Here is a 72089-nt window from a genome sequence, read left to right on the forward strand (position 1 = left end):
AATAAAAGGACAATGGTAAAAGGACCAAAAGAGTTTTATCTAATGGTGTTCTTTCCTGGGAATGGAGTGGGTGTCTCCTCCACCCTATGAAAATATAAATATTTTCCCACCTTCCCACCTTTGGGCCTTACCTCTTGTGATGCTCTTCCTTATACCTTTGGATCTGCCATTCTAAAGTGCCTGTGGATACCTGAGCAGCCCGAATGGGTCCCTGACCTTTTACCATGCTCCTGATGCTTTCTAGGCCTGGAACTTCTCCATCTTCCTAAGTCTTATTTGCTTGATTAAAATCTACCTATCTCTCAACATTCATTTCTTCTGGAAGCCTTTACTCCTTAATCTCCACTGTGTCCATTCACATGCCGTACAGAGCTCCACCACAGAAGTGGGACACAAGTATGTTTACTCTTTTCTATTAGTCTTCTGATGCTAGAATGCAATTTCCATTAGGGTAGGGACCATATCTTTTTATCTGGGTATGTCTAGTGCCAAGTGTATTGCCCATCAATAGGGGACATTGAATAAAACTCTACTGAGTAACTGAATGCATGGCTTCATGCATGCATGAATTAATTACTGAATGAATAATGATTCTGCTTGGGAATCATGTCTTTATGAACTGTGAAAAAGTTATTAGCAGAGTGTGTTAGAAGAGTGAACAACAACAACAAAAAGGCACGTGGTAAAACAAGACAGAAAGCCATCAGTGTAATCTGGATCTTGGTTCTTGCTTTTTTCTTCTACTACAACTGATGCTCACCAGCCTGCCGGAAAGACACCCACAGGAAGCTGCTGTGGGTGATTCTACTAATGGTTGGTGTAGTTGACGAAACATGGTTCACAGCTCCCCTTGGCCTGAAGAGTCATAACCCATCCACCTTCTGGAAAACCCACACATATACAATTAAAACAGGAAGTAGAAAGCTTTGAACTGAATTTGACCTCTAGACATCCTTCCCCACCTGTTGTTCTCAGGGAACCCAGGCCACTTGCCAGGAGGTATTTTCACACATGGAGAGAAGACTGCTCCCCACCACAGATGCTGCTCTGATGTCTTCTACGAGCCTCCCTAAGTCTTTCTGCGTCTCTGCCTCCCCTCAGACACCAAGGCTGGGTTCCCCTCCACTTCCACTGTAGGAATAGTAATACCTTCTTTAGTAAGGATTTACCATAGCTTCTATTGCTACTAAAGGAACTGATAATCTTCATGACGAAGGAAAAAAATCGAACTTTGTTAAACTCCAGTTCCCTAGAAATACACTATCTAAAACTTCAACTTACTCTTGGCCTTCTCTGATTCTCTGGGCTTTCACTATCTTCATATCTTCCATGGAGGCAATGACCACTAGCTTCCAAGCATTTATACCCAGTCCGAATTCTCTTTCATCCTATTTGGTCCATGCAGAGCCCTATTGGACTTCTAGATATAATAAATTTCATGGTAAAAAATCTTCTGGGCAGAAGGGCCTGGCTCTGTCTAAATTACATTGCAGAGTGTCTGCATAGACAATATTTGGTCTAGCCAGTTCTGTCCCAGAAGTTCTTCAACAAACAACATCACCTCCATAGAACTCAGAAAGTATCTAGTTACTATCTTGGACAGGAAATTATTAGGGAAAGTGCCACTCAACAAAGACATATCATACTGCTCAAGGTAATTATAGTAATTATTAAAACTGCTGCTACCACTACTGCCATAACAATGATGATGACCATGACTATGACTACTTCTACTGCCATTTATGCAGCAATTACTATGACAAGTAATTTATATATATTACGACATTTAGTTCTCTCATAGTGACTTTGGAACCCCAAGCTCAAAAGATGATATCTAGGGATCTTGGAAGTTAACCTGTTTCATTTTTTTATTTTCCCACTCTAACTGTCTTAGTAATCAAATTCATCAAGTAGGAGGTGTGATTTGTTTTATTCTGACATATTTTATGAAGACTCTATTTGTCTCTGTCTCAGTTCTGGCATGCCCCAACTTGGCACTGTACTTTGTATTCCATTTAAGACATTGAACATGGTTCACAGAGATGACTCTTGCTCTGCATCTGGCAGAATAGGCTTCAGTATGTTACCACCTGTGGAATCTCCATGTTAAGGGTTTACCTGGTTGATCCAAGAGGCATTTATATGTATGTCTAATGCTGCTTCCTTCTGATACCTGCGACTCCATCCTGTTGGTGGCAAAATATCCTTGCACAAAAAGTATTGTTATCTCTCACTTTGATCAAACCTACCAACACATAATTTTATTTCTGCCACTATTGCCTTAATTTTTAAGTTACTTCCCCCGCCCCCCACCATTAAGCCTCTTAATCTCTGGTCACAGTGCCTACTGTGCATTCAAGTTTAGCTATGCTTCCAGGATATGCCTATTCACGTGTAAATTACTGCCATCTGTCAAATACAGAGTAGCACCCACATGAAACATGTCAGCCATCTTAGAGGATTTGTTGCCACCTCTGTGGCCCACCCACCTCATTATTGCTGCTTTCCACCTGCACCTTTTATACCAACTATGAATTTTACCTCATGCCATTTGGTAACACCTTAAGAAATATTGATTCTTAACTGAAGAGGCCACATTTCCATAGAGGATATGTAGAAATCAGTGAAAGGATACGGATTATTTTGAAAAATCTCCTTGATGTCTATGAAAAGCTTGTACCTACCACCAATCCACCACCATCTTTTTCATGATCCTCTCTGTACTCCTTTCCTTAATTCTCTCCCATCCAAAAAATTTCTATAGCTTCCAGGTTGGTCAGAATGGGAAGGAATTATAGGTCACCTAGAAACCCATTCAGTAGGCAAGACTTGATGATAAGATCAGTGACTAGCTTTGGTCCTGGGAAAGAGTAACTTACACTTTCAAACACATACAAACCATTTGTCTGTGCAGAAAGTTAAAGTAGTATTGTTTTCAACACTTTAAGATGAGAGAGGCCATAAAACCTAGTTTTTTTAATGAATCTTTAAAAAGTACATAAATAGCATATGTTTATTGTAAGAATACTAGAATACACAGATAAGCAAAATGAGGAAAATAAAAATCACCTTTAATTAGATTTTTTGGATATAATTACAGTAACTCTGTGGTGCTAATTGTCTCAGACACTTTTTATTGGAGAGCAGGGGATGATGTGCAGCAGATAAAGTGCACTCTGCAGCCACTTTTTTCTTTTCTTTTTTTTTTCTTTTTTTTTTTTTTGAGATGGAGTCTCGCTCTGTCACCCAGGCTGGAGTGCAGTGGCACGATATTGGCTCACTGCAAGCTCTGCCTCCCGGGTTTGCACCATTCTCCTGCCTCAGCCTCCCGAGTAGCTGGGACTACAGGCGCCTGCCACCACGCCAGGCTAATTTCTTGTATTTTTGGTACAGACGGGGTTTCACCGTGTTAGCCAGGATGGTCTCAATCTCCTGACCTCGTGATCTGCCTGCCTCAGCCTCCCACAGTGCTGGGATTACAGGCGTGAGCCACCACACCCGGCCCACTTTTTTCTTAATCATATATCCTAGATATCTTATCTTGCTATTAAATATTATTCCACAGAATTATTTTAACGGCTGTTTGGTTTTCCACAGCATTTGACACATAACTTATTTTTAACATACATCTCTCCTTGTGACATATTTTTAGTATTTTCTTTTTACATTATTATAAGCAAGGCTTTAATGACCATCACATATAAATATTAGCATTTCTCAAAGTAAAACTATGATAATAGTGAGAATAAAATGTTAAGTATCCAACTGGTAAAAATTCAATGTTAAGTATTCAGGTAAATGTTAAGTACCTGAACAGGTAACATTGAGTCTATGAATATTTTCAGTCAGTCCCTCATTTATAAGCACCTGTGATGTTTTGGTTTAGAGTTTCATCCTGCATAAGGTTCATTTATGAGACAACATCCACCGGGACTACATCTAATCAAAGTGAGCGTGATAATAGGTGTTCACATAACACATGCTTTGCTTTGTGTGAGATAACTGTATTAGGATCAGCCTGAGGTACAAAAAGCAATGCAGATTAGAAATAGGCAATATTTTGATTACAAATTAGAAAGATGGCAATGTTTTCAGCAATATAATGCAAGTGTTTTGAAGTTTAGTAAAATCTCATTCTAGAAAGTCAGTGAATGGCTAAGAAAAGTTTTACTTAAGAAATATGAGCTATTGAAACAATGGCCTTATTATTTTAAGAACCTTGAGAAGCAATATATCAAGATAGTAGGGCACAATGTTTAAGAGCCAGACTGTGGAACTGGGCTGCCTGGGTTTGAATCCCAGATCTGTTACTACTAGAAATTGACAAAGCTGATCTTGGTCATTTTACTGGCTGCTATGGTCTGAATGTTTGTGTCCTGGCAAAATTCTTATGTTGATACTTAATCCTCAATGCAATAGTAATAAAAGGTACCCACCTTTTATTACATGACCCTTTAGGGGTCATGAGGGTGGAACTCTTACGAAAAGGATTAGTCTCCTTGTAAAAGAGGCTTGAGGGAGCTTGTTTGCCCCTTCCATCATGTGAAGACACATAGAGGACACCATCTGTGAGAAACAGGCCCTCATCAGGCACTGAATCTACTGGTGCCTTGATCTTAAACTTCCCAGCCTCTTGAACTATGAGTGATAAAGTCATGTTGTTTATAAATTTCTCAGTCTAAGGTATTCTTTATAGCAGCCCCAATGGACTGAGACACTTACCTTTACTAGTGCCTCAATTTCCTCAATCATGTGAAAGGGGATAGTGCCTTCAGAAACTTGCTGAAGGTAATAAATAAACTGTAAGCACAAGGCACTTAGAACTGTGTCTGACTCATTGCAACTCATATGTAAATGCTAAGTATCATCATGAGTGTCAAGACACAAAATTTCTCTGGCATTGAGAGGATCAGATATAATTGTTTTAGCCCTTCCAGGACAAAGATAATGGTTAAACACTGTGGCACTATTCTACTTCCTTTTTTGCTAATTATACAAAACCTATTCTGAAAAGCACATTTCACCGCCTGCTCAGAGGCTCCAGTTGGTGGCCAAGAGTACATCTCTTTTCAAATAGTTGGATTAGGTCCTCATGCTGCTGTGGTCATTGCTGGTCATCTTTGGTGAGTTCAATACTTTGACTGAGAAGCGAAGTGGCAGCCGAATGAGGTCTACTGCTCCCGAAAGGTCGGAGGTTTTATCAGAGCCCAGGGACTGGTGGGGATGCTCAGGTCCTGCCTGCAGCTTGGGCTTCAGAGGCAGATGCAAAGAAGTAGGCTGGGGACAGTGAATTTGCAGCACATCCATTAAGCATTAAGCACAATGCTTAACACTCAAGGTGGACCACTTTACCATTTGCTGGTCATGAATTTCTATTTTGATATCTTAGATCTCATTGAGTAATATAATGTTCTCATAGTAAAATGTTCATAATATTAGCATTTAGCACTGCCCTTCTCCTCCATGAACACCGATTATTCAATTGTTATCTATAAGATTTGGGTTCAGCAGATGCATTGAGACCTTTTGCTAATATTCCTCTGTTTAATCATGGACAACGAGGGAGATGACAGCTGCTGCTAGAAAATAAGATTCCTGGGTGAGTGTGGTGGCTCATACCTGTAATCCTAGAACTTTGGGAGTCCAAGGCGGGTGGATCACCTGAGGTCAGGAGTTCGAGACCACCCCGGCCAACATGGTGAAACCTCGTCTCTACTAAAAATACAAAAATTAGCCAGGCGTGGTGGTGGGCACGAGTAATTCCAGCTACTCGCTCGGGAAGCTGAGGCAGGAGAATTACTTGAACCCGAGAAGTGGAGGTTGTGGTGAGCCAAGATCATGTCATTGTACTCCAGCTTGGGTGAGAGAGTAAATAAGATCCCTTTCTCTATGCTGTGTAGGCACTAAATAAATATTTGTTATTGGAATAAAAGGGCTTTAACGTGAAATATGGCCATAGGAAAGAGACTGATTTATTGATTTCTTGGAACTCTCACAATGTATGTTTCCTGATGAGCCCTTTGTGATCATGTTGTCATGTCGGTCTACCACTTGAAAAGTTTGAGTGTGAGATAGAGTGGTGGGGACGGTGGAAGGAAAATGAAATCAAGAAGAGTCACTAAATATCCAATGTGGGTATTTTCGACAATCCCTTTAGTCAAGCGTTGGGTTTGCAACTTGCCTTGTGACTACAATGAATGACAGTTAGATGTGTGCTCGAGGGAGATTGAATTGTTAGTAATGAGAGATTAGGGAAATAGAAAAGAAAGGAAAAATGGAAAGAAGTTTTTGAGCAATTTACCAGAGCAATATAAATTTATAAATTATGAGGGTGAATGCTGTGTGCTAATTTCTGGCTTTTGATCTCCTCACAGCTGCAGTCACTGAACGGGCAGGTGAGTCCTCCTTGTCTTTGTTGTTCTTGGTCTCTGGCATATCAGTCACCCAGCTACCCCAGGATTCTATAGAGGTGGCTCTGGGAAGCCTGTGAAGATGTCCTAATATTACTGCCCTCTAGACTGACATGTTGTGAGGTCACGCAGCCTGTTTCCAACACCGCTTGCACGTTTGGGTGACCAGGTACCACCTAGCCTTCTCAAGACCCCACATGCTTGCCTCTTCTTTAAAAGCCTGGCTTTAAGAAGGGCAGTAACATCTGAAAGAAGGCATGCAGATTGAAGAGAAGAACAATTTGGAGAGAATTGTTTTCCTGCCCATAGGACTGCAATGCCTCATTATTGTCTGGCTGAATGCTGAATGTTTTCACAGCTCTGAAAACAGTTATTTATAGAGGAATGTATCAGAACTACAAACTTCTGCAGGGTCAGAATAAACATGTGTCCTCATTGCTTCTCTAGCTCTAGCTCAGGAGTCAGCAAGCTTTTCCTGTAAAAGGCAAGAGAGTAAATAGGCTAAGCTTTTCAGGTGTATGCCATAACTACTCAATGCCATTGCTGTGGTAGCAGGGAAACAACTAAAGACCATATGTAAATGAATGAGGATGGCTGTGTTCCAATAACATTTTATTTACCAAAACAGTGTTGGCCAGCTCACAGGCCAGAATTTGCCAACCCGCACTCTAGATTTAGTATTTAGTTTTGATTTTTTGAAAATTCATGTATTACTGTTCTAATCATAAAGAGTGAAATAAAGCTAATTTTATTTCACTCTTTCTGAGTTAAATCTGTGCTCAGTGAAGGAAGTCAATGGGAAAAATATTTTATTCTATATACAGAATCTTCACATGAGCCAAGACAAAATCTAAAGAAAGGGAGAATTGTTCCCTTGCCCATTGAATGCTGGCTACCAAGTGGAAGGGGCTCTTTGGGCTCTAAGTAACAGTGTGGGGAAAAGCAGATCCCGCTCTCACCTTGAATGGAACAAGAGTGTCCAGGGAGACATTCAGGGGTCCTACCTGGAACTTGCTCAGGAGCAAGTCTGGTCTCTTGCATTCATTTTGTCCCACATAAGGTCCCGGAGTCCCACCCTGTGATACCCATCACTCCACCGTCTGTCTGGATGGAAATTAGAGGAACCCTCGATCAATACTCAGGAGGTTTCTGACCATTAGTGGAATCATACCAAGACAGCAGGCTCCCTGAAGTGAATCACTTATGACCATTCAGAGAACAGGGCAACAGCCACTTCATTCTCTTTCTTTTCCTTTAGCAAGAGTTTCTCAGAAAACTGAGATGTTCTTCAGAAGTTTGAGATCTTTTCTTTTTAAAAAGAGTAAGAGAGAACTTAGTTCAGCATGATGTACTGGAAAGAACAGGACATATATAGCCAGAAAGACCAAATTGAAATCATGGCTGTGCTATATACCTGCTATGCAGGCTGGGCAGTCACTTGGCCTCTGAACCCCAGTCTCGTCTCTGGGGAAAAGTTTCTGGCCTGTTGAGAATTACAATCCCCTGCAAGGTTTGAAAATGCTATTCAGCAGAGCAGCTGAAAATGTCTTTCTGTCCCCATCCATTGCCTCAACGTAGTCTTCTACCCCATTTCCTCTTTTCAGCCCCACCCATACACTGCACTCACCACCTGGGACCTTGCCCTTGCAAAGCTTTGAGAAATACCGTTTGCTTTTAGTTTTTGCTGTTGCTCTGGTAAAGATATTTTTCACTGAAATTCTTGTGAAAAAACATTATTCAGTCCTGTACATCTTGCCCTGAGTTAAATCTTTGTGCTTCTATTTATTTGCTTTGCCTAAGAATTTCTTGTTCACAACCTACCCTTTTTCCTGCCCTCACCACTGTCCCTCCACTGCAGGTCTCCTCTGTACTCTCTGGGGGTCAGCACGATTCTACTGGGCACCTCTGTAGGTAGAGCCACTCTTAGCCAGTTGCTGGAGGATTTGGAACGCCCTGAGGATGAAAAAGTCAGCTTTGGGACTTGTTGCCCTCCCCTTCTAGGGCCTCTGACTCCTTGCACTCTGCTAATGGTGCACACAGATTAGAACTCTTGAGGCTGCACCACAGTGACAGCCAGCATAGAGCCAGCACACTTCTGCTGAGGCCTCCAAACTGCCAGGTGGTTGGCATTGGAGCCATCACAGCCATGCTAGAAGCAAGTGGATACAAACTGTCACACAAACCCATTATGACTCTTTGGGGTCCCCCGATATGAAACTATGGACTAACTTATGTCTACCCTATAGGTAGGACATCACTCTCAGAGGGTTTGACTTCAAGTCACCTTCATTTATTCAGTATTCCCGAGTCCACCCCATCTCACAGACCTGAAACCCATTATTTTGGTTGCTCTTGAAGTGCAGTTATGATGACCTCTTATTCCTCCTCAGCCATCATTAGCTTCTGCAACAAAGACATCCCCCATTAAGGCTGTGAGATTTGTGGCTCACTGAGTGGTCCATAAATGCCAGCACCATTGTGTGCTTCTCTCACAGAATCCTTAAGACAGCCGATGAGAGGCAAATGCCCTTTGTTGTTCCATTTCTCAGATGAGAAACTGTAACTGAACTCAGGTCCAGCTGCTCATTGCTTGCAAAGTCCAATTAAAAAGAGAGAGAGATCTGGTAGAAAGAAAGTGACTTTTTAATTCCAAAACTTAGCTGAGGGGAAGTAGTACAGGCTTCCGCCTTGAGGGTACCACTTCTACTTCTGGGGCAGAAGGCAAGGCCTTTTAAAGGGGGACTTGGTGTGAACAGCATGCAGGGGAGGGAGTGAGGTGGTGCAAGTCTACATGACTTGCTTTGGATGTCATCTGTCAAGTGATTTGGCTGGCACCAGTGTGGGCAGAACTAGGTTGTAAATTGAGGCAATCTTCTGGTGAGAGAGAGTTCTAGAGGCACCTGGTTTGCTTCGAGTTTCTGTCTCTGGAACCTCTTAAGTAAACACATAGCTAGATATGCTTTCAGTGCAAGGAGTGGATGATGGAGAGAAGGTAAAAATTATAATTGCATGAAAAAGGTGAGGGATAGCATCAGGAGATACACCTAATGCTAAATGATGAGTTAATGGGTGCAGCACACCAACATGGCACATGGATACATATGTAACAAACCTGCACATTGTGCACATGTACCCTAAAACTTAAAGTACAATAAAAAAAAGAAAAAGGTAAAAATACTTCTTTTTTTCTTAGAAAAATAGGATACTTGGTTACAAAACCAAGGTCCAAAGAGTAAAGTGCTTTGTCCAGTATCACACAGCTAATAATAGTAGACTTGGATTCAAAACAGTGTGATCTGGCTCTTCATCACTAGGTTAAACGTTGTGAGAACTGAAATCAATCAGTATCTCCTAGTGGTGACGATGACTCTCTCTGGCCGCATCTTCACTTCCAGGCCTCTGAGCTTTAGCGTCTCTCCAAGCAGATTCTTCTCGGAGCTGCAAGCCGGCTCACCCTGCTGCTCCCACTTGCTGGTCTGCTGTTATGGACTCATGATCATCCACTCCTCACTGCTCTCCATCCTTGGGCTTGCTCTTGGGGCAGTCTGCCTCTTACCAAGCAGTTTGAGGATATGAATAATTCCTAACGACCAACTCAAAGTCTCACTTTGTCATTGGCAGCCAGAGCCAGCGAGGCTGCCTGTCATGCCGTTTCCAACAGTGTCTCTAATCATGACTCCTCTTCCTATCCCCAGTGGTGTTCTCCACAGGAATCTTTCCTGTTTGTGGAGGAAAACTGTATCAGTGGTTTAAAAGTTGGCTTGATTCCGAGTCCCACGGTGGAGTTTCCATGAGATCTAGTATCCATTTGCAAAGGAGGCCACAAGTCTTGAATTAAGTTAATTGTTTCTCCTTATTAACTAATTAACTGTTAACTCCTAATTAAGTTAACTGTTTCTCCAACCAATCTTTTCTGCCCTGCTAATTATATATATATATAAATATATATAAAAAATAATTTATAAATAAATATATATAAATAATAAATAAACATATATATAATAAATACATAAATATATATATATATATAATACATATATAAAATCAGATTGTTCCCCAATGTCCAACAAGTAATTCTGGTTCTGCTGAAATAGCCAGTAGCAAACCATACATTTTGCCAAAAATTATACTTCCAAACGCCACAGATTTCCTGTGGCTTTTTGGCTGTAGCTCTGCAGTAGTATTTTATGAGTCATCATATCTCTTATTTTATTGACTTCTGCTTCCTTCTACTACACATCTGACAGTCATGATGCAATTGAATAGTGATAGGAAAGGTTTTTATTTGAGATATAACTTAATTCCTTACTTTGTGGTCAGAATCCTCTACTATAATCATAAAATATGAAGATGTCATAGACACAAAACATAGTCTGGTACCATAAATAAATGAAGTGACAGGGTCAAAATTAGAGAACCTGTGACCAATTTAAGGAAAGCAACCTCTGGCGAGGACGTTTGTCTTTGGCAATAGCTTTTTTCTTATATGATCAGTCTCTAGGAACTGAGCCTTGGATTAAAAATAATCTCTACTTCACTAAATGGATGAGAAAAATTTTCTGAAGGCATTCAAGTAGAGAATTCAAGTAGATAATTAAAGATACTGGATCTTATTCCAGTAACTGGCATATTCCAAATAATCTATGCCACTTGATGGTTTTATCTGATGAGGCAAGGAGAGGGGATGGGACCTGAATTTATAACACAGTATAAAGCTCTGAGGGCTGGATGAAGGCATGGGGGATGAAAAAATAAAGTGCCCACTAAGGACAATGGTTTCCCTGTGTGGTGTCACCGATGGAGAAAGCTGAAGATGAGGTGTTTATCAGAACACTCCTTCATGAACATTGAAAAACCATGTTTACCTTGACACCTCTGCAATAGACTGAATGTTTGTATCTCCCTCAAATTCATATGTTGAAACCCTAATCCCAATGTGATGGTATTTGTAGGTGGAGCCTTTGGGAGGTAATAAGGTCGTGACGGTGGAACCCTCATGAATAGGACTAACGCTTTTATAAGAAGAGGCCAGAGAGTTAGCTGATTAGTTTTCCACCATGTGATGGTAGAGCGAAAAGTTGGCAGTCTGCAGCCTAGAAGATGGCCGTCATCACAACCTGACAATGCTGCACCCTGACCTCAGACTTTCAGCCTCCAGAATTGTGAGAAATAAATCTCTGTTACTGATAAGCCACTCAGTTTATCAAATTTTGTGATAGCAGCACAAGCTAAGATATCCCCTCAGGAAACACGGGATGAAACTCTCAGTAATTAAGGCATAGATTGGAACCTCCATCTTGTCTAAGGCAGTAGAGGCTATGCCTGAGACCACCTCACTGCCAATGGAGTCTGTCTGGGTTCTCTGCAGAAATGGCAAATCTGGTTTCCCTCCTTCTCTTGCAGATTCGCTGACCCTTGTGGCGCCCTCTTCTGTCTTCGAAGGAGACAGCATAGTTCTGAAATGCCAGGGAGAACAGAACTGGACAATTCAGAAGATGGCTTACCACAAGGATAACAAAGAGTTATCTATTTTCAAAAAATTCTCAGATTTCCTTATCCAAAGTGCAGTTTTAAGTGACAGTGGTAACTATTTCTGTAGTACCAAAGGACAATTCCTTTTCCGGGATAAAAGTTCAAATATAGTAAAGATAAAAGTCCAAGGTAAAACCCTCACTTCTGGGGATGAGCTGGGTAAGAGACCATGGCAGCAAGGCAGGGTGGGTACTGGGTAGGGGAAAGCTGCTCATGGGCTAAATATAGACGGGAGTGCTTGTGGTTTGACCATCAAAGGAGCCATGATGGGTGAGAGGTGTCTAGCTCTGAATGTCCTGTTTGCTGGGGTTGCTTCTTACCAGAGGCTTTTCAGCAGGAATCTTAGCTGTCACTGCTTTGGGGACTATTGTGATCCTTCTCTCTAGAGCTCTTTCAACATCCTGTGCTGACTGCCAGCTCCTTCCAGCCCATCGAAGGGGGTCCAGTGAGCCTGAAATGTGAGACCCGGCGCTCTCCACAGAGGTTGGATGTTCAACTCCAGTTCTGCTTCTTCAGAGAAAACCAGGTCCTGGGGTCAGGCTGGAGCAGCTCTCCGGAGCTCCAGATTTCTGCCATGTGGAGTGAAGACACAGGGTCTTACTGGTGTGAGGCAGAAACGGTGACTCACAGGATCAGAAAACAGAGCCTCCAATCCCAGATTCACGTGCAGAGCAAGTATCAGTGAGGCTGAACCTGGAGAAAAAAGATAGGAGTGCTATAGCTTCAGCTTGGAGTACTAGTCTGTTTCTTTGTTCAACTCCTGTCCTTGAGGAAAGTGAAAATTAAGCTAGAAAAACCCTCAAGGTTGCGGCCGGGCGTGGTGGCTCACGCCTGTAATTCTAGGACTTTGGGAGGCTGAGACGGGCGGATCATGAGGTCAGGAGATTGAGACCATCCTGGCTAACACGGTGAAATCCTGTCTCTACTAAAAATACAAAAAATTAGCCGAGCGTGGTGGTGGGCGCCTGTAGTCCCAGCTACTCGGGAGGCTGAGGCAGAAGAAAGGCGTGAACCTGGGAGGTGGAGCTTGCAGTGAGCCGAGATCATGCCACTGCACTCCAGCCTGGGCGACAGGGCAAGACTCCGTCTCAAAAAAAAAAAAAAAAAAAAAAAAAGAAAAACCCTCCAGATTGCTCCTGGCTTCCTACTTCATAAGAATCAGAAATGCACTAAGCCCCTTATAATCTTTCTTTTTTTGTTGTTAATTAAGTAATATTCATTGATCAAGACTTCATTGATCACTGACTGTATGCCTTGGCATTTAGTAGTGGGTGGGACACTTCAAAAGGCAAACCACCTGCTGTCTAATGGCTCTCCAAATGTCTCCATATGATGAGATTGCAACACAAATTGACTTATTAGAAGGCAATGTAGCATCAGGAAAAGCAGATGTGAATGAACAGAGTGGTCAGAGGAGAAGTTGTATTTGGTTGAACCTTGAAATTAAGAATGATAGAGGAATTATTATTGGGACCGTTGTTAGGAATAATGACTTTTCCACTGCAAGACTGGAGATATCAGTGCCCCTCTATATTCTGTGCAAAAGGTGTCTGTGACTCATCCAAAAAATTGAACAGTTTCCTGTCTCATGGAGTGGATGATCCATCACAAATTCTTTAAATATTACTACCCACGAAATTGGCCAGGGTTAGGGCATTCAAATGTCTTTATCCACATTCCTGAATGATAATTGTTATAGATTCCCTACTTCCATAGGAATGCTTATAATGGATTATCCATACAATCTCCACACTCCCACATTTTGCATTAGAGAATGGAATCAGTCAAACCCTGTTCCCAGAGTTTCCCTTAGAGTTCTCACCTGTTATCTTATATCCATCTAGGAATCCCCGTCTCTAACGTAAGCTTGGAGATCCGGGCCCCCGGGGGACAGGTGACTGAAGGACAAAAACTGATCCTGCTCTGCTCAGTGGCTGGGGGTACAGGAAATGTCACATTCTCCTGGTACAGAGAGGCCACAGGAACCAGTATGGGAAAGAAAACCCAGCGTTCCCTGTCCGCAGAGCTGGAGATCCCAGCTGTGAAAGAGAGTGATGCCGGCAAATATTACTGTAGAGCTGACAACGGCCATGTGCCTATCCAGAGCAAGGTGGTGAATATCCCTGTGAGAAGTGAGTGACACTCTCATTCATATCTTCCAGAAAGTCCTAAACCAAGGTCATGATACACAGGAGTCCTGAGGAAATTTCAGGAGGCCCCAGGGATTAGTGCTGTGGAGAACCAAAAGCAATTTGAAAATGGGTTACCCTTGCAGGTTAGACTGCTGAACTGTTTCTTTTTGTGGAAGGAAATATAAAGAGGGCTGTAATTGATTATGAAGCATAAGCATTCTTGCAATCCTATGATAGGATAATAAAACATCTATTACATGAAACCTTTGGGCTCTGGGCCAGGCAGTGTCATGGATCTAAAAGGTTCATAGTGGTAACAGCCTGCTTCATTTTATGTCATCTCCTTCAAAGTGATTAGAGTGTTTCTAGCTTGCCAAAATTGCACCCAAAGGGAGACATTTGGAGCCATGTTATTGGTGATTTACTGGTGTGGAAAATTACCTGGTGTTGTAGCCAAGTAGCCATTTCCGTTCTAACCCAGTCCTACAGTCCTGAACTGGGCTGAATAAATATACCTAAATATATGCTTAGAAATGCTCCTATGTATCAGTTTTCCCAGGAACAACTATAATATTATAGAAATCTTAAAATTATTTCCTAATAAAAAATTATGGGATACAAAAGAAAAAAAGAAATACGAAGAGGGCTGGATGGACACAGGAAAACAATCAGATGAGAACAACAGATGACCGTGTCCGTAGGCAGCACCCAGAACTGATATTCCCCTCAAACGTCTAAATATATTGTCGAGAAAATTATCTCTAACTGTTCTAGTGGGAATGTGGGAATGGAAAGTATGCAACAGCCATGGGGCCAGGCCCTTTGCTGAGCCTGCAGGATGGGAGTGTGTGAATCTATTGCAGCATCACAAATCTTTTCTGATAGCCCCTCTGTGTCTGTCAGTTCCAGTGTCTCGCCCTGTCCTCACCCTCAGGTCTCCTGGGGCCCAGGCTGTAGTAGGGGACCTGCTGGAGCTTCACTGTGAGGCCCTGAGGGGCTCTCCCCCAATCCTGTACAGATTTTATCATGAGGATGTCGCCCTGGGGAACAGCTCGGCCCCCTCTGGAGGAGGGGCCTCCTTCAACCTCTCTTTGACTGCAGAACATTCTGGAAACTACTCCTGTGAGGCCAACAACGGCCTGGGGGCCCAGTGCAGTGAGGCAGTGCCAGTCTCCATCTCAGGTGGGTGGTTGTTACCTGGATACAGAGTTTGATGACAATGGCTGTGTCTCACCAGCCTGGAGATATCTGCTGTGTGTGAAGAGGGGGAAGGTGATCTCAGTGTCCAGTTGCTTCTCTTCTCCCCACACTAACCTGAAGAGTACAGACTACACTTCAATGATCTCTTACATGAATTTGTATTTACCATCCCTATATAGCGTTTATAAGAAGGGCCCAAGTCTTTCACCTCTGGGGCTGAAGCACTGCTTTCTTTCCTCAGGACCTGATGGCTATAGAAGAGACCTCATGACCGCTGGAGTTCTCTGGGGACTGTTTGGTGTCCTTGGTTTCATTGGTGTTGCTTTGCTGTTGTATGCCTTGTTCCACAAGATATCAGGTTGTATCTACTATTTGGATTCTCCATATTTTGCTATGACCTTTCCACTACTGATATAGATTGAAATTACAAAAAAAGAAGAGAGAAAAGAAAACCCTCCAAAATCCAATAATTTCTTTTTATGCTTCATAATTCTGCAAGGCTCTGTGCAATGCTCAGTGTGGTCATACTGCTAATTATACAATATGTCACTGTTCCCTGTGCATAGTCACTTGAGATTAAATTATTTACACATTCTTTCCACGCTTGACTTTTAAACTAAAAAGTCTAATTCTTAATTGCCATTTAGTAATTTTCAATAGATATAATTAGTTTATGTACAACGGAGCAAAATGTAGTAAGGAGCTAGATTTAAAGGAACACAAACAATTTTTTTTTCTTTTTGAGACAGAGTCTCAGTCTGTTGCCCAGGCTGGAGTGCAGTGGCACGATCTCGGCTCACTGCAAGCTCTGCCTCCTGGGTTCACGCCATTCTCCTGCCTCAGCCTCCCGAGCAGCTGGGACTACAGGCGCCCACCACCATGCCCAGCTAATTTTTTGTATTTTTAGTAGAGACAGGATTTCACCGTGCTAGCCAGGATGGTCTCGATCTCCTGACCTCTTGATCCGCCCGTCTTGGCCTCCCAAAGTGCTGGGATTGCAGGTGTGAGCCACAGCGCCTGGCCAGGAACACAAACAATTTAATGTGCTCTTTTTTTCTTTTTATTTATCTATTTCTTTTTAGCCACCTTCTTTATGAAAAGAGCGATGACTCCTTGAATTCTTGGATCCATGATATAGACCATAAGAAGCCATCTTCACCCACATGTCTGGCCGTTGATGCTGGCTATAGTTTGCAGTTTCAGCTGAGAGTCAACTAGAGCACATATACGCAGCCTCTCAACATGGCCTGGATTTCCTCACAGCATGATGACTTTAAAGTAGTCAGACTTTTAACATGTTGATTCAGGCTCCAAAAAGCAAGTGTGATAATGAAGCTGCAATACATTTAATCAATGAATTTCAAAAAGTATGATGTTGTGTCACTTCTACGACAATTTTATTATGTCCTGGTGCTTCAAACTTGCCTAGGTATCAGTGGAGAGGGCACAGACTTCACCTCTAAATGGGAGAACTGTCAAAGAATTTTAAGCCATGTTTTTTAAATTTCCACATATAACACCATGAGTTTCAATCTGCTATGTCTCCAAACCCCACAACACTGTGAAAAGCACAAGCTTCTTGGCCGTCCTCTCCGGAATCAGCAAATGCTCCATGGAACAAGTGATTTCAGAAGTTAGGTTTTTCTCCCTGAGCCCCTCCCCATGTTTTGTTGAAGATTTTTGTGTCTATGTTCATCAGGGATATTGGCCAGTAGTTTTCTTTTTTGGTTGTATTCGTGTCTGATTTTGGTAACAGGGTAATTCTATCCTTGTAGAATGGGTTAGAGAGAATTGCCTTCTCTTCAATTTTTTGGAATGGTTTGAAGAGGGTTGGTATTAATTCTTTATACATTTGGTAGAATTTGACAGTAAATCCATCCAGTCCTCGGCTTTTCTTTGTTAGGAAGCTGATTGTTAATGGTTCAATCTTGCCGCTCATTATTGGTTTATTCAGGTTTTCTATTTCTGCCTGATTCAATCTGGGTAAATTTTATGTTTCCAGGAATTTATCCATCTCCTGTAGATTTTCCTGTTTATTTGTAATAATCTCTGATGATCTTTTTTATTTGATATCAGTTGTAATGTCTGCTTTTTCATTTCTGATTATATTTATTTGGGTCTTCTTGTCTTGGTTAGTCTAGCTAGCAGTTTATCAATTTTGCTTATCTTTTCAAAGGACCAGCTTTTGTTTTATTGATCCTTTGTATTTTTTTTAGTCTCTATTTAATTTAATTGCGCTCTGTTATAATTTCTTTCCTTTTGCTAATTTTTAAGTTAGTTTGCTCTTGGTTTTCTAGTTCCTTGAGGTGCTTCATTAGATTGCTCATTTAAATTCTTTCTACTTTTTTGACGTAGGTGTTTATTGCTATAAACTTTCCTCTTAGCACTACTTTTGCTGTATCCCACAGGTTTTAGTACGTTACGTTTCAATTTTCACTTGTTTCAAATATTTTTGATTTCCATCTTAATTTCTTCATTGACCCAATGGTTGTTTAGGAGCATGTTGTTTAATTTCCACTTATTTGTACAGTTTTCAAAATTTATCTTGGTATTGATTTCTAGCTTCATTTCCTTGTGGTCTGAGAAGATATTTGATATGATTTTGATTTTAATAATTTGTTGAGACTTGTTTTGTGGCCTAACATATGGTCTATTCTGGAGAATGTTCCATGTACAAGTGAGAAAAATGTGTATTCTGTAGCTGTTGAACAAAATGTTCTGTAAATGCCTGTTAAGGCTATTTGGTTTAAAGTACAGTTTAATTTCAGTGTTTCTTTGTTGATTTACTATTCAGATGATCTGTCTAATGCTGAGAGTGAAGTGTTGAATTACCCCACTATTATTGTATCAAAGTCTGTCTCTATTTTTTGTTTAAGCAATATTTACTGTATGAATTTGGGTGCTCAAGTGTGGGGTACATATATATCCTCTATATTCTCTTGCTGGATTGATCCCTTTATTTTTGCCTTTTTTTTTTTTTTTTTTTACCGTTATTTATTTATTTATTATTTTGAGGCGGAGTCTTACTCTGTCACCAGGCTGGAGTGCAGTGGCGCAATCTCTGCTCACTGCAACCTCCGCCTCCTGGGTTCAAGTGATTCTCCTGCCTCAGCCTCCCAAGTAGCTGGGACTACAGGCGCGTGCCACCACACCCAGCTATTTTTTGCTTTTTTTTTTTTTTTTTTTAGACAGAGTCTCGCACTATCGCCCAGGCTAGAGTGCAGTGGCAAGATATCGGCTCACTGCGAGTTCAGCCTCCCGAGATCACGCCATTCTCCTGCCTCAGCCTCCCGAGTAGCTGGGATTATAGGTGCCTGCCACCCTGCCCAGCTAATTTTTTGTATTTTCAGTAGAGACGGGGTTTCACCATGTTGGCCAGGATGTTCTCGGTCTCTTGACTTCCTGATCTGCCCGCCTTGGCCTCCCAAAGTGCTGGGATTACAGGCATGAGCCACCGTGCCCAGCCTACTGTTTTTGACTTAGTCTGTTTTATCTGATATGAGTATAGCTACCGCTCATTTTTGGTTTCTGTTTGTGTGAACTATCTTTTTCCATCCTTTTACTTTCAGTCTATATATGTCTTTACAGGTAAAGTACGTTTCTTATAGGTAACACAGAGTTGGGTCACATTTTTAATATCCATTCAGCCAGTCTATAAATATATATTTTCTTTGTTTGTTTTTGAGATGGAGTTTTCACTCTTGTCACCCAGGCTGGAGCACAACGGTGTGTTCTCAGCTCCCTGCAAATTCCACCTCTCAGGTTCAAAAGATTCTCCTGCCTCAGCCTCCTGAGTAGCTGGCATTACAGGCACCCGCCCCCATGCCTGGCTAATTTATTTGTATTTTTAGTAGAGATGGGGTTTCACCATGTTGGCCAGGCTAGTCTCGAACTCCTGACCTCATATGATCCTCCTGCCCCGGCCTCCCAAAGTGCTGGAATTACAGGCATGAGCCACGGCACCCTGTCTATATATTTTAAGTAAAGAATTTAATCAATTTACATTCAAAGTTATTATTGATATGTGAAGTTTTCTTCCTGTCATATTGTTAATTGTTGTCTGGTTGTTTTGTGTCTTCCTTGTTGTTTTTTCTCTTAGTGTGTATTTTCTACATCTAACAATCTTGGGGAATTTAAGTGGTTTGCAATGCTTACTCAGCCAGTACCTGACGACCAAGCCTCAAACCTAAATTTGTTGCACCTCCTGGCTTTACCTATGCATTTTCATGGTGGTAAGTATTGTCCTTTCGCTTTCAGGTTTAGGACTCCCTTGAGCATTTCTTACAGGGCTGGGATAGTGGTGACGAATTTCACCAGCTTTTGCTTATCTGGGAAATATTTTATTTCTCCTTATTTATAAAGGATATTTTGCCGGATTTAATTTCCTTCACTGGCACTTTATTTATTTTAGCACTTTGAATATTTCATATCGTTCTCTCCTGGCCTGGAAGGTTGGAGTGTATTTTTTGTTTTGTTTTGTTTTGTTTTTCTTTATAGGTGACTAGAGGATTTTCCCTTGCCATTGAAAAAATTCTGTCTTTGTATTTGACTTTAGACTGTTTTATTATAATGTGCCATGGAAAAGACCTTTTTGCATTGTATGTGCTTGGGGATCTCAGAGGTTTTGTATCTGGATGTCCAAATCTCTTGCTAGACTTTGGAAGTTTTCATCTATTATTTTATTAAATAGGTTTTCTAACCTTTTCATTCTGTCTTTGCCATCTGGGACCCCAATAATTTGAATACTTTTCCAAAAGTATTCAAAAATGTGCCAATTCTTGGTCCTCCAAGTGACTTAATCACATACCCGAAGTGGCTATGCTGGGCCAGGCAGGTGAAAGGGTTCTCAGGCCCCTAGGCAGCCAGCATGGTTTGGGCAATGGCAGTGGCTGTGGCAGGTCCACCCTCTGAGTCCCAAACAGTGGATACTGGTGTTGGTAGTGGCTGTGATAGGCTGGGCAGGTCAGACTCCAGACCTGCAGATGGTGCATGCGGGTAGGTATCAGTTGTGGTGATAGTGGCAGAATTGGTAAGCCCAACCTCAAGTCCCCTGGAGGAGTGTTAGGTGCCATCATGGTGGACTGGGCTGGGCAAGTCCCTGGCCCCCAGGCTGTGTGCTCTGGCATGGTCAGGGGAAGGGCAAAACCATGCTGGGTGGGCTTATCCTCACGCTCTCTGATCCTCTCTACTCTCTTTTCTTAGCAGTTCTTCACTATCTTATTACCACTTCAATGTTTATAAACAGACTTTAAAACTCTTTTGCCCAGCCTTTCTAGTTGTCCTTAGTAGAAGATGGTTCAAATGCATTCCTTAACCATTACTGGAAGTTTGAAGCTATCTACCTTTTACAACCAACATATTCCTTAAGCTGCCATGTCTTTTGGCATTTTCAGCATGACTATATGTTTTTGTAACATATTATTTCTAATTTGTCAAGAATTTAGACAAATCAGAGTGATTTGTCATACTGAGCCCTATTAATATTTCACAAGTCAAAAAAAATTACCAATGACCCAATTATTGTGTCAACCACATATGGCAGGTTTACATATATTATCTGTAATTATCAAAAGTTATTTTTAAGTGTGCCTTTTTGGGGAGACAAGGTCTTGTAAAATGCTTTCTTATGCTTATCTACTACAACAGGTGAAATAAATTTTGGAACTCATTAATTTTCTTCCACATAGTAAACATTTAAGCCAGTATTTTATTTTTTACTTCCAACATTTATTTTAGGTTCAAGAGGTACATGTGCAGGTTTGTTACATAGGTAAATTGGTTGTCTTGCAGGTTTGGTGTACAGATAATTTTGTCACCCAGGTAATCAGCATGATACCAAACAGGCAGCCCTTTCTTCCTTCCTTCCCTCCTTCCTTCCTTCATTCCTCCTTGCTTGCTTTTCTTTCTTTCTTCTTTCTTTCTTTCTTTCTTTCTTTCTTTCTTTCTTTCTTTCTTTCTTTCTTTCTTCTTTCTTTCTTTCTTTCTTTCTTTCTTTCTTTCTTTCTTTCTTTCTCTCTCTCTCTCTTTCTTTCTTTCTTATTAATGAAGTCTCTGTCTCCCAGGTTGGAGTGCAGTGAACAATCTTGGCTCACTGCACCCTCCACCTCCTGGGTTCAAGCGATTTTCTTGCCTCAGCCTCTTGGGTAGCTGAGATTACAGGCACCTGCCATGATGCCCAGCTAATTTTTGTATTTTTTTTTTAGAAGAGATAGCCTTTCACCATGTTGACCAGGCTAGTCTTGAACTCCTGGCCTCAAGTAATCCACCCACCTCGGCCTCGCAAAGTGCTGGCATTACAGGAGTGAGTGAGCCACCACGCCTGGCCCCAATAGGGAGCTTTTCAATCTTCACTCTCTTCCCTCCCTCCACCCTCAAATAGGTCCCAGTGTCTGTTGTACTCTTCTTTGTGTTCATATGTACTCAAGGTTTAGCTCTCACATATCAGTGAGAACATGTGATATTTGGTTTTCTGTTCCTGTGTTAATTCACTTAGGATAATGGTCTCCAGCTCCATCCATGTTGCTACAAAGGACATAATCTCATTTTTTATAGCTGCATAGTATTCCATAGTGTATATGTAACACATTTTCTTTATCTGGTATACTGTTGATGGGCATCTAGGTTGATTCCATGTCTTTACTATTGTGAATAGTGCTACAATGAACATATGCATGCATGTGTCTTTGCAGTAGAACGATTTATATTCCTTTGGGAATATACCCAGTAATGGACCCCTTGCTTGGCCAAATGGTAGTTTTATTTTAAGTTCTTTGAGAAATCTCCAGACTGTTTTCCACAGTGGCTGAACTAATTTACATTGCGACCAACAATGTGTTAAGTGTTCCCTTTTCTCTGCAACCTCACCAGCATCTCATTTTTTGACTTTTCAATAGCCATTCAGACTGGTGTGAGATGGTATCTCATTGGGGTTTTGATTTACATTTCCCTAATTATTAAGTGATACTGAACATTTTTTCATATGATTTTTGGCTGCATATATGTCTTTTTTGGAGAAGTGTCTGTTCATGTCCTTTACCCATTTTTAAATAGGGTTGTTTGGTTTTCGCTTATTGATTTGTTTGAGTTCCTAGTGGATTCTAGGTATTAAACCTTTGTTGGATGCACAGTTTGCAAATATTTTGTTCCATTCTATAGATTGTTTATTTACTTTGTTAGTTTCTTTTGTTGTGAAGAAGCTCTTTAGTTTAATTAGGTCCCATTTGTCAATTTTTTTGTTTTTATTGCAATTGTTTTTGGAGTTTTCATCATGAAGTCTTTTCTTTGGCCAATATCCAGAATGGTATTTCCTAGATTTTCTTTTAGAGTTTTGTATTAGTCTGTTCTCACAATGCTATAAAGAAATACCCAAGACTGGGTAATTTACAAAGGAAAGAGGTTTAATTGACTCACAATTCCACATGACTGGGAAGGCCTCAGGAAACTTACAATCATGACAGAAGAGGAAGCAAACATGTCCTTCTTCACAGGGTAGCAGGAGAGAGAAGTGCCAAGGAAAGGGGGAAAAAGCATCAGATCTTATGAGAACTAACTCACTATCACAAGAACAGCATGGGGGTAACCAGCCCCATGATTCAATTACCTCCCACCGGGTCCCTCCCGTAACACGTTGGGATTATGGGAACTACAATTCAAGATGAGATTTGGGTGGGGACACAGCCAAACCATATCAGATCTTTATAGTTTTAGGTTTTACATTTAAGAATTTGATCCATCTTGAGTTGATTTTTGTATATGGTGAAAGGTAGTGGTCCAGTTTCAATATTCTGCATGTGGTTAGTCATCAGTTATCCCATCAGCATTTATTAAATAGAGAGTCCTTTCCCCATTGCTTGTGTTTATCAGCTTTGTAGAAGATCAGATGGTTGTAGATGTATGGCTTTATTTTTGTGTTCTCTAATCCATTTCATTGGTCTACATGTCAGTTTTTGTAGCAGTACCATGCCATTTTGGTTACTGTAGTCTTGTGATACAGTTTAAAGTTGTATAGTGTTATCCCTCTAGCTTTTTTATTTTTATTTTTTGCTTGGGACTGCTTTGGCTATTTGGGCTCTTTTTTGGTTCTAAATGAATTTTAGATTTTTTTTTCTAATTTTGTAAACAATGTCATTGGTAGTTTTCTAGGAATAGCCTTGAATCTGTAAATAGCTTTGAAGAGTGTGGCCATTTTAACAACATTGATTCTTCCTATCCATGAGCATGGAATGTTTTTTCATTTGTTTGTGTCATCTCTGATTTCTTTCAGCAGTGTTTTGTAATTCTTGCTGTGGAGTTCTTTCACCTTGTTGGTTAGTTGTATTCCTAGGTATTTTTTCCCTTTTGTGCAAGCCAGTATTCTCAAGTTCAATGGAAGTTTTATTTTTTAAACAGATGATCTAAGTAAGTCTTATATTACACTTCTTCACCCCTCTCTGCTACTTTATTCCCAAAATATCTTTCCCAGTTCCTCATTCTTTTATAGAGCCTCCTGCCTCATCACTGCTCTTTCAGGGGTGAAATAGCCACCCTCTGTTTGGGTAACCAACTCTGCTCTGTTTCCTCACCTACAAAACGAGAAAGTTACCTCAGATCTACGCCATGATACACGAAGCCCATCTTCAACTGTTTTATACTTACAAAAGACAATAGTTGCTCTTTCCCGTGAAGACAGTGTAGGGTGTCTGTGTTGGTCTTCTTGAGATAGCACAACAAAATGCCACAGATTGGGTGGCTTAAAGAACAAAAACGAATTTTCTTTTTTTTTGAGACACAGTCTCACTCTGTCATCCAGGCTAGAGTGCAGTGGCACCATCTAGGCTCACTGCAAGCTCTGCCTCCTGGGTTCACGCCATACTCCTGCCTCAGCCTCCCGAGTAGCTGGGACTACAGGCACCCGCCACCACGCCTGGCTAATTTTTTGTATTTTTAGTAGAGACGGGGTTTCACCGTGTTAGCTAGGATGGTCTCGATCTCCTGACCTCGTGATTCACCTGCCTCGGCCTCCCAAAGTGCTGGGATTACAGGTGTGAGCCACTGCACCCGGCCCCCAAAATTAATTTTCTTACAATTCTAAAGGCTGGGAAGTGTAAGGTTAAGATGCCAGCAAGATAAGTTTCATTCTGAGGCCTCTTCTCTTAGCTTGCAGGCAGCTACCGTCTTGCTATGTGCTCACACGAATTATTCGTGTGTACATGCAGAAAGAAAGAGCAAATTCTCTGCTGTTCTTTCTTTTTTTTTTAATTATACTTTAAGTTCTGGGGTACATGTGCAGAACGTGCAGGTTTGTTACATATGTATACACGTTCCATGGTGGTTTGCTGTACCCTTAAACCCCCCCCTTCTTATAAAAACACTAATCCTATTGTATCAGGGCTCCACTCTTATGATCTCACTTAAAATTAATTACTTCTATAAACGTTCCATTTCCAACTATAATCACATTTGGCATTAGTACTTCAATATATGGAATTTGGGCAGGACACAAACATTCAGTTTATAAATGTTCCCAAGCAAGGACAAGTACTAATATAAGCCTCCTAATTTGTCACTGTTGTTATTGATCAAAAAGTCCCATTGATCAAAAAGTAAGTCGTATGGTCATAACCAAATGCAAGTGGTAGAGAAATAGTGTCTACCTCTTTGCTGACAAATGACAGAGTCACATTGCGAGACAATGCATACAAGAAGATAGGAACAAATTGGGAGCCTTTACTGCATGGATCTACCACATGGTTTTTGACCTGCACTTCCACTCTTGTAACTTTAAAAAAATTTAATTGATTTTTAATTGACAGATAAAAATTGCATGTATTTATGTATAGCATGATGTTTTCAAATAAGTATACATTGTGGAATTGCTAGATTGAACTAATTAACATGTATTGCCTCACATACTATCTTCCTATTACTTTTTAGTTTACAAGCACACAACCACACAAAATTATTTTTTACTAAATTTGCTTCCAAAATTAGGCTGCTTCAGAAGTTTTCAATCTCAAGTCATGGCTTTGACCTTCGGATATCCAACTTTTTTTTTTTTTTTTTTTTTTTTTTTTCAGACAAAGTGTCACTCTGCTACTCAGGCCAGAGTGCAGTGGTATGATCATGGCTCACTGCAGCCTTGATGTCCCAAGCTCAGGTGATCCTCTTGCCTCAATTTCCCAAGTAGATGGGACCACAGGCATGCATCACCATGCCTTGCTAACTTTTTAATTACTTCTGGAGATGACTTTATATGTTGCCGAGGCTAGTCTTGAACTCCTGGGCTCAAGCGATCTTCTTGCCTTGGCCTCCCAAAGCACTGGTATTACAGGCATGAGTCACCATGCCTGGCCAGATATCCCAAACTGGCAATTTATTTCATGGTGAGTTTCACTTAAGACAATTCTTTCTTTCAAGTAGATGACTTAATTGGGACCACCTCAATTTATCAAAAGATGATCTAATAACTAAAGAAAGTCAGCGTCTTGATCCCTTTCCTTCCATGAAGGTCCTCGGACCCCTACATAAATTAGCCATACCCTAAATCATTCACTTTTGAGCTTTGCACAGCATAGAAATATAAGGGCAAGGCAGTGGCTGTTGCCTAATGAAAGCAATGCTTTCTTTCATTGGCTAATCTCTTATCATGAGGACCATGATACCTCTATGTCAACCTAAAATAAACTAAAATAAACTATTAACATAGTCCCTTTCAGAGTGGCCCAATATCTTTTATTTTTTCTTTAAAATAAATAACTGAATAAATATGTTACAAATACAACTGGTAAAACATCCAAACAATATCAAAGAATATGACAGTAAAAAGTAATCCTTTCTCTCACACCTGTTCCTGGACCTCTTGGTTCCCTTCCTCAGAGGCTCCCACTCTTAGCAATATCTCATTTATTTTTCCAGAGATATTTTAGACTTACATGATGTCATTGTATACATACATATTCTTTATTTTCACACAAATAATAACATACTATGTGCTACACTTCACTTTTCTATGAATATTATTTGAGAACTGTTTGATATAAATATGTATAGAACTGTAACATCTTTTTAGTGGAGGCAAAGTATTCTATTCATGGATTTGCAATAGTTATCTTAATGTTAATGATTACCTATTGATGGAGATTTAGATGATCTCAAGTTGTTTTCCATGACACACAATGCTACAATAATTTTTCTTTTAGATGTCATTTCTTACATGTACAGTATGCCTGTGGAATTAATTCTTATAAATAAAATTTCTATATTCAAATTAGATACCTTTCTAATTTGATAGATATTGTCAGGGTTACTCATAGTTGTATAAAATTATACTCCCTTAAGAACATGTCATAAACATGCTTGTTTATGACACACCAGCCACACAAAGTATTGTAAGTTTTGATTTTTTTGCCTGTTTTTCAATTGAGAAACATTACTGCCCTGTAGTTTTGATTTATGTTTCTGTTTATGGTGAGCTCTTTGTTCACATAGTTTCATTGTTTTACGTTGGGTTTTTTGTCTCATTCTTAGTGATTTGTAGATGATCTGTTTATACTAAATATATTAGCTCTTTGTCTGAGGTATGAATAGTGAAAAGGGTCCCCAGTCTGCAGTTTGCATTGCCTTTCATATTGAAATTCTTACTATAAAAATAATTATTTTTATGTGGTCTAACTTATCAGTATCTTCTTTTATGGGTTCTAGGTTTGGTAACCTATTTTGGAAGGTCTTCCCCATTCTTAGATGATAAAAAAGTTCTCCTTTTTTTTCTTTCTTTTTTTTTTTTTTTCGAGACAGGGTCTCGCTCTGTCACCTAGGCTAGAGTGCAGTGGTGCAATCTCGGATCACTGCAACCTCAACCTGCTGGACTCAAGTGATACTCCTACCTCAGCCTCCTGAGTAGCTGAGACCACAGGCATGCACCACCTTGACTGGCTAGTTTTTGTATTTTTTATATATATGGGATTTCTCCATGTTGCCCAGGCTGGTCTCGCACTCTTGAGCTCAAGTGATCTACCAGTCTTGGCCTCTCTAAGTACTGGGATTACAGGTGTGAGCTACTGTGCCAGGCCCATATTTTCTTCTAGAATTGTATCACTTTATATTTATGCTTAAATTTTTGATCCATCTGTTACTGGAAAGGGGTCTGAATCCAGACCCTAAGAGAGGGCTCTTGAATCTCAAGTAAGAAAGAATTCAGGGCGAGTCCATACAGTACAGTGAAAGCAAGTTTATTAAGAAAGTAAAGGAATGAAAGAACGGCTATTCCATAGGCAGAGTAGCACCAAGAGTTGCTTGTTGCCCATTTTTGTGGTTATTTCTTGATGATATGCTAAACAAAGGGTGGATTATTCATGCCTCCCCTTTTTAGACCGTATTGGATAACTTCCTGATATTGCCATGGCATTTGTAAACCATCATGCCACTGGTGGGAGTGTAGCAGTGAGGGCAACTAGAGGTCACTCTTGTTTCTATCTTGGTTTTGGTGGGTTTCTGCTGGCTCCTTTACTGCAACCAATTTGATCAGCAAGGTCTTTATGAACTGTATCTTGTGCCGACCTCCTATTTCATCCTGTGACTTAGAATGCCTAACTGTCTGGGAATGGGGCCCAGTAGGTTTCAGCCTCATTTTACCCAACTCCTATTCAAGATGGAGTTGCTCTGGTTCAAATACCTGTGACACATCCAGAAATCTTTTTGAATAGGTACTGAACTAGAATCTAATCTTTTTTTTCAGATAGCTATTTCATTATTTCTGTGTGCTTTATTTAATTATCTTTTTAAAGTACAGTGATGCCTTTATAATATCCTATGGTATTGTGATATAAGAAGAAATTATTTAATACATTTGGTCTTTGTCCCTAGTTCCTGACCCCTGAGTTCCTAAAACTCTAAGAATTCCTTGAGTGTTGAGTGTCTTTGGTATGCTAATGAGATGACTCTCAACAGAGGGGCTCCTGGATGGCTTCAATATGAGAGCTGGTTTTCAGAAACACCAACTTTTTGATTAGAGGGTTGGAACTTCGAACCCCACCCCTGGACCTCTGAGGACAGGAGAGGGACTGAAGATTCATCTAACCATCAATTGCCAATGATTTAATCAATCATACCTATGTAATGGGACTGCTATAAAAATCCTAAACAATGGGATTTGGCGAGCTTGCCAGTTGGTGAATACATCAATGTACTGGGAGGGTAGAGCACCCCATTTCCTTGGGAACAGAAACTCCAGTGTTCAGTACACTTCCAGACATTGTCTTACCTAAACTTTTTCATTTGGTTGTATATTTGTATATTTTATAACATCCTTCGTAATAACCCAGTAAAAGTAACTGAAGTGTTTCTTCAAGTTCTATATAGCAAATTATTGAAACTGAGGAAAGAGTCCTGGGAATCCCCAATTTATAGTCATTTGGTCAGAAGGATATGAGGCCCATGACATATTATTGGCATCTGGAGTTGGGGGCAGTTTTGCGGGACACACTCCTTTACCTGTGGGGTCTGCACTAACTCTGAGTAGTGTTAGAACTGAGTTTAATTGTAATTAGTGTCCTAAGAGTTGGAAAATTGACTGGTATGGGGAAGAAAAACCCCACACACACATGGCGACAGAAATGTTATGGATAAAAGCAGTTCAGCTATACTAAATATCTGATACTATTCAGATCTATCTTTGATGCCTTATGCTGTTTGTGTGTATGTCAGTATGTGCATATGTGTGTTTGTGTGTGTGACTTGTATGCCTTCGCTTTATAACAATACTTTTTTTCTTCCATCAAGATTGTTCCCATCATGACTATGTTATTCTTACAGAACTTTTCTGGATATTATTGCTTATTTATTTTCCCCACAAACAATATAACCAGTGTCTCTCAAGAAAGTATTTTTGTTAGGTTTCTCTTAAATTTTGAGATTAATTACGGAAGAATTGACAGCTTTATAATGAGAAATGTTTCTATCCAAGAGTATGTCTACTTTTGGTAAATTTTGAGTCATAGTGTTTTAGAGTTTTACTTATATAGGCTTTCACCATTTCTTGCTAAGTTTACTCTTGAGATATTGATTAATTTTTGCTATGATAACTGATTTATTGAACAAGGGTACTCTTAGAGTGCAACCATAAAATTTAATTTTTTATCTTCCTCTTCCTACTGCCCATTCACACTCAGTCTTAGAGGATTGTGTTTTCCCTGACTCTGGCTGAAATCGCAGGCAGGCCCATAGTCTATCCACTTACTCCTGTATTAGTCGGTTGCTAATAAAGACATACCTGAGACAAGGCAGTTTACAAAAGAAAGAGGTTTAATTGGACTTATAGTTCCACATGGCTGGGGAAACCTCACAGTCATGGCAGAAAACCAGGAGGAGCAAGTCACATCTTATGTGGATGGTGGCAGGCAAAGAGATACGCTTGTGCAGGGAAACTGCTCTTTTTAAAACCATCAGCTCTTGTGAGTCTTATTCACTATCACGAGAACAGCACGGGAAGGACTTGCTCCCATGATTCAGTTACCTCCCACTGGGTACTTCCCACAACATGTGGGAATTCCAGATGAGATTTGGGTGGGGACACAGCCACACCATATCACTCCTATATAATTTTAGGCAAACAACAACAAAAACATAGTTTCTCCAAAGAGTGCTTGTTCATTAAGCAGCTTTCTGAATCTCAAAGTTAAAGCACTCACCTCCCACCCACTCAGCTTAGACCCTCTTCAGGCCAGCCTTCCGCAATATGGAAACGGTTCTGGCCAGGTGTTTCTCTCCTTCCTCGACTTGCTTCTGTTTTTGAAGCCCTCATGGTTGGCATTGATTTCCTCTGGCTCCAAAAAAGCTGACTCTCCAGGTTTGCTGGGTTGAGAAAATCGGCTCCTATTTTGGGGGTGTGTTTCTGGATTCTCCAGAGCCCCCAACTATGAACATTACCTACCTGCATCTTGTGATGCAGGTGATTCGTTTTTTTCCAGCTGAGCACTTAACATCTCTCTTCGGTTTCTAAGAATCTAAAGCCTTCTTCCTCTTCCCCTCCACCCTTATTTTGGAAGCCTATACCTCCTCAGGAAGTCCCCTTGGCCAGATTTTTAAATGGCTTCAAGCTATGCCTCTCTTCCACAGGGCTCAGATCCATCCACGAGAAACACTTGCACACCATTGCACCCACCTGTAAATATGCAGCTCCTGCCTCAGGCAGATGACCATATCTCCCCTGAAATGAATGTTCCTTTATCTGCTTTTCAGGGCTCCTTAAGATTCCTCAGGCATGTGTCCACACAGGGCACTCCTCCCCACACCAAACTGGCCTTAATATTGTCCTCCAATTGACTATAGGCTCCTCGTCTCCCTTTTCTTAGAGCATTTACTTTAGAAAACTTGCAATTGTAAATTCTTTCTCTGCCTCTTTGAGATATAAATCTTCTCTTAGCCTCTTGCCAGTTTTACAACGCAGAAATGTCTATCTCTAAGACTTGGGAGCCATCCCTTTGAAATGTAATCATCTAGAAAGATAGTGCCTGTATCTCCTGTATGGTAAAACTCTTAGAATTTATTATTTGATCTACCAATATTTCTTTCTAAATCTAGAATTCTGCTTTTATCTTTGTTAGTTATTGCCTTCTATTTTTGTTGGTTTTATTCTTTTGAACAAATTGGATATTTAGTCTTCCTTTTTTTTCTATATTTGTATACGTATTCAGTTGCTTAAGACTTGCTTCCTTTAAATTGACAAATTATAGACATATGTCAATTTTTTCATAGTTTTGTTATGAATTACCAGTTCCATTATGATCAAGGAATATTATTTGTACCATGTCGATTTTTGGAATATTTTGGAGGTTTTCTTTGTGAACCAATGTATCATCAGATTTTGTTATTATTCAAAAGTGCTTAGATAGTAGAACTATTTTTGAAGTCCATTTTAAAATAATTTCTTTAAGAAGGAATTGTTGGAAACATATACACTAATTTAATACATGTTTGAATATGACCGACTGCCCCTGACTTACGCTTTAATGACAGTTTGGCTTGGTAGACAATTCTGAGGTCATTCCTTTCCTTGAAGACTAAACAAGCTAATTATAAAGAAGTTTTACCTTCTCCTTGGCAAACTAAATCAAAGTTAATTTTCTAGCACTGTTTTCTGTAAAGCCTAACAAAGTTGAAATATTGGCTGAGCTACTAGCAGTATTTTCCATGATTGGCAAACTGCACCTAAACTGGGAGGACTTTGACCACGATTATATAAGCCTGATGGGAAGCACAACTGGGGTATCCCCAAGTGCAATGTAACTCTTGAAATTTAGCATATCTCTTGCAGTGGTGACCTCTGGAAGCTACACGCACACACTCATGGGTGTTACAAGCGATACTGATTTCTACAAAGCATGAAGCTTTTGAGCTGGGGTGGCCTCTATATACATCTATGTGGCATTGTTTCCTGAGGTATTAATGGAGGACTAGAAAATATCTCCTGGATCACTATGAGGATTCTCTTTAAAGACACAGCTGATACATCTATGCTAATATGCTACGTTTCTTGTTTTACATCTCTTCACAAAGCAAAATGGTGCAAGAGATGGCCTAGTTTGCCTTACGAATGTCAATATCCAGCTTAGCCCCAAGATCACTCCTAAAGACTAAGTGTTGCAAATATCAAACATTTAAAAATTAAGAATGGCTGCATAAAATCTAATACAGAGGAGCAATAAAATAAAATTAGTCATCAATGGTTAAAATATGTTATATATTAGGATAGTTAGAACAACATTGTACAGGTACATGAATAGACAGAGGCAATAGAACAGAATAGAAAATCAAGAAACATTTACCAGTGCATGAAGGGTTTGCTATTTGAAGTGGCATTTTAAATCAGTGGGGAAAAAAAGAATGAATTATTTTACTAACAACTAGTTGTGTTGGAATAAATAAGTAGCCATTTAGATGAAATACAATTGGATCACTCTTCTATATCCTATGTCTTACCAGCTGATTATATGTAGTTAAATCATGTCAAAATTTTAAGAGATAAAGCTTCCTTCTCTGAAATGAATTTTGTTTTATTTGCATTTCAGGAGAAAGTTCTGCCACAAATGAACCCAGGTGAGAACGCTTCCTAGTAAAAATTTTAATTCTAGAGGTCTCCTTCATTCAGTTTTAAATACCTACTGTACTCTGCTTGTACGCTGAGACTGAGGCTATGTAATTAACACGGTATCTTTCTGTAATACTCTTGTCTCTACTGCATTACATTTATGCCACCAGGGCACTGTCTTAAGGTGGTCCACATGATCCTTGGTGTTATCTTGTATAGGATTACATACATTTAAATTAATATATAAATTCATATATTCAAGATTATTGAATACCTATAATGTATAAGTAAGTTTTTGTTAGACATTTAGAGGAATGAACATACACACAAAATGTGTATTTCCTCCAGGGACATACTGTGCTATAGGTATGTAGTATATGTCCAGAAGGAGTGAGAGAGATAAAGTAATGAGAAAAAGGCAGGCAAAGTTTTATGACAGTTTATAATAAAAAAAGATTCTGGAGCACTATCATTGTCTTATTTATAACTTTTGAAAAAGCCAAAGATAAGGAACAGAAGTTTTGGCCATATCAAAGTAGATAGTCTATACAAAGGGCCATAAAATCACCCAAGCAGAGAGCCATGGCTGCAGGGCTTCTACCTGCTCTCTCCTCAGCCAGTCTCCCCTCTGTTCTCGCTCACTGCCCCGGGGACTCTATCATGCAGTTAATTCACTTTCTCACAGAGGGGCTTCCAGGCCATATCCTCAAGAGTTCACGTATTCAAGCCCAACCCCAGACATGGAGGAGCTGCAGCCAGTGTATGTCAATGGTGAGTGTCTCCACTGGGAGGGGCTCTGAGGCTGAGGCAGAAAAGAAAGAGGAGACAGGAGTGGAGACCATTATGTGGGTGGTGTAGCCACCCCAACCCCTGAGGCCCAGCCATTCCCCATAAATAAATGACTCTCTTGGAATCATGTTGGGGTTGAGAGGAAGGATATAATCATTAAGCCAGGAACTGGGAAGATGTGTATGAAGTGCGAACCCTTGGCCACCAACATCTGTGAACTCTTGTCTTCTCCCTGCAGTGAGCTCTGTAGATGTGGATGTGGTTTATTCTCAGGTCTGGAGCATCCAGCAGCCAGAAGGCTCAGGTGAGAAACTGCAAAGTGGTTCTTGTCATATGCATAGTCACAGGAAAGTGATGCATTGTATGCAATAGGGGCTTTATTTATTTATTTATTTATCTATTTTTGAGAAGGAGTCTTGCTCTGTTGCCCAGGCTGGAGTGCAGTGGTGCAATGTCAGCTCACTGCAATCTCTGCCTGTGAGCTGAGACAGGAAAATTGCTTGATTTTCCTCTCTCAGACTCCTGAGTAGCTGGGATGACAGTCATGCGCCACCACGCCCAGCTAATTTTTGTATTTTTAGTAGAGACAGGGTTTCACCATGTTGGCCAGGCTGGATTCAAACTTTGACCTCAAGTGATCCATCCACCTCAGCCTCCCAAAGTGCTGGGATTACAGGTGTGAGCCACTGCATCCGGCCAGCAATAGAGGTTTTAATACATCGCTTGCCCTTGATAGGAAATCTGTTGATCCAGAAGGGAGCAAGAGACACCTGGAGCTAGGCTCTTGTGAAGAAAGCAAACTTAAAAAAAAAAAATAGGGAGATGGTCTAATGAGTCTTCATTTGAATGGGGTAAGATAGTCAGGGAGAATCTAAGATTCAAGGCAAAAGAAGGAAATCAGGCAAGAGTGAGCATGTCTAAAGTCCAAGAGGAATACTCTCAGGTGAACAGGGTCATTAAAGTGTCTCTTTTGAAGGATCTGTAGTCTTCATATGGGATGGGAGGAATAACTGAATAAATCAACATGACCTAGAGAATTTTCACTTCGACATGTAGCTTTGCAGGAACTGCTGAGTTCTGCAGCAGTGCAGAGGAGTGTCCTTTAAATTTCTGCTTCAGTGCCCTTAAAACTACAACCCTTATACCAACAACCCTAAAAGCTGTCCTTTGTTCTGTGCTCCTGGTTGCCCCTGATGGAGCCAGTGGCTGTTGACAGCTTGGCTGATTTCCTGGTCAGTGGTCATCTAGCTACTCTCCTCTGAGCCTCTGAAGGTGGGTCCTCTGTCTGCATTGCTTGGATTTGCTACTTCAACTTCCTATAGGGAGTTGATTACCCTATTATTCTCTTTCTCTATCTGACCAGCCTAGCAGAATCAAAAAGTGCAGTCATTTTCCAAGCCCTCTAGTTGTAAATCTTCAAGGGAAGGAAAGGGATGTTATCTCACTATGCATACCTGGAAAAAGGGGAAAAGAAGCAGACATCACTAAGCAGCTCCTGCAACCAGATTCAAAATACTACGTGATTCAGAGTCTGTCTTCTGTTATCTATGCTTCTACTCCAATTTCCTTCTATGTAGTGAGGTGAACCACACATGGTTGGTTGTCTCAGGAACATAGAGAAAGAACAGGAAACAGCCCTGACAGAATGCTGTAACAGAGAAGTCAAGAGGAAAAAATTATAAAGACAATGACCTATGGGAAGTTGCATTAGAGAAAGGAAGCGCTTTGTTAGTAAGTGCTGGTGGAGGGCTTGGAAGATGGAGAGAGTCTTAGAAGGACTTCAGTATTAACAACTTTAAGAATGGATTTTACAGAACAGGAGAAAATGGGATTCCACATACTAAGCATAGTAGTTCTATACCCTGGGGCATAAAGTCTAGGAGTGTGGCCTAAGTAAGAATGCAACAGTTCAGAACTATTACTTTTTCCTTAACAGCAAACATCAGGACACTCCTGGAGAACAAGGTGAGCTAGACTCCTTGGAAGTTCTTCATCTTTCCTTCCTCCCCGTTATTTATTTTCTTGATCACTTTGGTCTTTATTCCTGTATGTCTCTCCCAGGACTCCCAAGTCATCTACTCTCCTGTGAAGAAATCATAACACGGAGGAATCAGAAGGGAAGATCAACAACAAGGATGGGGCATCATTAAGACTTGCCATAAAACCTTATGAAAATGCTTGAGGCTTATTACCTGCCACAGCCAGAACGTGCTTCAGGAGGCACCTCCTGTCATCATTTTTGTTCTGATCATGTTTCTTCTCCAATATCTTCTTTTACCTATTAATATTCATTGAACTGCTACTACATCCAGACACTGTGCAAAGAAATTATTTCTGCTACCTTCTCTTAAGCCATCAGTGTGTAAAGATTTGAGGGAAGAATGAATAAGAGATACAAGGTCTCACCTTCATCTACTGTGAGGTGATGAGAACAGGACTTGATAGTGGTGTATTAACTTATTTATATGCTGCTGGATACAGTTTGCTAATATTTCATTGAGAATTTTTGCAAATATGTTCATTGAGAATATTGGCCTGAAATTTTCTTTTCCGCTGTGTCTCTGCCAGAATATTTGTATCAGGCTGGTGCTGGCTTCATAGAATGAGTTAGGCAGGAGCCCTTCCTCCTTGATTTTTTGGCATAGTTTCAGCAAGATTGGTACCAGTTATTCTTTGTACATCTGGTAGAATTCAGCTGTGAATCCATCTGGTCTAGGGCTTTCGTGTTGGTTGGTAAGTTTTTTTATTACTAATTCAACTTCAGTGCTTGATATTGGTCTACAAGGGTTTCTGTCTCTTCCTGGTTCAATCTTGGGAGATTGTGTGTTTCCAGGAATTTAGCCGTTTCCTCCAGATTTTCTTCTTTATGTGCATAGAGTTGAGTGTAAACATAACTTACATGCACTGGGAAACCAAAAAATCTGTGTGACTTGCTTTATTGCAGCATTTGCTTGATTTTGGTGGTCTGGAACTGAACCTGCAATATCACCAAAGTATGCATATAGTTGCAAAAATGTGATTTTTGACACAGTAAATATGAGTATTTGCAATAAATTATGATATTACTTTTGTAAGTATATAGAATAAAATATAAATACTCTATGGATTTGATACTATCATATTTTCTTTTTTCTGTGAATGCACATTTTCCTTTTTTTTCTTTCTTGTAACTTATATTTTAGGTTCAGGGGGTACATGTGTGGGTGTGTTATATGGGTAAATTGTATGTCACAGGGGTTTGGTGTACAGATTATTTTGTTACCAAGGTAATTAGCATAGTACTCAATAGGGAATTTTTCTCTTTCTTTCTTTCTTTCTTTCTTTCTTTCTTTCTTTCTTTCTTTCTTTCTTTCTTTCTTTTTTCTTTCTTTCTTTCTTTCTTTCTTTCTTTCTTTCTTTCTTTCTTTTTTCTTTCTTTTTTTTGACAGAGTCTCGCTCTGTCACCCAGCAGCTCAGTGGCATGATCTTGGCTCACTGCAAGCTCGCCTTCTGGTTTCACACCATTCTCCTGCCTCAGCCTCCTGAGTAGCTGGGACTACAGGCACCCACCACCACGCTCGGCTAATTTTTTGTATCTTTAGTAGAGATGGGTTTTAACCATGTTATCCAGGTTGGTCTCGATCTCCTGACCTCATGATCTACCCACCTCGGCCTCCCAAAGTGCTGGGATTACAAGCGTGAGCCAATGCGCCCGCCCCTCAATAGGTTAATTTTTCAATCCTCACTCTCTCCTCACCCTCCACCCTCCAGTAGTGTCCCTGGGAAAGACCTTCTAGGCCCCAGCATCTATTGTTCTCTTCTTTTTCAAAGAAAAATTTTAAATTTTTGTGAGTATGTAGTATGTGTATATATTTATGGGGTACATGAGATACATAGTAAGTATATACATTTATGGGGTACATGAGATACATAGTAAGTATATACATTTATGAGGTACATGAGATGTTTTGATACAGGCATGCAATGTGTAATAATCACGCCATGGAGAATGGGGTATCCATACTCCCAAGCATTTATCCTTTGCATTTAAAACAATCCAGTTACATTATTTAAGTTATTATAAAATATAAAATTAAGTTATTACAGATTATAACTGTGCTATTAACAAATAGGTCTTATTCATTCTTTTTATTTTTTTCGTACCCATTAACCATCCCCACCTTGCCCAATATTGTTCCCTTCACTGTATGCATGTGATTTTTTTTTTAATTTTATGGCTGTGAATGCACATTTTCATTGGTATTTTTTCATTCAAAATTTTAGGTGCAATGTAATTCATCTTTATTTCTGAAAATATTTTACTGATCACTTTCATTTAAAAAAATTTCTGTGATCATAAGGCTCTGTGTTAAAACATTTCTTCTGCATTGAATTATCTTTAGAATTATTATAGGTACAAAACTGATCAAAACTATGGGAATAAATTGCAGATTTTTTCAAAAATTATTAAACATAAAAAGGTAAATTTTATTAAAATCCACCTCTTAATGACTCAGTGGAGTACTTTTTAACATTTTAGAATTGAAACATGTATCCATGAATAAATTTAGTCAACTGATTCACCAGACATTTATTGAAAATCTACAAGAACCAAGTGTTAGGGATATAGAATGTAAGTTTGCAAAAATCTCAACCCTTGATTCTATTTTAATTTTCTTTTTTACAGATGTCAGCACTGAGAAACCTTCACGTGAATAGATAGATTGGAATAAAAGGACTTTTTATTTTTAAAAAATAGAAGTTTTACACAATTTTTTAAAGACTTGTCTAAGGATCATTAATGTGTCTTTATCACTTAAAAACACCTTGTTGAACCCAAATACACATGAAACATTGAGAAAAATAAGAATACCCCAACCTGCTTGACTGTCCTCCTTAGAAGCACATTTAAACAGGGATCTCCTTTAACTGGCCATTGGTCCTGTCCAGTGATGGCTGTAGGTAGGCACCATGGCCATGCCTTCAGTATTCTGATAGCTGCTGGCTCCAGGGTTAATTGTAGGGATGAGGTTACCCCATTTTGTGATAACCCCATGGGACATCCCAACTTTCAGTCTCAGATGCTCAGAGATGAGAAATTAGGTGGTGGATGTTTAGGGTGCTTAATTCCTATGAAGGTCTTTCCCAGTGACACTCAAAGGTATTTCCATTTATTTGGTTCTATCTACATGAAATCTTATCAAAATTTCTGTTTTACATGTGTCATTGTGCTTACACACATTTCTCCTATTTTTTGTTTCTTTGGTCATTTTAATGGTAATATGAAAAGAAATTCAGCATGAAAATAAAAATAATAATGAGGATGATAATAATCTTGAAGCAAATATCTCTCTTCTTTATGATACTTTCTTTACTGTTTTTTTATTTATTAATTTTTTTTTGAGGCAGGGTTTTGCTCTGTCACCCACGCTGGAGTGCAGTGGCATGATCATAGCTTACTGTTTTGACCTCCTGGGCTCAAGTCGTCCTCCTGCCACAGACTTACAAATAGCTGGAACTACAGGCACATGCCACCATGCTCAGATAATTTTTAAAATATTTTTGTAGAGATGAGGGTCTCACAATGTTGCCCAGTCCAGTCTTGAACTCCTGGCCTCAAGTGATCCTCCAGCCTTGGCCTCCCAAAGTGCTGAGATTATAGACATGAGCCAGTGTTCATGGTCATAATTTGTTAAATTTATATAAATATTACATTTTTTCTCATCTTCACTGTCTATTCTGAACTGTAATTCTGTTCCATTATTTTGGTCTATCCATTCTTGGCAGCTATCATGCCAATTTTATTTTTAGAGTTTAAGATGTATTATTATATTATAGCTGATATTTCCTCGTTAGCCATTGTTAAAAATAATAGCTAGTAAAGTGAGTTTTGAGAGAAATTACTAAAGTGGGAGAAATTATTCTTCCTGATGTTAAGGATTATTATATAGCTACAGTAATAATGACAGGATGTTACTGGTGGAAGGATAGACACATAGGTGAGTGGAACAGAACACAGGACTCCAAAACAGACCTACACAAATATGCTCAAATGATTTTTGACAGTCTATAAAGCAATTGAAAGGAGGAAGGGTAATCTTTTCAATAAATAGTACTCAAGAAATTGGACATCCATAAGCAAAGGAAATGAACCTTAATCTAAGTCTCACATCTTATACAAAAATTAATTCAAAATGGATCACATACTTAAGTGTAACATGTAAAAATGTAACATGTAAAAAAAAAAAAGTGTAACATGTAAAAAAAATCTTTGGGATGACATAAGAATAGGTAAAGAGGTCTTAGAGTTGACACTAAAACAAAGAATAGAAAACATTTATCAAAGAAAAAGTCACTGAATTGGATCTCTTCAAAATTAAAAATCTTACTCTGTAAGAGATCCTGTTAATAGAATGAAAAAGCAATTTAAAGGTTTAGATAAAATATTTGTATCCAACATCCAACAAATGACTTGTATCTAGACATTATCAAGAGCTATCAAATGCAACAGTAAAAATAAACAATCCAATTTAAAAATGGACAAAACGTGAACACTCTCCAAAGAGGATTTAAATACAGAAAATAGATAATAAGCACATGAAAAGTTATTCAACATTAGCCATTAGATAAATATAAATTAAAATAACAATGAGAGATCATTACACATCTATCAGAATGGCTAAAATGAAAAATGGTAATCATGTCACCTTACAAGGAGATATGACATTCTCTAAGCATCCAAGACTGAAAGTTGGGATGTCCCATGGGATTATCAAAAAACGGGGTAACCTCATCCCTACAATTAATCCTAGAGCCAGTAGCTATCAGAACACTGAAGGCATGGCCATGGTGCCTAACTACAGCCATCACTGGACAGGACCAATGGCCAGTTAAAGGAGATCACTGTTTAAATGAGCTTCTAAGGAGGACAGTCAAGCAGGTTGGGGTATTCTTAGTTTTCTCAATGTTTCCTGACACTTGGATTAAACAAGGTGTCTTTAAGTGATAAAGATACATTAATGATCCTTAGACAAATCTTAGAAAAATTGTGTAAAATTTTTATTTTTTTAAGTAAAAAGTCATTTTATTCCAATCTACTTATTCTCATGAATAAGGTTTCTCAGTGCTGGCATACAAGGGATACTGGCAAGGAGACAAAGAACCTGGATCATTCATTCATTTCTGGTGAGAATGTAAAATGGTAACCACTCTGGAAAACAATTGGCATTTCCTTTTTAAACATGTATATACCATAAGAACCAGCAATCACACTCGTGAGCATTTATCCCAGAGAAAATGAAAATTTATGTTCATAAAAAATCTGTATATGTGTGTTTATAGAAGCTTTATTCATAATAACTAAAACCTAGAAACAACCTCAAAGTCCTTCACTGAATGAATAAACAAGTTTTGGTACATTGATACTATGGAATATTAGCAATAGAAAGAAACAAATTATTGATATACACAAAAATGGTTCTCAAGGAATATACTGAGTGAAAAAATCTATCTAAAAAGATTGCTTTCCACTTATTTCCATACTTCCATTAATATAACATTTTTAAATAACACAATTATATGGATGGAGAAGAGACCAGTGGTTGAAACCAGAGATTAAGAGTGGAGGAAGGCCAGCGTGACTGTGAACATGTAGCAAAAGAGAGTAGTCCTCTGGTGATGACAGTTATTTCTCCTGATCATTATGGTGGTCATTACATAAAGCTACACATGGGATAAAATTGCATAAAACTACACACACACACACACACATGCAAATTTACACACACACACACACACACACACACGAGTTTTAAAATCGTTTAAAATTTGAAGAAAATTTGTGGATGGTAACAATACCAGTTTTTTGGTTTTGATAGAGCTGTACTGTTATTCAAGATGTTCTCATAGAAAGATGCTGAGTTAAGCTTACACAGGACCTCTCTGTACATTATTTTGCAATTTCCTATGTGTATAGAATCATTTCAATATAAAAATTTGAATATTTACAATAATTATAACCATTCTAGATTATTTATTTTTTTCTGATGAAATTTAAAGTTATTCTATGTAGTTTGTACAGCATATGAAATAATTTTTGGGCAAATTAAATATAAAACCCAAGCCCACAGTCACCTATGTCATTACCATTGGTGAACTATCTTTGTCAGGGGAGGGAATTATACAATGGTTAAGCAAAGAGGCATTGTGGTTAAAATTCTGATCGCTGTCTCTGAAAGTTATTTGATTAGAGATCCTCATTTCTCAGCTTTTTGAAACTTCTTATACTGAATTTGAAGTATGAGTAATAATTGTGCATATTTTATGTAATAACCACTTATATTGTGCTACTTACATGCCAGAGGCTAGGCAATTTACAAATATTTATTAAATCTCTATAATTATTCTATTGGTTATTCCCCCATTTATAGTTGAGGAAACTGAGAGATAGGGACATTAAGTAGTTTGCTCAAGAATATGCAATTGGGTTTTTGGACAAGATTCTCAGACTCAGCCAAGAAGCACCACTACCACTGAGAGAGGACAAATTATTGAGTAAATCAGCATAATTTGGTCAGATCTATGGAGAGAAAATGTCAAGAGTGGATAAAGAGGTGACACTGAAGCAGATGCTGAAGGAGGAAGCTGGGAACCCTGTGTGAGGTATCTGAACACCAGAGTTAACTCCTGGCCCCAGTGGCTCCTGGGAAATGGATGTGCAGGAGAACTGAGAGATGGCTTACTCTCACTGTGGACCTCTGAGTCACTAGTTACAGGGGGCCTTGTGTCCCCCATTTACACGTGAACTGTCAGGGGGATCTCCCCAGGGAGCAGAGACAGACTTCAGAAGATACAAAGCCTGGGAGCAGCCTTTGTGCATTGGGCAGCTCCAGCAGAGCATAGCCATAGGCTCCAATCCCTCTGGGCTCCCCATCACCCTCCAGCAGGCAATGGCCTCAGCTGATGGCTGAGCCAGGGAGAGAGTAAGACCAGTGACCCTGTGGGACCAGGGTTTGTTTGTTCTGCAAGCCCTTCTGCCCAGTGGCTCCTTCCAGGAGCCATGCCCTGCTAGCCACCTCACAGTAGTGGGTGTATGCTGCAGCTTCTATAGCCCAGCCTGAGTGTTCTGCTCCACCTGAGTAATTTTCCAGTGACCTGGGAGCACATTGGATTCTCCAGTGCAGCTGAAGCCTGACCCTGAGCTGCAGGATGTCCTGGCATCCCCAGGGCTGTGGTGCACAGCGAAGATCTCTGGCTGGAACTGAAGTAGGGAAGGAGTCCCCACTTTCAGAGCACTGACAGGGGCAGGATGCATGAGTCCCTGGGCTGAGTCAGGAATGAGGCATGCCTCTCTTCACAGGGCTGGTTCAGAAAAGGTATAGCCTATCTTCCTGTCAGGGCCTCTGCCCAAAAGAGCACACACAGCCTGGAACACTTAACAAAAGAAATGTCACATGGTGCCAGTGACCAGAGGGGGCTCCCCCAAAGCCCAGGAATGTACTTAGTGAGCGAGCAATCTCCCCCCACCTCCCACTGCAGAGCATGTCTGCAAATATGAGAAAGTACCAAAGAGCCCTGTGGCTGGTTATTATCCTAGCTACCAGCCATTACTCTCTGTGCCATCTACTGAATTGCAGCTCAAATGACAAGACCAAAAATTACCCTGCTTATATATACACTTGTGAAGCCAAGTGCAAGACTTTACCACGCATAAAGATCCTATACAGAGCCCTGCCCCCATGAAAGCACCCAGAAATGAAGCCAACTGACTATATCCAACTTACACCACAGTTAAGGAAACACCAACCTTCCCGGATTAGAAAGAAATAGCACAAGAACTCTGTCAATTCTAAAAGCCGGAATATTCCCTGATACGGTTTGGCTGTGTCCCCACCCAAATTTCTTCTCCAGTTGTAGCTCCCATAATTCTCATGTGTCGTGGGAGGGACCTGACGGTAGGTAATTGAATCATGGAGGCAGGTCTTTCCTGTGCTGTTCTTGTCATAGCGAATAAGTCTCATGAGACCTGATGGTTTTATAAAAAGGTGTTCTCTGCACATGTTCTCTTTGCTTCCTGCTATGTAAGACATGACTTTGCTCCTCATTCACCTTCTGCCATGATAGTGGGGCCTCTCCAGCCACGTGGAACTGTCAGTTAATTAAACCTCTCTCCTTTATAAATTGCCTAGTCTCAGGCATGTCTTTATTAGCCAGGTAAGAACAGACTAATACCTCTCCTTACCTCCAAATTAGTCCACTCATTTGGAGCTTCCCAACAATGGTTCTTAACCATTCTGAAATAATTGAAATGACAGACATAGAATTCAGAATCTGAATGGCAAAAAAGCTCATCAAGATTCAGGAATGCGTTGAAATCCAATCCAAGAAATCCAAGGAATCCAGTAAAATGATCCAAGGGCTGAAAGAAGAAATAGTAACTTTAAGAAAGAGCCAAACTGAACATCTAGAGCTGAAAATTCACTGCTAGAATTTTGTAACATAATTGGAAGTATTTACAGCAGAATAGAACATGCTGAGGAAAGAATCTTAGAGCTCAAAGATCAGTTCATCGAACCAACTCAGTCAGACAAAAAGAAAAAAGAATTTATAAAAATGAACAAAACCTCTGAGAAATATGAGATTATGTAAAGATACCAAAATCTATGACTCATTGGCATACCTGATAGAGAAGGAGAGAGAATAAGCAACTTGAAAAATATATTTGAGGATATAGTTCGTGAAAATTTCGCTAATCTTGCTAAAGAGATTGATGTGCAAATCCAAGAAATACAGAGAACCTTGACTAGACATTATGCAAGATGACCATCCCCAAGGCACATAGTCATCAGATTCACCGAGGTCAATGCAAAAGAAAAAAATCTTTTTTTTTAAATTATACTTTAAGTTCCAGGGTACATGTGCAGAACGTGAAGGTTTGTTACATAGGTATACACGTGCCATGGTGGTTTGCTGCACCCACCAACCCGTCATCTAATTTAGGTATTTCTCCTAATGCTATCCCTCCCCTAGACCCCCACCCCCTGACAGGCCCCAGTGTGTGATGTTCCCCTCCCTGTGCCCATGTTTTCTCATTGTTCAACTCCCACTTATGAGTGAGAACATGTGGTGTTTGGTTTTCTGTTCTTGTGTTAATTTGCTGAGAATGATGGTTTCCAGCTTCATCCATGTCCCTGCAAAGGACATGAACTCATCCTTTTTTATGGCTGCATAGTATTCCATGGTGTATATGTGCCACATTTTCTTTATCCAGTCTATCATTGATGGGCATTTGGGTTGGTTCCAAGTCTTTGCTATTGTGAACAGTGCTGCAATAAACATACATGTGCATGTGTCATTATAGTAGAATGATTTGTAATCTGCTGCTATAAACATACATGTGTATATGTCTTTTTCACATAATGACTTATTTTCCTTTGGGTAGATACCCAGTAGTGGGAATGCTGAAATTAAAGGTAGATCTACTTTTAGTTCTTTTTTTTTTATTATACTTTAAGTTTTAGGGTACATGTGCACAACGTGCAGGTTTGTTACATCTGTATACATGTGCCATGTTGGTGTGCTGCACATATTAACTCGTCATTTACATCAGGTATATCTCCTAATGCTATCCCTCCCCCGCCCGCCACCCCACAACAGTCCCCGGTGTGTGATGTTTGCCTTCTTGTGTCCATGTGTTCTCACTGTTCAATTCCCACCTATGAGTGAGAACATGCGGTTTTTTGTTCTTGCAATAGTTTGCTGAGAATGATGGTTTCCAGCTTCATCCGTGTCCCTACAAAAGACATGAACTCATCATTTTTTATGGCTGCATAGTATTCCATGGTGTATATGTGCCACATTTTCTTAATCCAGTCTATCATTGTTGGACATTTGGGTTGGTTCCAAGTCTTTGCTATTGTGAATAGTGCCACAATAAACATACGTGTGCATGTGTCTTTATAGCAGCATGATTTATAATCCTTTGCGTGTATACCCAGTAATGGGATGGCTGAGTCAAATGGTATTTCTAGTTCTAGATCCCTGAGGAATCGCCACACCAACTTCCACAATGGTTGAACTAGTTTACAGTCCCACCAACAGTGTAAAAGTGTTCCTATTTCTCCACATCCTCTCCAACACCTGTTGTTTCCTGACTTAGCACTTTTAGTTCTTTAAGAAATCTCCATACTGTTTTCCATAGAGGTTGTACTAATTTACATTCTCACCAGCAGCGTATAAGTGTTCCCTTTTCACCACATCCATGCCAACATCTATTATTTTTTGACTTTTTAATAATGGCCATTCTTGCAAAAATAAAGTGGCATCTCATTGTGGTTTTAATTTGCATTTTCCTGATGATTAGTGATGTTGATCATTGTTTCATATATTTGTTGGCCTTTTGCATATCTTCTTTTGAGAAATGTCTATACATGTCATTTGCTCACTTTTTGATGAGATTATTTGTTTTCTTTTCTTGCTGAATTGTCTGAGTTCCTTGTAGTTCTAAATATTAGTCCTTTGTCAGATAGATAGTTTGCAAATATTTTCTCCCAGTCTGTGAGTTGTCTGCTTGCTCTGATGATTATTGCTTTTGCTGTGCAGAAGCTTTTTTAGTTTAATTAGGTCCCATTTATTTATCCTTGTTTTTGTTGCATTTGCTTTTGAGATCTTAATTATAAATTCTTTGCCTAGGTCAATGTCCAGAAGAGTTTTTCCAAGGTTATCTTCTAGAATTTTTATGGTTTCAGGTCTTAGATTAAGTCTTTGACTCATCCTGAGTTGATTTTTGTATAAGGTGAGAGACAGGGATCCAGTTTTATTCTTCTACACGTGGCTAGCCAGTTTTCCCAGCACCATTTATTAAATAGGGTGTCCTCTCTCCAATTTATGTTTTTGTATGTTTTGTTGAACATCAGTTCATTATAAGCATTTGGCTTTATTTCTGGATTTTCTGTTCTGTTCCATTGGTTATGACGTGCCTACTTTTATACCAGTGCCCATGCTGTTTTAGTAACTATAGCTTTGTAGTATAAATTCAAGTCTTGTAATACCTCCAGATTTGTTCTTTTTGCTTAGAATTGCTTCGGCTATTAGGGCTTCTGTTTGTTGTTCCATATGAATTTTAAGATTTTTTTAATTCTGTGAAAAATGGTGATGGTATTTTGATATAATTTGTATGAAATCTGTAGGTGACTTTGGGCAATCACAAAATTGTGAAAATAACCATTCTTCCAATCCATAAGCATGGGATGTATTTCCATTTATATGTGCCATCTATGATTTCTTTCAGCAGTATTTTGTAGTTCTTCTTGCAGAAATCTTCCACCTCCTTGGTTAAGTATATTACTAGGGTTTGTCACTATTGTTGCTGTTTGTTTGTTTTTACAGCTATTATAAAAGGGATTCCATTTTTTATTTGATTCTCAGCTTGGTTGTTGTTGGTGTATAGCAGTGCTATGAATTTATGCCATTGATTTTGTAACCTGAGACTCTATGTCTTAAATTATACTAGTGCCCTGAAGATGTGGAAGCTGCAGTGAAAGTAATAAATACTGGAGATGCCGAACATCTGAAAAATGAAGAGTGCTAGGTAGTGCACAATGCATATGTTAGAAAGTTCCTTGTGAGCATAAAATAAAGCATGGGTTATAGTGTTGTTGGGAAAGGTGTGGCTTTTGGGGATATATTAAATATGGGAGAAGGAATTTGAAAAAAAACAGGGAAGTAGGGTATGGACGGGTGCCAAAAAACCCTCAGAATTACAGAGTGAAAAAAGATGACGTACTGCTCTGTGCTCACTTTTCATTCTTCTCTCTCTTGCAGCTTCATTCAGTGGACAATTTGCTATGTTTCCCTGCTGGTCCTTCCTCATAGATTTTCAGTAACACTGTCCTTCTGACAGGACAGTGTCAGGAGGCATAGGGATGCTGTCTCAGACATGTGAGGCTGAGAACTCTCAGATATGCAAATGTTCAGTGGTTTCCTCAGGCCCTGATTGTTCTGCTTTCACATACACCTGCTCTGAAAATACACAGTTTTTCTGGTTAGGCAGACACTGTCTGGTCTTTTAAAGCCCTCTAATCGGCCAGGCGCGGTGGCTCAAGCCTGTAATCCCAGCACTTTGGGAGGCCGAGGCAGGCGGATCATGAGGTCAGGAGATCAAGACCATCTTGGCTAACACAGTGAAACCCCGTCTCTACTAAAAATACAAAAAAATTAGCCAGGTGTGGTGGGGGGTGCCTGTAGTCCCAGCTACTCAGGAGGCTGAGGCAGGAGAATGGCATAAACCCGGGGAGGCAGAGCTTGCAGCGACAGAGCGAGACTCTGTCTCAAAAAAATAAAATAAAATAAAAATGAAAGTAAAAAAGCCATCTAATCCTGTTTCAGCCCACAGATTTATTTTGTTTTACTTGCACTTTTTTGCATTAATAAACTTATATTTGTTGACCAGATGGCTTCAGGCTCTTACTATTAAACTGTACCTTGGAAATACCAAATAAACAAGAGACAAACTTTCGCCTATCAAAAAAATTGTAAAACTGTCATAAATACATAAGGAAACAAATACAGGGAAGCAGAAGCTGCTTAGAGAGGAAGAGGCAAATTAGAGGTAAGGGAATGCTTTCTGAATGAGATCTTTTCTGTCTCCCAGATTTTTCCGAGCTGATCATTTCCTATCCCAGCAGGGCAATTATTCTACCAACCAGTGGTAATGGAATAATTACTAGGGCAGTATTAGAACCCAGCCACTGTGGGAAGCAGATAGCAATAGGCACAAGTGTACTGCTCCCAAGAGTTCCTGTCTCACCACCATACACAGCGGGGTGAGCAACCAGGGAATGACTGTGTCCAGCTAGAGCTCTAGAGGTTTTCTGCCTGAGACTAATCCTCAACACTCCCTCAACACACCAAATCATGACAAGTTAAATAACAGCCAACGAGAGATAATAAATATGAAAATTATAATTGTCAAAATAAGTACCTGACAGGTGAACTGATTAGCATACAGAATAATACTAAAGAAAAAAACATAGTGAGCTGGAAGGCCAGGAAAAACTCTCCTAAAAATACCAAGAAAAGGTACAGAGAAGGAGAGTATACAAGTTAAGAAATATGAATGATGGCGTAGGAAGTGTCAATATCTGTATGATTCATGTACTGCATACAGGTACAAATAAGAGAAGAAAACTTATGGAAAAAATAATAACCCCAAATTTTACAAAATCAGAGAAAGACTAAAGATTTCACAATGAAAAGTATCATAATTTGCTAACTGAATTGATTTTAAAAACCTAAATATTAAAGTAAAATTTGGGAATATTAATGACCAAGGAAAAATTTTGAAATACTAAAGAACATAAAGCATTATCTATAAGTCACAGGAATGAGAATAGCCTAAGACTTCTTAATAATAACATTAAATTTAAGAAGTCAATGGAAAATGTTTTCAAAGTGTTCAAAAAAAAAGGCAAACCTATTATTTTATATCTATCTAGACTTTAATTGTGAGGGTGAATGAAAATTTTTTCTTTGGTATTACAGCCCTCAAAATCTTAACACACAAACGTGCATGCACACACACACACACACATGCAAACCACTAAAAACACGAAAAATAAATGCAGAAATAGGCCACAAGATAGGGAAAGTGAGTTTGAATAAATAAAATAATAAAATTTTGTTGTTTAAACAATGAAAAACACACATGGAAAGAAGTAAAATAAAATTCTATTATTTAAACTCAAGAATGATAATGTGATTGAAGAGTGGGGAGGAAGTTATTTTGAAGACATGTAAATTAATGTTGTTATTCATCTTAGTAAGTGAGTAATTACCACCAGACATAAGAATAGAATGACCTTCAAAGCAGCATAGGAAAATCCACCCCCTTACCCTGTTGAGCCTCCTGTGGCTGCCACTGAGCGGAATATGGCTGTCCCTCCCATGTACACTGATCTTGACAAATGTATCAGGGATGTCTTCACCAAGCGGTATGGATTAGGATTAATAAAGCTTCATTTGAAAACAAAATCTGGGAATAGACTGGATGTTACAAGCTCAGGCTCAGCCAATCCTGAGGCCACCAAAGTGACAGGTAGTCTGGAAACCAAGAACAGATGGCTCAAATATGGCCTGACATTTACAGAGAAGTGGAATACTGACAAGACACTAGGTGCAGAGTTACTGGAGAAGATGAGAATTTTATATGGACTAAAGCTGACCTGTGATTCAGCCTCCTCACCTAACACTGGGGGCAAAATGTTAAAATCAAGACAGGGTGCAAGTGAGAGTACATCAGCCTGGGCTGCAATGTGGATTTTGACATCTCCAGGCCTTTCATCCAAGGTGCTCTCATGCTGAGTTACAAGGACTGGCTGGCTGGATACCAAATACATTTTGAGATCAAAGAGTCCCAGGTGACCTAGAACGACTTTTTGTGGTTGGCTTCAAGACTGATGAATTCCAGCATTACACTAATATAAATGACAGTGTTTGGCAGCTCCACTTACCAGAAGGTGAGCAAGACTTTGGAGACCACTGTCAATCATGCACGGACAGCAAGAAACAATAACACTTGCTTTGGAACAGCAGCCAAGTAGCACATAGATCCGACAGCTTCTTCTCAGCTAAAGTGAACAACTCCCCTGAGAGGTTTAAGATACATTCAGACTCCAAAGCAGTTATCAAACTAATTCTGCGAGTCCTGAGAGATGACAAAAACATCAATGCTGGTCTAAAACGAGCTTGGTTTAAGACTGGATTTTTTTTTTTTGAGATGGAGTCTCACTTTGTTGCCCAGTCTGGAGCGCAGTGACACTATCTCGGTTCACTACAGCCTCCACCTCCTGGGTTCAAGCGATTATTGTGCCTCAGCCTCCTGAGTAGTTGGGATTACAGGCATGCACCACCATGCCCAGCTAATTTTTGTATTTTCAGTAGAGATGGGGTTTCACCATGTTGGTCAGGCTGGTCTTGAACTCCTGAGGCTTCAAAATGTGGATTACATCATGAGCCACCACACCACCTAAGATGGAATTTTTTTTTTTTTTTTTTTTTTTTTTGAGACGGATCTTTAGTGGCGCGATCTCGGCTCACCGCACCTCCACCTCCTGGGTTCACGCCATTCTCCTGCCTCAGCCTCCCGAGTAGCTGGGAATACAGGCGCCTGCCAACACGCCCGGCTAATTTTTTGTGTTTTTAGTAGAGACAGGGTTTCACCGTGTTAGCCAGGATGGTCTCGATCTCCTGACCTCGTGATCCGCCCGCCTCAGCCTCCCAAAGTGCTGGGATTACAGGCTTGAGCCACCGCGCCCGGCTTGGAATTTTAAGCATAAATCAATACTATATAATCATTTAATTTTAAAGTATTGTGCAACATAGCTACCTTCAAAATTTAATGTACCCTCTTATGTTGTATGTCTAGGATTCAAGTAGTGCTAGGTATCATGATAAATCTCTAGGTTAAAGATACTTGATCTTTAAGATGTTACCTTTTCAGAGGTATAGAAGGAATCTGATTCCCAAAAGGTCCTTTCAGTTAGAAATTTGGGAGGAATTAGTGGTCCCTCTAGAGATGTCTGTTGTTTTTTTTTTTTCCATTTAGAAACAGCTGCAAGTGGAAACTGATAACATGTAGGCACTTTGTAAAATCACATTGAGTAAATGAACTTGTGACTTCTTGAGAATTGAACTTTGGTTTCCTATCCCAATGAGAGACTCATTGCTTGAAGTGGTGTACAAATATATCTGAGGGACACTTTTTTAGATGTATATTCGTGGTCTATTTCCACTCTACTCTATCACCTCTTTTATACCAAAAGTAGTTTGCAGGGTGTGGTAAGTTATTTCCTTTGTGCCATTTGTGGGTAGCAAGGGTGATGAAGCCAATTATTCCAGACTGATATGATTTAGATCTGTGTCCCTACAAAATCTCATGTAATCCCTAGTGTTGGAGGTGGGGCCTAGTGGGAGGTGATTGGATAATGGGATGAAATGCTTATGAATGGTTTAGTAATATCCCCTTGGCATTATATAGTGAGTGAGTTCTCATGAGATATGGTTGTTTAAAAGTGGTGGCACCTTCCCTGCCTCTTTTTCTTGTTCCTGCTCTGGCCACGTACGAAATGCCTGCTTTCCCTTCACCTTCCTCCATGACTGAAAGTTTCCTGAGACCTCCCCAGAAGCAGAAGCTGCTATGCTTCCTGTACAGCCTGCAGAACCATGAGCCAATTAAATCTCTTTTCTTTATAAATTACTCAGTATCAAGTATTTCTTTATAGCAATGCAAGAATGGACTAATACAGAAAATTGGTACCAAGAAGTGGGGCATTGCTATAAAGATACCTGGAAATCTGGAAGCAGCTAATAGTAACTGACAGAGTTTAGAAGAGTGTGGAGGGCTCAAAAGAAGACTAAAAGAGGAGGGAAAGTTCAGAACTTCTTAGAGCCTTGTTAAATTGTTGTGACCAAAATGCTAATAGTGATATGGGTAATGAAGTCCAGGCTGAGGAGGTCTCAGATGGAGATAAGAAACTTATTGGGAACTGGAGAAAAGGTCACTTTTGTTATGCATTAGCAAAGAACTTGGAGGCATTGTGCCCCTGCCCTAGGGATCTGTGGATCTTTGAACTTGAGAGTGATGATTTAGGGTATCCAGCAGAAGAAATTTCTAAGAAGGAAAGTATTCAAAATGTGGTCTGGCTGCTTCTAACAGCCTAATGTAAAACTGGGACTTATATTTAAAAGGGAAGCAGAATATGAAAGTTTGGAAAATTTGCAGCCTGGCCATGTGGTAGAAAAGAAAAGCCCATTTTCAGGGGAGGAATTCAAGCACGCTGCAGACATTTGCATAAGTATAAAGGAGTCAAGTGCTGATAGCCAAGACAATGGGCAAAAAGCCTCCAAGACATTTCAGAGAACTTCTTGACAACCCCTCCCATCACAGGCCCAGAGGCCTAGAAGGACTAAATGGTTTTGTGACCTAGGGTCCAGACCCTGCTGCCCTGTGCAGCCTTGGGACATTGCTGTCTGCATCCCAGCCACTCTAGCTTCAGCCATGGCTCAAAGGGCCCCAGATACTGCTTGGGCCACTGCCTCAGAAGGTGCAAACCATGAGACTATGCAGCTTCCACATGGTGTTTAGCCTGTGGGTACATTCTTCCAGAGTGCAAGAGTTGAGTCATGGGTGCCTCCACCTAGATTTCAGAGGATCTTTGGAAAATCCTGGTGTTCAGGCAGAAGCCTGCCATAGGGGTGGAGCCCTCATGGAGAGATTTTACTAGGGAAATGTGGAGGAGAAATGTGGGGTTGGAGCCTCCACACAGGGTCCCCACTGGGGCACTGCCTAGTGGAGCTGTAAAAAGACACCCACCATCCTCCAGACTCTAAAATGGTAGATCCACTGACAGCTTACACCATGCTGCAGGTAAATCTGCAGGCACTCAATGCCAGTCCATAGAGTAGCTGTGGGGGCTGAACACTGAAAAGCCACAGGGGTAGAGCTGTCCAAGGCTTTGGGAGCACATTCCTTGCACCAGCATGCCCTGGAGGTGAGGCATGCAGTCAAAATAGATTGTTTTGGAGTTTTAACATTTAATGACTTCCCTGATGGCTATAGCCCCTTTCTTTTGTCTAATTTATCCCTTTTGGAATGGGAGTATTTACCCAATGCTTATACCTCCCATTGTATCTTGAAAGTAACTAACTTTTTCTTCTCTTACAGTCTCATAGGTGGAAGGACTAGGCTTGTCTGAGATGAGAATTTGGACTTTGTACTTTTGAGTTAATTTTGGAATGAGTTATAACTTTGGGGGTCTGTTGGGAAGGTATGATTGTATTTGACAATGTGAGAAGGACATGAGATTTGGGAGGGACCAGGGGTGAAATTATACAGTTTTGATCTGTGTCTCGACCAAATCTCATGTTGAAATGTAATCCTCAATGCTGGAGGTGGGGCCTGGTGGGAGGCAGTTGGATCATGGCAATGGTTTCTAATGGCTTAGTGGTTTAGCATCACCCCCCTAGTGTTGTTCTCGTGATTGAGTTCTCAGGATATCTGGTTGTTTAAAAGTGTGTAGTACCTCCCCTGTCTCTCTCTTCCTTCTGCTCTAACCATCTGAAACATCTCGCTCCCCCTTTGCTGTCCATTATAATTGAAAGCCTCTTGAGGCCTCCCCAGAAGCAGAAGCCATTATGCTTCCTGCAGAACTGTGAGCCAATGAAAGCTCTTTTCTTTATTAATTAGCCAGTCATGGGTATTTCTTTATAGCAATGTACAAACAGACCATTACAAAGACTTAATTTCCTCTCAAGTTGTAGTTTTATTGTCCTTGCATCAGAGAATGAAATAGCTTCCAAAAACACTAAATGCAAGCCTGGAAGAGTCTCTGTGGCTGTAATCACACTGAAAATCTAAAGTGGACTTCTGCTACATTCTTAATAACTTATATTCTTAACAGTTTAATGAGTGTGGTTTAGAGTCTTCCATTTTGTGTGGAATTAGATTCTCCCCTTCAAATGCTATAATTAATGTCACTTAAATAAAATTTAAATAAAATATTAAAAATTCAAAGTCTATAATAAAAACTGGCAGGCATAGGTAAACATTTTTAAATAGGTAAACAGAAATGACCAAATAAAGCAGCAGAAATTAGGTCCCATTAGCCTAGTAATTACAATACTGTAAATGAGTTAAACTTAACAATAATAAAGCATAGACTTTTAGATTGTATTTTCAGAAATCCAACAACACATTGAGAAACATATCTATAACAACACTAAACAAACAAATAATATCAATTTAGTTTGATATAATTCAATTGAAATAATACTATTTGGGGTACTACTTCTAATTGAAGCTATTTTTGCCTCTCATTTTACCATAAAAATGAATGTCATGGTAATAAAATTCTCCCAGAAATTTAAGCAGGTTCCATGGTTTTTCTTACGTAATAGGTAAGGTAAATATTTAACTCTCAATTGGCTAATTAGGACATTAAGTTCAAGTCATTAACCAAAATTTGAAACTTCCTTTTCTCTCAGCCTAAGTTTATTTTATGCCAAAAACCTACAGTAAAAACAGAGTATGAAATGTGCTTAATTTCAGCTCTTTTCTCCATTTTGCCCCTCTAGCTGGCATCAACAACTTTTGGCATAGGAAGGCAGGATTAGAAAAGCTTAGGTTTCTGTTGACATGACGTAGGCATACAGGTATTTAAAACTGTTGTCTTTCCTTTTTTTGGAGGCTCTAATTGGTAGAAAGCTCTCTCCCAGGCCCATCATCAAAACATTTAATCTGCCCTTTCTTTCCCTTTAGATTTTCTCAGAAAGGAGTCAGATAAGAGTCCACTGTGCTCTTCTGAATACAAGAAACACATTTCAACTCTAAAGAGTATCAGACCCAAGGCAAGGGAAGTATCGACCCAAGGCAAGGGAAGTATCACCCCAAACCAGTCCTCTTGGTAGTGGGGATAAGGGAAAGAAATCCAGTACAAAAACTCTGCCCAAGGAAGTACATTTAACAATCTCTTTTTTCTCTCTCCGAACCCTTTTATATTCCTTAAGCAGATGAGGAGTTTAGGAGTCATGGAACATATCAGAATATAATTTAAAAGTCACATATGGATATTTGCCATCTTATTGTGAAAATTAACAACTATTGAATCATGATATCTCATCAAAACTTTTATTTTAACCACTTGTTATACATTTAAAACACCCAGAAAAGTTGAATAAAAAATATAAGGAACCAATATTCAAAGTAAATATTAGTCCAAAAAACATCATATATCATGCTTATACACTCATGTAACAATATAGTCTCCAAACATACAGTAACAAGTCAGAACTACAGGAGAAGAAAATTTAAATCAACAATTGGCATTGAAGATTTTACTGTAACCCTTCTGGAAACCAATAGATAAAATAAAGCTAAACAAAAGTATAGATATGAGTAATAAATTCAAATACAGATAAATTTATGTGGAACCAAAAATTCACTTTGTTTAGGAGTACACATGGAGCATTCAAATGAGTCAATTATAAATTCAATAAAAAGCTAACAATATATGTTTTTAAACCATAATGCAATAAATTCAAAATTGATTAAAGAAGGTAGTAAAAATAGTCTTATATCTGCAAAAGGAAAAAAATTATTCAAAATTATACTTTAATTAAAGAGGAAATCATAAAGAATATTATAAAATACAAGAGAATGATAATAAAAGTGTGATGTGAAAAAATATAGAATACAGCTAGAGAAAGACTTAGAGGAAATTTTATTGAATTAATTCACAATTATTTATTGAATTAATAAGAAAAGAAAAATTAAAGTCAAGAAACCTACCATTGAACTCAAAAAGCTTGTAAATGGAACTACAGAATTCTTCCCTCCAAAAAGGGATGGAATAGTAAAGAAATAACAAAAAATAATAGAATACTAAAAAAGAGCTCAAAAGGAGAACCAGCAAAACCAGTCGCTGTTTCTATAAAAAGACTAATGAAATTAACAAACACCTAGCAAGACTAATTAAGAGAAAAGAAAAAGAAAAAATGCAGGTAAAAAATTACCATTTAATAAAATATTAGAAATTTAATATTTAAAAATTAAAATTTTTAAAATTTAAAATGTAATATTAATATTAAAAATTACCCTTTAATAATATTAAAGGTTAGCTAGCTACAACATATAAAGATTTAACAAAAGATATAATAAATAATTGCATGTCAATAAATTTGAAAATTTTACTGTTGAATATATTAGGAAGTACCCCTGGAGAGGTCCTGAATTCCAGGCATGATCTTGTCCATCCCCATTGTGTTGGCAGCCCTACTTACCTTCATAAAAATAATAAGTAATGTCTGCCAACATAGTGTATAGTTAATTTTAGATGTCAACTTGACTGGATTAAGGAACAATTAGAGGACTGGGAAGCACTATTTTGGGGTGTGTCTGTGAGGGTATTTTCAGAGGAGATTGCCATGTGAGTCTGAGTGGACTAAGTGGGGAAGATCTGACCTCAATGAGGAGATACACCATCCAATCAGCTAGTGGCCCAGATAGCACCGAAAGGCAGAAGAAATGACTTCCTCTCCTCCTGGAAGTGGGACACACTCTTCTCCTCCTGTCCTTGGACCTCGGGACCCCAGGCTGTCTGGCCTTGGGCCTCCGGAACCTAAGCCAGTGCCCCCCCACCCTTGGTTTCTCAGGCATTCACCTTAGGCTAAGAATTATCCCATCAGCTTCCCTGGTTCTGAAGCTTCCACACTTTGACTGAGCCATAGTACTGGCAACCCAGGGTCTCCAGCTTGTAGACAGCCTGTTGTGGGACTTATTAGTCTCCATAGTCATCTGAGCCAATTCCCTAACACATTCCTCTATCTATCTATCTATTATCTATCTATCTAATCTATCTATCTATCTATCTATCTATCTATCTATCTATCTATCATCTATCTATCTATCTATTATGTATCTATCCATCTAATCTATCTATCTCTATATAGATATATCCTCTTGGTTCTGTCTTTCTGGACAATCCTGACTAATTTTTTGCCTGTTGGTCTATTGACATGAAAAGCCTCAAACTGAGGTCACAGTTTCAGTTTGCAGAGCAATGGAATTGTATCCTTCAGTGGAAGCATGCTTTCTTCCAAGGTTTCTAAGCACAGTCCAAAGTCATAGGTATGGGAAGAAAATGTTGGCAGTGGGTCATAAAAAAGACATGTCATAAGTTGTGTCCCACTTCCACTCCTTAGTTCTCAAATCTAAGTATTCTGACTATGGGAGAAACAATAACATATATTAGCATAGATAAAATAACCCTGGTCTGTGTCTTAAAACATAATAATAAGTTCCCATGTAAACCTAGAAAGGAGAAATCTGAGTAAAAGAAAAACAAATCCACAACGCCACAGTGGCCCAGCACTCTTATCAACAGTGCCTGGAGGCCCTTTCATTGCAGAAAGACAGGAAAAAAAATAAAAAAATATAAAAATTAAGCAAGAAGTAAAAGAACAAGTATTATTCACAAATAATATGAATGCAAATGTAGCAAATCCAAAAGAATATATAGATAAATTGTTGGAATTAACACAAAAGTTTAGAAAAATTGCTGAATGAAAACAATTAGTATATAAAAATCAGTAAGTTTATCACATCAACAAAAATGAAATGCACTATATATATATTATTTTTGATAGCATGCCTAAGAATAAGGAAAAGAAGAGACATTTTAGGCTTCTACAAAGGTAATTATAAAAGGATCAGAAAAAATTAAAGGAGACCTAGAAAATAGAGAAATGTATCATATTTAGCAGTTAAAGTTTTTAATATGATAATAGCAGTTAAAGGCTGAATATGATAACCTCAATTTTTCCCAAATTGCTGCATTAATTTAATGAAATCTCAATCTTAATCCTAAAAAGATTTTATTTTTGTTTATCTTTTATGGAATTTAGCAGTTGATTTTAAAATTGGTATGCATATACAAATGCAAAGGGCAAAGAATAACAAGACATTTTTGAAAAGAAAGAGAAAGACAAAAGATTTCAGATTAAAATATATTTTGAAGCTATAAAAACGGTGATACAGCCACAATGATAAATGAATCAATGTAATCATAGATAATTCAGAAACTGATCCATATATATGCATAAACTTCAGTTATAATAAACATAGTACAGAAGGAGGCAGAGGAAGATGAGCAAATAGAAACCTTCACCAATCATCCCTCCTGCAAATTTCAACAACCACACATGAACAAAAAATCAGGTGAGCAATCACAGTACCTAATTTTAGCTTTATATTACTGAAAGAGGCACTGAAGAGAGTAGGAAAGACAGTTTTGAATTGCCGACACCACCCCTCCCTGATTCCTTGGCAGCAGCTGGATGATACGTAGAATTCGTGCAGTTGGAAGAGGGAAAGAACAGTGACTAGGGAACTTGGCATTAAACTCGGTGTGGCCCTGTCATAACACTGAGAGAAAAGCCATGCTGGGTTCAGCCAGTGCCCACCCATGGAGGGAACAGAATAGTCCATCCCAGTGGTCAGAACCTGAGTTTCTCAGCAAACCTCGTCACTGTGGGCTAAAGTGCTCTCGGGTTCTAGATAAGCCTGAAACACAGTCTAGGACACAAGGACTGCAATTCCTAGGCAAGTCCTAGTGCTGGGCTGGGCTTAGAGCCACTGAACTAGGGTAGCATGTGACCCAGAGAGACACCAGCCCAGTGGGCTAAGGGAGTGCTTGTGCCACCCCTTTCAAAACCCCAGGCAGAGCAGCTTGTAGCAAAGAAATTGACTCCTTTCTTCTGCTTGAGAGGAGAGCAAAGACTAAAGAGGACTTTGTCTTGAAGCTCAGACACAGTAGGGTAGGGTATTGGGCAGAGTTGTAAGTCCCCCATTCCAAGCCCTAGCTCTCAGATGACATTTCTAGACACATCATGGCCCAGAAGGGAATCTGCTACCTTGAAGAGAAGGACCCAGTCCAGGCAAGATTCTTCACCTGCTGAATAAAGAGCCGTTGGGCCCTCAATAACCAGCAGCAATACCCAGGTAGTACACCATGGGCTTTTGGTGAGACTCTGAGACATCCTGGCTTCAAGCGAGACCCAGTACACTCCCAGTTGTGGAGGCCATGGTGAAAGACTCCTTCTGCTTGAGAAAAGCAAAGAGAAAAGTAAAGGGGACTTTGTCTTGTACCCTAGGTACCAGCTCGGCCACAGTTGGGTAGATCACCAAGTGGGCTCCTGGGGACCCTAAGTCCAGGCCTAGGCTCTTAAACAGCATTTCTGAACCTGCCCTGGACCAGAGGGAAGCCCACTGCCATGAAGGGTGAGTCCCAGGCCTGGCAGATTTCACCACCCGGGCCTGGCTAAGTGAAGATCCCTTGGGCCTTAAGTGAATATTGGCAGTGGCCTGACAGAATTACCCATGGGTCAGTGGTGGTGGTGGCCACTGAGAAATGCTCCTCTGACTATGGAAAGGGCAGGGAAGAGCGGAAAGGACTTTGTCTTGTGGACCAAGGAGCAGCTTAGCTTCAATAGAATAAAATACCAGGTACATTTCTAAGATTTTTGACTCCAGTCCCTGGCTCTCAGACCGCATTTCTGGGCCTGACTGGGGCAAGAAAGGCACAAACCTGGCTGGCTTCCCAACTTGCTAACTGTAGAGCCCTAGGGCCTTAAGTGAACATAAGCAGTAGCCAGGTAGTGGTTACAGTGGGCCCTGAGTGAGACCCAATGCTGTGCTGGCTTCAGATCTGACCCAGCACAGTCAGTGGTGGTGGCCCCAGGGGTGATTGCATCACGCCACCCCCAGCTGCAGGCGGCACAGCACAAAGAGAGACTCCGTTTATTTGGGAGAACATAAGGGATGAGAACAAGAGTCTCTACATGGTAATCCAGGGAAGTCTTCCGGAACTTATCCAAGACCACTAAGGCAGTACCTCTATGAGTCTGCAGGAACCACAGCACTACTGGGGTTGGGTCTCAATTTCCTTTGAATACCTGGAAAACTTTCCCAAGAAAGACAGGCACAAACAAGGCCAGACCGCAAAGAACCACAGTAAATACTTAACTCTTCAATGCCTAGACACTAAGGAACATCTATGAATATCAAGACCATCTCTGAAAACATGATCTCACCAAATGAACTGAATAAGGCACCTGGGACCAATACTGGAGAAGCAGAGATATGTTACCTTTCAGACAGATAATGCAAAATAGCAATTTTGAAAAAACACAAAGAAATTCAAGATAACAAAGAGAAAGAATTCAGAATTCTATCAGGTAAACTTAACATAGGGATTGAAATAATAAAAGAAAATCAAGCAGAAATTCTGGTGTTGAAAAATGCAATCAACAATGGAAGAATGCATCAGCATCTTTTAATAACAGAATAGATCAAACAGAGGAAAGAATGAGTGAGCTTTATAGGCAACTAATACCAAAATGGACAAATTGGATCACATTAAATTAAAAAGCTTCTGCACAGGAAAGGAAATAATTCACAAAGTGAAGAGACTACCCACAGAATGGGAGAAAATATTTGCAAACTCCCATTCTGACAAGGTATTAACAACCAGAATATATAAGAAGATCAGACAACTCTGTAGAAAATAATCTAATAATCTAATCAAAAATAGGCAAGAGATCGGAACAGATATTTCTCAAAAGAAGACATATAAATGGCAAACAGGCATATGATCACCAGAGGCATGCAAATCAAAACTACAATGAGTTATCATCTCACCCCAGTTAAAATAGTTTTTGTCCAACAGACAGGCAATAACAAATGCTAGTGAAGATGTGGAGAAAAGGGAACTCTCACACACTGTTGGTAAAATGTAAATTAGTACTAGCACTATGGAGAACAGTTTGGAGGTTCATCAGAAAACTAAACATAGAGCTACCATATGGTCCAGCAATCCCACTGCCGGGTATATACCACCCCCAAAAGGAAATCAGTTTGTTAAAGAGCTATCTACATTCCTATGTTTGTTGCAGCACTGTTCACAATCGCCAAGATTTGGAAGCAACCTAAGTATTCATCACAGAGGAATGGATGAAGAAAATGTGATACACATATGTAATGGAGTGGTATTCAGCCATAAAAATGAATGAGATCCTGTCATTTGCAACAACATGGATGGAACCGGAAATCATTATGTTAAGTGAAATAAGCCAGGCACAGAAAGACAAACACATGTTTTCACTTATTTGTGGGAGCTAAAAATCAAAACAATTGAACTCATGAAGATAGAGTAGAAAGATGGTTAGCAGAGGCTGGGAAGGATAGTAGAGGAATGAGGGGGTGCTAGGGATGGTTACTGGGTACAAAAAAATAGAAGAATAAATAAGACCTAGTATTTGATAGCACAACAAGGTGACTAGTCAATAATAATTTAATTCTATATTTTTAAATAACTAAAATAGTATTATTGGATTGTTTGCAACAGAAAGGATAAATGCTTAAAGTGATGGATACCCTACTCACCATGATGTGGTTATTACACTTTGTATGTCTATATCAAAGTATCTCAGGTATCTCATAAAAATATACACTTACTATGTACCCACAGCAAATAAAAATTAAAAATTAAAAAAAAATAAATGTAGTACAGAGAACAGAAGAAGTTTCTATGATTGACCCTGGGATAACTAGACATCAAGATAGAGTAAAATAAATTGTAATCTCTTCATTATTACATATGCAAGCAACACAAAATAATCTCAAGTGAACTATAAAACTAAATGAGAAAAGAGAAACAGGTTTTTAAAAGATAACTTAGTACTATATCTTTATAAGTTAGAGTAGAGAAAATTTCTTAAACAAAACACCAAAGATAAAAGAAAAGATTGGTAAGTTTGACTACATTGAAATTAAGAACTTCTGTGTATCCAAAGACACAAGGAAGAAAGTGCAAAGCAGGGCCTCAGGGTGAGAGAAAATATTTACATTACATAAACCCAACAAAGGGTTTGTATCTAAAACTACCAGTCATAAAGAACTGCATATTTATAAAGAAAAGACAAACAACTCAATAGAAAAATCACCACAAGACTTGAGCACTTTACAAAAAAAGAAAATCCAAAGACAAAAAGCTGTAAAAAGATGGTCAACCTCATTAATAGTAAGAGACATACAAAATAAAATCATGAGCTACTACTACACTCTGATAGCAATGGCTAAATTTAACAGGAGCAATGAGAACTAGGATGAATGTAAATTGGTTCAACCACTTTGGAAAACTTTTTGGCATCATCTACTAAAGCTGACATGCATATATATATATATACTACCCTGTGACCCAACATTCAATTTCTGTATGTGTGTGCTTATATATACCAAAATGTTCACAATATCCATAATATCATTGTAATAATGCAAAAACTTGATACTACTCAAATGGCCATAAACAGTACAATGGACAAATAAAAGTGATGCATTCATACAATAGAATGAATTTAATAAAAAGTTAGAACACAGCCCTAATAAGAAGCATGCTAAAGCCACAGCAGCTACTGTGGTTCTTCCAGCAATGGGCCTTGTACCAAAGGACCTCATGGCTAATGCCACTTGCTTCAGGAGTGCCTCACGTAGATAGATTGAGGTTTTATAATAATCATTTCAGATAATTTTACTCTGCATCACAATGTATTTCCTCTTTAATGTTGTAAATATTTGGCAATTTAAGACATTGTGTAAAAAGCAATCTATAAAAACATCTCCAGGCTTTGATTTTTGTACCATGGAAATTGTATTTAACCATACAGGGTTTTGGTATGTTTATATTGTTTAGCTTAGTGATGTATTTGTTTAAGTGGCTAACATCCAAACGATTGTTTGAAGGCATCAGAGTAATCTTCAGTGTGGAATGTTAAATAATGCTTTTATACTGTATTTTGTACTATGATGTAACTCCTCTTCCTTATGGCTAGGCTACTGTAACACTTGCCTGTAATCAGTGAAGGGCTGTGCACCTTGTACTATTTCACAATGGGTTCTGCTGGACAGATACTGGGCCAGTGTTATTGAGGTGATCAAGCAAGATCTGTTCCACAGGGCTAATGCAACCATCTCCCTTCAAAATTTTGTAGAGGTTCTAAACAGAAAGTGGTATGTTGTGTGATGATCAGCACTGAGTCCTGCATTCCTGTTAAAGCCACTTGGGTCATAAGAACGGAGTAAAAAATGAAGTCTGACTAGAATTCTACTATTGCAGAGGCCAAGTACATTTAGTATGGCATTGAGTTGTGATATAGTTTTACTTTGATGTGCATTTTGAATTTCAACTACACCTAGATAGATGTAAAATGATAATTAACATGCTGTAACCAACTTTTCTAATAAAATTGGCAACCAGCCACTATTCTGTTGACTATGAGAAAGTTAAAGTTTATGTTAAATTTTAGGGTCCAATAGAATATTTTATGTGTATTACAATGGTATTCATATGCTATGTTTCTAAACTTTATTTTCAAAAGCTTAAGGCCCAAATACTAACTTCTCTGGAATAAAAAAAAAAAAAAAAGAAAGTCATAGACATTGCATGGCCAGATAGGGTAGAGATCTAATCTCACTTGTACTTCATCTTAGAATGAGACATCCCACGTTTATGATCCTAACATTTGAAAGCTTAACACTTGACACCTCTGTGCAGTGGTAGGATTATTTTGAGATCAGATGTTTTTCAGAGCATTTGATTTTCCCTTCATTAAATAGATTTCTCTCCTTACTATAGAGCTTAGACCAAAATAGCCAACATTCACTGAACATTATCATTCATGTGTTTAATGGTACCTCCAGATTAACATATCCAAAATTGAAGCAATCTTTTTTTTCAACACAGAGTCTTGCTGTCACCCAGGCTGGAGTGCAGTGGTGCGATCTCGTCTCACTGCAACCTCTGCCTTCTGGGTTCAAGCAATTCTCCTGCCTCAGCCTCCCGAGTAGCTGGGATTACAGGCATGCACCACCAGACCCAGCTATTTTTTGTATTCTTAGTAGAGATGGGGTTTCACCATGTTGGCCAGGATGGTCTCGATCTCCTGACCTGATGATCTGCCCACCTTGACCTCCCAAAGTGCTGGGATTACAGGTGTGAGCCAACGCACCTGACCTCTTTTTTTTTTAACTACATGTACTCCCTCAGGTGTCCCCATCACCATTCACTCAGATGCTTAAGCTAGAGATGCTGGAGATTTATTCATGCATTTATTCCAGTTTATTGTTATTGCATTCTCACTGAGTCTTTTCTGAGCAAGTGCCTGTTCACTCATTGCTGTAGAGATGTCCACAGGCTCTGAGGGCAAATTGCTGCTGAAAACATTATCATCATCTTTGTTTTCTTCACCATTTTTCTCTACAGGAACCCATTCTCCATAAACACTATCCACTTCTTTTTTCCGATATTGAGACCCAAATGATACAGGGAATTCTTTTGTTAATGTTACCTGGCTTTTGGTGGAGTTGGTTTTGCTGCAGCAATATTCAGATTGAAAAAAATGGGTTTGGGTTCACTGAGTTTAAAGGGATGATGATAAAAAGGAGGTTCTTCTTCCTCTTCATCCGAAACATGAGATTTATTCACTATTACATCATCATCTTCTTTACTCTGTGCGATCTGTTTACATTTCTCAGTTAGTTCTTCTATAGTGGCTCCTCCTGACTTTTTAGCAACTTTCTCTTCTATAGTATGTGGAGGTGCAGGCTTTAGGTTTGGCGTAAAGGGACACCAGCTTTAGCACACATGGCAGCTGCATTAACTTTGGCTATTTCAAGTAATTGAGCCTTATCCAAATCTGTCAGACGTTTGGATGGTCTGCCTGGTTCAGAAGATCTGGATCTTTTACGACGGATGGGAGATCTGCTAAACCTTCTTCTCAAGGGTGTTCTTGATTGCCTTAATCTGACTGGTGAGATACTGAAGCTTCGTCTTCTTACCACAGACCTTGATCTTCTCCAGCGGCTGGGGGTGCGGCTCCGTCGGCTGCGGGTACGGTTCCGGCGGCTGGGGGTGTGGCTCCCGCGGCTTGCGGAAATGCTAAAGCTCCTTCTTCTACCCACAGATCTAGACCTTCGTTGACCACTTGGAGTATGACTCCGACTCTGACGACTTGGGGTTCGTGCAATGTCTATGACTTTCTTTCGTCTCTCCACTCATGTAGAACCTTTTCTTTGACAAATATTTATATCATGTGACTACCTTGTGTAATAAGGTACTTATTTTCATATTTGGCTTTCACATAGAAATTTGTGTATACAACTTTATCATATCTATCACTTTTCATAAAATCTTGTATACTTTCTTTTTTTAGGGATCCTATCTCATTTCTCTTTAGGTTGCTAACAGTAGCTATCAGAATTTCCGAAAGTTGTCACCCATGCTCACAAAGCTGCTCCCCAGGACCAACCCTGCCCTTGTGGGTATCCTCATGGGACCACTGGTGAGCAGTGGTGTAGAATTTTTAAGAAAACTCAGAAAAATATGTTAGCTATATAACACAAAAATCTATTGGAATCCAAGGCTAAAATTGTGCTCTGCATTTTTCATGCCAAATTAAGTCCAATAAGCAGTTCAGAGGTTCTGCAATAAGATTAAATAATGAGATCCTCCAACAGCAAAATTATAACAGTGTTGAGATGCCACAAATTTTACTACAAGCCTTTTTTTCCGCTTGTTAATATCCCTAGGAAGAAATTGAAGTCCAAAGATTAAATCCTTTTGTAGGAAAAATTCCAGACACAGTAAAATCCAATTAACTAAAACCTTAAATTGTCTTTAAGAATTTAAAGTAACCTCTGACCCCCAATTTATTGTATTCTGCTTAATCTCAACTAAGTGTAAGTTCTCAATGTCTGGATTAAGCTAAGTTTGTTTTAGCAATTGCTGTCTGTACCATCTCACAGCTGAATTGAATCATTTCTTTCAGAACCTTGGAGATTGTGTTGGTTCAATGCCAAGACCCTCATGAGCCACAGTTTTAACAAGTTCAAAGGATTAATAGGGGATAAAAGATTATCACAGCACAGGCCCCATAACCACTGAATTCTAGAAAGCCAACCCCCAACTCTAGAGCAATAATGCTAAGCAGGCTTACACTCTTAGAACCCTTATTTAATGTCTCTACATACCCTGATGGAGATTCATTCACATATGAAGAAAGAAAAGTAGATAAAGAAATTCATTGTTTAGCTTCAGCAGAGTGCCAGTCAGTTGGTGCCAGTTGATGCCAGTGGACTCAGAGCCTTTAAACTTAAACTGAGTTGTGAGGAAATTCACAGTGCAAGGTTAACGTTGACACTAAAAGCATTTACTACTTTAAGGATGGGTGGGAACCATTCATTTTGTGACTTTTTTTTAAGAACAGGAAGCATTTTTAGTTTAAGAATAAGTTTCACTTCAAAGATAGTAGTACACTCATAAATTCTTACTGAAATCAATAATTACACAGAAACACAAAAATACTTATAGCCTGTCACAGGCTGATCACAAGCCTTTATAATAAAGTACACTATTATTAGCTTTAATATCCTATATAAGCAAGCATCGCATATGAGGTAGCAGCATTCCTTCTCCCGCTTTCTGAGGATGCCCTACTTTGTAATTGAGTAGCTTCTTTTTTCCCCAACTTTCATTTGAAGTCCAGGGGTACATGTGTAGGATGTGCATGTTTGTTACATAGGTAAACATGTGCCATGGGAATTTGTTGTACAGATGATTTCATCACCCAGCTATTAAGCCTAGTATTAATTAGTTATTTTTCCTGATGCTTTCTCTCTTCTCACCCCCCACCCTCCAACAGGACCCAGTGTGTTCTGTTTCCTTCTATGTGTCCATGTGTTCTCATCATTCAGCTCTCACCTATAAGCAAGAACATGCAGTGTTTGGTTTGCTGTTCTTGCATTAGTTTGTTGAGAATAATGGCTTCCAGATCTATCTATGTACCTGGAAAGGACATAATCTCATTCCTTTTTATGGCTGCATAGTATTCCATGGTGTATATGTACCACATTTTCTTTATCCAGTCTATCATTGATGGGCATTTAGGATGATTCCATGTCTTTGCTATTGTGAATAGTGCTGCAATGAACATATGCATGCAAGTATCTTTATAATCAAATGATTTATGTTCCTTTGGGTATATACCCAGTAATGGGATTGCTGGATCAAATAGTATTTCTGCCTCTAGGTCTTGGAGGAATCACCACACTGTCTTCCACAACGACTGAACTAATATATACTTTCACCAGCAGGGTATAAGCTTTCCTTTTCCTCCACAACCTTGCCAGTATCTGCTGTTTTTTGACTTTTTGATAGTAGCCATTCTGACTGGTGTGAGATGGTATGTCATTGTAGCTTTGAGTTGCATTTCTCTAATGATCAGTAGTGTTGAGCTTTTTTTCATGTTTGTTGGTTGCATATATGTCTTCTTTTGACAAGTGTCTGTCCATGTCCTTTGTCCACTTTTTAATGAGGTTGTTTTTTATTTTTTTCCCTTGTAAATTTGTTTAAGTACCTTGTAGATGTTGGATGTTAGACCTTTGTCAGATGGATAGATTGCAAATATTTTCTCCCATTCTGTAGGTTGTCTGGTCACTCTGATGATAGTTTCTTTTGCTGAGCAGAAGCTCATTAGTTTCATTAGATCTCACTTGTCAATTTTTGCTTTTGTTGCAATTGCTTTTGGTGTCTTTGTCATGAAATCTTTGCCCGCACCTATGTCCTGAAGGGTATTGCCTAGATTTTCTTCTAGAATTTTTATAGTTTTGGGTTTTACATTTAAGTTATTAATCCATCTTAAATTAATTTTTGTATATGATGTAAGGAGGGGTCCAGTTTCAATTTTCTGCATATGGCTAAGCAGTGCTCCCTGCACCATTTATTAAATAGTGAATCCTTTCCCCATTGCTTGTTTTGGTCAGGTTTGTCAAAGATCAGATGGTTTTAGGTGTGTGGTCTTATTTCTTGGCTGTCTACTCTGTTCGGTTGGTCTATGTATCTGTTTTTATACCAGTACTGTGCTTTTTTGTCACCGTTGTCTTGCAGTATAATTTGAAGTCAGGTAGTGTGATATCTCCAGGTTTGTTCTTTTTGTTTAGGATTGTCCTGTCTATTTGGACTCTTTTTTGTTCCATACACATTTTAAAATCGTTTTTTTCTAATTCCGTGAAGAATGTCAATGGTAATTTAATGGGCATAGCATTGAATCTATAAACTGTTTTTTCATGATATCAATTCTTCCTATCCATGAGGATGGAATGTTTTTCCATTTCTTTGTGTCATCTCTGCTATCCTTGAGTAGTGGTTTGTAGTTTTCCTTGAAGAGGTCCTTCACTTCCCTTGTTAGCTGCATTCCTAGGTATTTTATTCTTTTTGTGGCAATTGTGAGTAGGAGTTCATTTATGATTTGGCTCTCTGCTTGTCTATTGTTGGTGTATAGAAATTCTCATGATTTTTGCACTTTGATTATGTACCCTGATACTTTGCTGAAGTTGCTTATCAGCTTAAGAAGCTTTTGAGCTGAGATGATGGGGTTATCTAGATATAGGATCACGTCATCTGCTAACAAACATAGTGTGACTTCCTCTCTTCTTGTTTGAATACCTTTAGTTCTTTCTCTTGCCTGATTGCCCTGGCCAGAGCTTCCAATTCTATGTTGAATAGCAGTGGTAAGAGAGGGCATCCTTGTCTTGGGCCGGTTTTCAAGGGGAATGCTTCCAGCTTTTGCTCATTCAGTATGATATTGGCTGTGGGTTTCTTATGCCCTAGGATGCAAGGTTCAACTTATGCAAATCAATAAATGTGATTCATCCCATAAACAGAACTAAAGACAAAAGCCACATGATTATCTCAATAAATGCAGAAAAGGCCTTCAAAAAAATTCGTCTCTTCATGTTAAAAACTCTCAATAAACTAGACATTGAAGGAAACTACGTTAAAATAACATTTTGTGTCTTTCTTGATTTTCACTTCCTCTTTGAGTGAAGTGCTTCTGACACCTCAGCTCTGAGTTCAGTGAGGGACCTCTTATGTGACACAGCATCTACCCTCTCAAGTGAGCAGACCAACCTCTGCTTGATATGGAATTGTACTGGCCTAAGAAGAGTGCCTCCTAGGTAATATTTTCCCTTTGTATTTACATTTAGTTCAGTTAGAAAATATAACTGACCAGGTGTGTTTCCTCACGCCTGTAGCCCCAGCACTTTGGGAGGCGGAGGTGGGTGGATTGTTTGAGTCTAGGAATTCAGGACCAGTCTGGGGAGCATGGCCCCATCTCTATATGAAAGAATTAAAAATTTAAGCCACCTACAATAACTATGTAATTATGTCAGCAATTGTTTAAATGTTTTCCACCCTTGAGCCTAGAGAATGTCACATGAATTCAAGAGTGATCCATCCAGTTTGCGGCTTGGACCTGAAAGCAGGGTGAGATTTGGGGTGACTGAGATATGGGAAGCTTTTCTAGGCTTCATTCTAGCAATTTAAAACTAGATTCTTATTGGTGTTTTGTAGCATACAAGGAATCTTAGAGCCAAAAATATTATTCCAGTCACCAGTGCCTAAAAACGCTTTAGAGATTCTATTTTTGCCCTTCCTCCCCCACAAAAAAACAAAACAAAAGACTATCTGCTTCAGCTATGACTACCTAGAAAATGTGACTCTGCCTACTGTGGTCCTCTGTCGAACCATCTTGCAGCCCCCAAAGTTCTGTTGCCAGGCAGCACTTGTGTCCTTCCAAGCACTTACTGCCCATATGTAAGCCCTTGCTTTGTCTGTCCCTGCTTACAAGGGCTTCGCAACAATCTTGAAGGCCCTCACAAGGTTCTTGTGCCTTTTGCTTATTGACATTCATGGGTACAGTCCCACCTCTATAGAAACAGCCACTGACCTATGAACAAAGCTACCACAAGTTGTGTCACAAAACCATATGCCCTAAGACCGCAAGCATCTTGCCCAGGCTCAGTAGTTAAGTATAAAAGGTGGCTCAGAATAGGCCTCTACAATCTGGAAAATGCCCTTCTCTCTTACTAAACAAATACCAAGTCTGAGAACGACAGGATTTGTTCCCACCAAAACCCTCTCCTTGTAAATATATAGCTCTCATACCTTTGTTCTTTTGTTTTTAGTTCTTTTACATCTAAACCCATGCCCCAATTGTTTGTGTCTCTGAAAATTTGCTCTGGAACTTTAGACTCCCCAACTCCCTCCCCACTTAAATCTCCACACAGGGGAAGGCATATGCTTGTTCATAAACCCTTCTGCCAGTAGAGTTGCATCCAGGGGGAAGAGCATGGAGTTAAGTTTAGCATGGGGCCGGGTGCAGTGGCTCATGCCTGTAATCCCTGCACTTTGGGAGGCCGAGTGGGTGGATCACAAGGTCAGGAGATTTAGACCATCCTGGCCAGCATGGTGAAACCCAGTCTCTACTAAGAACACAAAAATTAGCTGGGCGTGGTGGCACGTGCCTGTAGTCCCAGCTACTCAGGAGGCTGAGGCACCAGAATCACTTGAACCCGGGATGCAGAGTTTGCAGTGAGCCGAGATCGTGCCACTGCACTCCAGCCTGGGCAACAAAGTGAGACTCTTTCTCAAAAAATAATAGTAATAATAATAATCAGTTTAGCATGACTCAATTATTCTTGCCAAATTTACCAATCACATAAGGCATGTCACTTCTTCCAGGGTGGAGTGAGTTAAGGAGCAGAAGGAGGAACAGGAGTAGGAGTTGCATGCACATGGAAGAAAATAGATGTCCCCCCAACACAACCATTCATTAATGTATTCATGCCAATGAAAAGTTATTCTGTTCAATTAGATTTGCCATATTTAGCAAGTAAAAATATGGGACTCCTAGTTACATTTGTATTTCAGATAAACAGTGACTACTTTTTAAATGTAATTAAATATAAATATCCTGATATGGCTCCGTGTCCCCACCCAAATCTCATCTTGAACTGTACTCCCGTAACTCCCATGTGTTGTGGGAGGGACCCAGTGAGAAATAATTGAATCATGGGGACAGTTTTCTCCATACTGTTCTTCTGGTAGTGAGTAAGTTTCATGAGATCTGATGGTTTGATAAAGGGAAACCCATTTCCCTTGGCTCTCATGCTCTCTCTTTGCCTGCTGCTATTCATGTAAGATATGACTTGCTCCTCCTTGCTTTCTGCCGTGATTGTGAGGCCTCCCCAGCCATGTGGAACTGTAAGTCCAATAAACCTCTTTATTTTGTAAATTGCCCAGTCTTGTTATGTCTTTATCAGCAGCATGAAAATGAACTCATACATATCCCAAGTATTGTATGGGACATAATTATAGTAAAAATTATTTGTTTTTTATTTGAAATACAAATTTAAATGAGAACCTTGTATTTTATCTGGCAATCCTCTACTGAGTGTCAGGCACTGTGCTAGGTGCTAGAATAATGTGAATATGACATAGTCCCTGTCTTCAGAGAGAGAGGTAGAAAAATGTAACACTTTTGGCTACAGATGAGCAATTAAATTCAAAATACTCTTTTCTGAGCATATCTTTCCAACAACAGGAAATAATACTTCAGAGTCATCAACAACATCTTCACCCTTGAGCAAGAAGTGAATTTGAGGCTTATTCATGTTTTGAATTAGTCTGCATTGACACACTGAATCTCGAAACTATCCATATCCCACTGAGCCTTCCTTTTGTTGATGACCATGCTGTCCTCAGAGAAGTAAAAAACAAGTCCTAATCACTTCCTTCCCTAAAGATACTTAGATCATTGAGGAATACCATCAAAGGGACAGGATGTTTCAGTTCACTGCGATCAGCTCTGGAGTGAAGGAAATCCAAGTGTTATTGATGCACATGAGAGGAACACCCAGCCCAAATATGGGAGGTCAGAGAATACCTCTCAGTAGAAGTGGCACCATACTCTACAGTTATTAGTTTACAAAGACCCTGTAGTATAGATTAACTGGGTACAATTTTAATAAATAATTTAATTTAATTTAAATAAATTGATGTAACCAATATATCTTCTCGAGAATATTGGAGAAATCTCTAACCAGGAGTGACTAAGAACACATTAAAACACATCCAATCCTCTTCTATTGTCATTCCTGTTCCTTACTGTTTGTTGGTTGTTCATTCGGCAAGTCCTTATTGACAAATTGGTATGTGACAAGTGCTCTGTTAGGCATTGAAACAAAATGAAGAACAAACCAGGCTTGTTCCCAAACCTTGTAATACTATCTAATGAGAAAAATAGGTATTATACAATCAATAAACATATAGAGAAAGATAAAATTTGGTGACTTCCGTGGGAGAAAGAACATCATAATATTTGTTAAAAAAGAGGACCCTCTTTCCATTACCTGTCAAGGTTGGGCACCGTGAAGATGGGACATTTGATCTGAGATCATCTTCCATTTCTAATGTAAAGGTCTCTGAATGATGACAAGTTTATCCTGGTAGGTAGACTCCCAAGAATGGCTTACCTTTA

General features: G+C 39.4%; 3 protein-coding genes across 4 annotated transcripts; 2 read left to right on the forward strand and 1 right to left on the reverse strand.

Moving 5' to 3' along the window:
• Positions 1–5033: 5033 nt before the first annotated feature.
• On the forward strand, positions 5034–36228 carry FCRL2 (Fc receptor like 2). Of its 2 annotated transcripts, XM_032151914.2 has the most exons (12): positions 5034–5123; positions 6375–6395; positions 11814–12071; positions 12329–12613; positions 13787–14074; positions 14978–15256; positions 15516–15632; positions 32317–32344; positions 33022–33107; positions 33364–33429; positions 35062–35090; positions 35187–36228. In XM_032151914.2, the coding sequence occupies exons 1-12, from the start codon at positions 5093–5095 to the stop codon at positions 35223–35225; spliced, it is 1527 nt and encodes a 508-aa protein (XP_032007805.1). In that variant the 5' UTR covers positions 5034–5092; the 3' UTR covers positions 35226–36228. The 2 variants fall into 2 exon arrangements, with proteins under 2 accessions (XP_032007805.1, XP_032007806.1); XM_032151915.1 differs by lacking the exons at positions 33022–33107; positions 33364–33429; positions 35062–35090.
• A 12803-nt stretch (positions 36229–49031) lies between these two features.
• On the forward strand, positions 49032–54566 carry LOC131383573 (voltage-dependent anion-selective channel protein 1-like). The gene is given in 4 exon segments (XM_058439720.1): positions 49032–49386; positions 49593–49718; positions 49721–49834; positions 54418–54566. Coding segments are annotated over 4 exon segments (744 nt in total).
• A 9219-nt stretch (positions 54567–63785) lies between these two features.
• LOC116467915 (protein SON-like) lies at positions 63786–69461 on the reverse strand. Its single transcript, XM_032755232.2, is given in 4 exon segments — positions 63786–64063; positions 64066–64329; positions 64332–64758; positions 69396–69461. Coding segments are annotated over 4 exon segments (1035 nt in total).
• Between the last annotated feature and the right edge of the window lie 2628 nt (positions 69462–72089).

Source organism: Hylobates moloch, unplaced genomic scaffold (genome assembly GCF_009828535.3).
Source record: "Hylobates moloch isolate HMO894 unplaced genomic scaffold, HMol_V3 SCAFFOLD_5, whole genome shotgun sequence".
NCBI lineage: Eukaryota > Metazoa > Chordata > Mammalia > Primates > Hylobatidae > Hylobates > Hylobates moloch.

Bases quoted from the DNA above. Each gene is read 5' to 3' on its own strand.
- FCRL2 (XM_032151914.2), top strand. From the start codon at position 5,093: ATGCTGCTGTGGTCATTGCTGGTCATCTTTG. The intron at 5,124-6,374 runs GTGAGTTCAATA...ATCTCCTCACAG, and splicing joins GTCATTGCTGGTCATCTTTG to CTGCAGTCACTGAACGGGCA. The intron at 33,430-35,061 runs GTGAGAAACTGC...TTTCCTTAACAG, and splicing joins CCAGCAGCCAGAAGGCTCAG to CAAACATCAGGACACTCCTG.